At 41.2% G+C, this 60,948-nt stretch overlaps 1 long non-coding RNA gene across 2 annotated transcripts; it reads right to left on the bottom strand.

Annotated features, from left to right (window-relative positions):
• Window positions 1-18,323: 18,323 nt before the first annotated feature.
• LOC116791960 lies at window positions 18,324-31,869 on the bottom strand. 2 transcript variants are annotated; one of them, XR_004358915.1, is made up of 3 exons: window positions 31,799-31,869; window positions 26,229-26,381; window positions 18,324-18,420 (listed from the first exon to the last, which is right to left on the bottom strand). It is a non-coding gene; the product is annotated as an uncharacterized LOC116791960 (long non-coding RNA). The 2 variants fall into 2 exon arrangements; XR_004358916.1 differs by lacking the exon at window positions 31,799-31,869 and adding an exon at window positions 31,424-31,650.
• Window positions 31,870-60,948: the final 29,079 nt, after the last annotated feature.

The following is a 60,948-nucleotide window of genomic DNA, read 5'->3' as shown; positions in this document are numbered from 1 at the left end:
GTGAAATGACTGGTGCTCAAACACAGTCCAGAGAACTTCCCCTGCAGTGGGAACTGCACACCAGGGAGATATATGGAAATGAAATACTTGAAACAAAGGTATTTGGCTGAGCAAATGCAAATCTGTTTGGAACAGAGCAATGTTTCATTAAAGTTCATGGAATTAGCTATTTTGGATAACCTACAAACAACATTAGTATCCAGCAAGGACTCCCAGTGAATCCAGATGTTGGGCAAGTTTGTGCTTCAGAAAGGTCACTGTAACATCTAATGCTACACATACGGGGCAGTTAGGAAAATTCACTGTATCAAAATTGAGAAGGAATCCCAGAACTAGAAGAACTCAGCATATGGCTCCTGAAGTCTCCAGAGTATATAATTGCATAATTTCCATAGAAAATAAAATTTCTACAGCAGTAGTTCAAACAAGCAAAGAAAGATTTAAGAAGAAAACTCTCATCTCACAGTACTGGCATCCATCTCCTCATTTTGCAAGGTCTGAAATAGCCACTACTAAGTCTTCTTCAGCATTTGATGTACGATGCCCATGTCCAGTCTAACTGCTTTATAAAATACCTCTGGCATGGCCTTGGGGGAGGATGGACCCAAGTCTGTTTTCAAAGACCCCACTCCAAGCCATAAACATGTCAGGGTTATACTCAGATGGGAGAATTCACAGCAGCTGTGCCAGGCACCCACGAAAGAACAGATCTAAAGGTGGTCTAAATGCATCGAAGACAGAGAACAAGCTCATATTAAGACATCACAGTTTTTTATCGTTCTATTTTCCTCGTTCCTGCTGGTTGAAAGATCCATGGGTGCCTTTTAGAAGTCTCTTACGTAATCTCACCTTTAATTCTCTGGACAATTCATTACCAGAGTCCTGAGGATACAGCCTGACAGATTTGTACAAAAGAAACTGCACTGAATCCTCCCCAAGCTGGCTATCTTAGCCATCACTGAAAGCAGAATGAAATTTGAAATCCATTTGCTTTTATAGATGAAAAAAGCATCATCTTATTCCTACATTGCTTTTAATGCTGAAAATAGTCACCTTTTCTAGTTGATGAAAGCAGAGAAATTGGTAATTTTAGGCCCTGGCAGGCATTCTCTGACAAATGCGTGTATCAAAACTCAAGTTAGTGTTAGTATATAATCTATATGAATGGCCTTTGTGGCAACGATTAATTGGTGTGGTTCATTTGGAAAGATGGCACTTTGCTAAGTGCACTCAAAATGTTTCTTGATGAATTTAAACACAGGTGCCTAGTAATCCAAAGTAGGAAAACCAATCACATAAGAGAAGGGAATCACAGAAAACTGTTTGGGATAAATGGAGTGGGGCCCAGAAGGAGAAAGAACAGCAGTGCACAAAGTCTCATCTCTGCTGCAGCAGAGGTTTCCTGGGGCTGAACACTCTGGGGGGTGCTCTGCCCTACTATCAGCTTCACCTACTATCAGCTGGGCTCTGCTGGCCAAATCCTGCTTACTGGCAATTAACAGTTCTCTTCTTTGAGCAGAGGGAATAACCCTAAGCCCCCTTTAAAATTTCTGTTGCCCACACAAAGGGATTTTTATCCCTCTCACACACTTGTGACCAGCGTCACAGAATCCCAGTTGTGTTTTAAGGCACTCCTTGCACAGTGCACTGGACCAGGACAGCACAGAGCTCTGGGCCTGCTCTGCAGGTGCTGATATAACAGCTCACACGAGCTGCTGGAGTGTCAGCTTCCAGCCTCTGGGCAGTTCTGGGATATTTATTGTCACTGGGTATCTGTCGAAGGGGTCCCGGTCCAAGGGGGGAAAAGAAAGACACGCGACACACACACTAGGATGAAGAGCCACACTAGGATGAAGAGCCACACTAGGATGAAGAGCCACACTAGGATGAAGAGCCAGAGAGATGTCTGCCCGCTACGCTGAGCAGGCAGCTTTTTATTATATGCTAAGTTCCACTTTCCCACACACATACACTACAAACATTTTCTTACAACAACATCCGGGAATGCGGCACCTGCACTCAGCCACACAGCTCAAGGCTGTGTCCATGGGAACTATCTAATTAGCTCTACTGCTCCCATGGAAAAGGGCCCAACACTTTATAATGTTCCAAAACCCTCGAACTTCAGTTGTGGGGTTGTGACTTCACCCCACAATTTATCTTCTTGGGGAAGTGTTTTAAGAGCTCACAAAAAGTGATGTGTAAGAGCTGGGTTTCTCCAACATTTGGGTACAATTAAGAACCAAAACTGGTGAAGAGCAGAACCACACAGCGCTCTTCCCATCAAGAGGCTCTGTCTAGCTACACTCCTCACACTATAAAAGAGTGAAAAACCCAAAAACCTAACAGAAATCCCAACCAAAACCACCTCCCATGAGCATCAGAGCAGAGGTAACCCCTGACTTTACAGTTGATTTCCCAAAGTAAGACAAATCCATAGGCTGGTAAATTCTAAAGCCACGTAAAATACCAAACCAGATTTTCCTTTCTGGTGTGTTATTCATTAGTGTGCAATCCTCTTGAGAAGCATGATTGATTTTTGGAAGTGTACATAACACCATCTTCCTTAAGATCTTATTGGAGGTACAGTTACTGAGTGGGATCAATTCCTGAAAGCACATCTATTATTATAACAACTTCTCATGCCTGGTTACTAACGGGCTGGATGTTCTCCTGGGAAAGCATGTTTGAATAATTATCTTAGAAAAGACAATGCGATGGAAATGTCATTTCACTCTCCTCTGCCTTCAGATAGCAACAGGGAATAAGAATTTTCTAGAATGATCCCAAAGTCTGCCATTCTTGAATCTCCATCCATGTTCCAAGTCCAGGCATACTTTAGATTGTACTTTTTTATTTTTCTTTAAAATGGCTGGAAAAAAAGATTTTTAAGAAAGTATGACAGACAGTGAAACCATCTCCATTGCAAACAGCAGTACAACATTTTCTCATTATTTCAATTTGTAGCTTGTTAGGTTGGTACTGTTTTTCAGGATATATTCTAATATAATGTTCTTAATCTCCCCAAACTGGCTAATTCTCCCCATGAAGTAGGGAACTCTTACAATCTGCTGCCCTGAGCAAATAAGAAATAAAAGGGGTGATAGTAGGGAACAACTGAGCTCTATTCCATGGCATAATTTTCTCTTCTGAAGTATCTCTCAAAAATCAGCCTAGCTGCCTAAATACTTTGAAACACAACGTATTAGAAAACTAGAACAATTTCATAAAAATATTAACAAATAAATATAACAGTCAAAGAACAACAGCCTAGAGAAGGTATGGCTGGTGTGGTATGTCACACTCACTCAAAGCAAGTACCTCAGAGCCACTGTCTTCTGACAGCTCTGCCATAGCAAGAGGCAGAGAAGGTGTAACAAATGAGCAAAGGCATCTTCTTGTACCGCCTCCCAACCACTGAGCGGAACGAAAAAGCAAATGGAGTCAATTGTGGGGGCTGAAAGAGACAATTAGAGGAATTCTACTCCCAGTTAAAAAAATAGAAAAAATAACCCAAAACCATTGTCATCAACAGTTTCCCACTAAATAATCCCTCTGGGGTATTAGCTCAGCAGCTTTTCCTGGAAATAAGTTTCTTCATCTCACACAATATCCTGATTTAACTCTTGTTTGCAAGAGTATCAACTGCAATAGTCAGTGTTGTAAGTTATGGCCCAAGTCTCCTCTTTAGAGGTTTTAGTAATTAACATCTAAAGCAGTATGAAAGGGTTTTCTGACATCCACCCCCATCCCAGACACCTCCATGTGACAATACTAAATGCTGAAGTGCTTCTTGAAACCCTAGAAAACAAAAAAGACCTTTGTAATTTGAGGGAGATCTGGCTTTTTCCCCATGGCAAGAATGAAAGACTACCTTTTAGTTTTGAAGGTATTGACCCACAGGCATATCAATATCTCCTCAAGACTACCAAGATTTTATGCAATAAATAATTTCTGCATCAGACTGAAAACAGGCTCTGAAATTCAGAACACATTACTCCCAAATGTAACAGAACTCAGATGCATAATGCTTCTCCCAATTAAACAGTACCAAAATCTAGACATAGTTGAAAATTGAGACAGTTTGGAATTACTGCTATTTTTGCCCCAATTATTTAGAAGTAGGCATTACCTCATAGAAGGAACTGATAAGAAGTTTTACTGTACAGCATTTCCTGTCCAACTGTTCTTATATAATGCAATTACATACAGTTTTTAATGGTAATGTGGTCACAGCCCTCCACTGCACTGACAGAAGGAGAGACAGAGGAAAGGAGAAGGAAGAAGGGGATAAAAAGTATTTTATAACAGGTTGATATAAGATCACAAGTACTAAGTAAGTGACATTCAAACTTCAGGAGCTGGGTAGTACTGAAATGACAGTCTAGGAAACATGAGTAGTCCAACTGTGCATTTAAAAAAAATAGTATGGGAGGGTCTTTGGAATTTAGTATTTAGTCTTGTAAAGAGAAGTCCTGTACAGGCAAGAGAACTCAAGGAAAATTGGATCATATATCCACAAAAAGACACTTAAATGCTACATTATGCAAAGGTGTCCTAAGATGATAAAATCTTTCATATTTTTGAGACAATGCAGAAATTCCCTGTGATTAATATGAAGAGCTGACACTGTTCTCATACTGCATTGTACACTGAATGTTTTTTAGGAAGGTTTAGGGACTTTGGGTCTGCATTGGTAGAACATGGATCTAAGCTTCTAAAAATCTCCCCTTGCACTTGTACAGTAGAATTATCTGACAGCAGCAGGTGTTGCCTGGGACCCCGTGCACTCCAGCAGGGCTCTCACCCCGTCGGTGCCAGAGACACAACAGTACAACCAGACCGAGTGCACAGTGGTGACACATGAGCAGTGCTGAAAATCCACTGCTGCTCTGAAACGATCCCACTCCTGCAGCACAGGACTGTCCATACCCATGATGGGATCTGTGGAACTCATGTCGGGTGAAATCCCAGGCAATTCTTTTGTGAAATGCACACACAAATTACTGGTTGGCTGAGCACTAATGATGCATCTTTCATATTTGGATTCTTAACCAGAGGCCTGGCTACAGAACTGGTGTTTTGAGATTTGGGTTTATTTCTCATTACCTCACTCTGATTTGATTGGCAATAAAATGAAATTCATTTCCCCAAGGCAGCTCTGTTTTCCCTGTGACGGTAATTGCTGAGTGATCTCTCCCTGCCCTTGTCTTGATCCAGGAGCCTTTCGTTACATTTTCTGTCCCTCCCTGGACAGCTGAGGAGGGGAGCGATAGAGCAGCTTTGGTGGGCACCTGTTGTCCAGCCAGGGTCAGCCCACCACATGGTCCCACCAGTCCTTTCCAACAACAAATGCAGGAGGGTAGGACAGCACTGTACCTCAGGATAGAAATCAGTGCATCCAAATTATGGCAGTCCCATCCTGACTGACAGAAGAATGTATGACTCAAATGGACTTGATCCAGAACACAGCTCTTCATCATTTCTTAATCCTAGCTAATGCATAACTAATGGAATCTGAATCCTGTTGTGGTATCTCAAAATGTATTGTTCATGTTGTTTGAAATATGGTGAATAGAATTATCTGACTGTTTCTTCTCTGAGTCTCACAAAAATGATGCTTCTCCAGAGGCTCTTTCAGAAGTCACATTTCCAATAATTCACAAAAGAAGATGAAGCTACAAGGTTTTTCCCTCAAATGGATTTCAGTGCTACTCCATCACATATGAGTGCACAGCACATATGAACAAATTCTGTTTGTGCTGATCACCCTCCCTCACCTTGCTACAACCAAGAGAAAGCAGAGAAACAGTTAAATTTACATTCTGTTGCAGCCTTATCCCTCTGTCCTTCACACAGTGGCACTGTTGCTTCTTCAGCAGCAGCCTCTTTCCTCCAGCTATTCTGCCAGAATGTTCTAGAATTTGTTCCCATAAAGGAAACAAGGCAGGAATTAGAAGCTTTGCAGGAAACCACTGGACCACTTGGCATTGTCCTGAGTCAGAGGGTGGGAAAGACAAATGTACAATGGGATGGCAAACAACAAGAAACTACAAACTAAAACTGAGGGAAAAGATACTTCAAAGGAAATGTCACCTGTTGTAATGTGGCTCCTCGGCCGCAGGCACCCCCTCTGAGCACAGCCATGAAACAGGGACATGACAGTACAGGGCCCAGAAACTTTTGGCCATGTGATGATGGCAATCCCTGCTTTCTAGCTGCTGCTAAGCACCACAGCCCTTTTGGCCAGGCACTAATTACCTGCCATTCCTCCAAGCAGCATGTTGTTTACAAGCATCTTCATGTATGCTTGATTTCACATATTCCTTCTGTTAACTTACCTCCTTGGTACAAAAGAACTGTGCATGGCACATACAAACACCCTGGGATTACCATGGAATTGCTGAACTGTATTTCAGTGCCCTGGAAACCCCTTACTAATGAGCAACTTCACTACTTTCTCCACTTCAAGAAGTGCATAAATATGACGCAGTAAGACACAAAGTGGCAGCCAGGTTTCAGTGGTGACTGACACAAACCAAATTCTCCCATCAGCTACAACCTCTGACTGCAGCTGCAGAGTAAAAGGGCTGGCTGGCACTGCTGAAAGGTTTTAATCTGTGACACAGATGATTCACATTCATTATTATATGTGCATAATTGTAATATAAAAGTTCAAATAGCTGAAACACAAGCAAATAAATACAAATGCGGCCATAACAAAGGCACAACGTCTATTTCTGTTTATTTGGATTTGGCAAATTTCTGTAAGGCATAATGGTTTTAGAGTCGTAGGAACATACTTATTTTGCAGGATGTTTGCACAATAGTCCCCTGCAGACTTTCCTGCTGATCTCTGAAATTAGTAACAAGCCACTGTTGCTAAATTTAGGAGCAGGAACTCATATTTCTGTGACATATTTTGTCAATAACCCAGAGAAGAGATGTATTTATAGCTGTGTATTTCAGGCAAGTTCATAATTTAAAACAAACTGACAAAAAATGCAGACTAACACTTTATCAATAGAGAACACTGTCAGTTTTGAGCAGGGAACACAGAGACAGGTACAAAGAAAACCAACTTTATTTAGATATCTGTAGCCACACTGTGTTTCAATCACAAGAAAAGAAGAATCTAAGTATTTGTCCTCAAAATATTTTTTGATGTTATATTCAGGTCCTAATCCACAAGTTATCCGATCTGATGCAGTTTGGAGACTTCCCAGAAGACAAGGACATACTGTAAGTGAAGGACTGACAGTGCTGAACACAGTCATTGCTTAGCTATTCCCATGCAGAAGCTCCCCTGGAAAAGGGCATGACTTGTTCTTACTCTGACCAGAGAGCAAAATCTCACACAGAACAGTGCCCTGCATTTGAAGGTTGGAGGAGAATACATTTTGACTTATTCAGTCAAATTGTGTGAAAGGGAATTTAGGAAAAAAAGAGCTGCTGTGTATGAACATCTATCTTCTATCACTAGCATTTAAAGATGAAGATTTCAGGAACTGCACAAACCATAAATTGCCTGAAGTTCCAATAATCTGCTTCTAAAGTAACAGTCTGTCCATAAGCAGCATTTGTATTCAAGATTTTTTTCTTCTTCACCAAATGACATATTGACACAGGCTGCATTCCAGTTCTGATCTGTATCTAATCCGGGAGCATATTTGAAAAAATTCTGGGTTGTGCTTCTGAAGTTTCTATTACTTCTGGCAATAAATCTCATTGTCCCTGTCTTTACTACCACATCCACAATAGTGGATGACACATGAACACAGATTGTTCAGAGAGATTCTTCAGTCCTGAGCTTTCCCATCTGCTCACCTCTCAGTTCCCTAATTTGCTCCACATGTTGTAAGGAGCTGTTTCTGGATGGGTGGGGATGGATATTGGGGAGACAGTTGTCAAGCAGCAGCTCTGAACGAAAGAGCAATGACATTGCCTTGTTTTCCTCAGGATACACTGTTCCATCAGCCTTGGATCATAGAATCATAGTCACAGTCAACAATGGTGAAATCTGGTGAAGATATAAAGCTATCTGGGATATTGCATATAAATGTGGCAAAAGGACATTCCCAGACTGAACAAATAGGGAAAAAATTAGGAAAGGGAATTATATATAATGAAATGGGAAGTCATACACACGGCAGAAAACAATCCTAACTTTACATACATCATTAGGGACTCAGAGTCACTACCACCTGTTCGTATCTTTATCAGATTAAATTAGCAAAAGGTAAACTCAAACCCAAACAAACCAGGTTCCCTCCTTGAACACTATCAAATATGGAATTACCTGCTTCTGGTCACTGCAAAGGACATAAAGCTTATAGGGCTTCAAATCTAACCAAGTATATCAACAGAAATGGCATCTAATGTGGATTATAAAACCTGGAAATATTATCTCTGCACAAAGATCATCCCAGGACTCCATGGTTTGAATCATGAGAGTTACTGTGCTTCATGCCAGCCCCCTTTAGCAGGCCAAGGAAGGGCAACAGGACTAAAATCACTTCTTAGCCCTGTCCTTCTGTGAGGAAGCTCATAAGAAACGGAGGAAAGAAAGAGCTTGGACAAGCAATGAAAAGGTAATATTTCTGCAAGCAATCCTGGAATTTCTCTTGGGCCTGCTGCAAGAATAACCAGCCCTGTGACACGAATGGGACATGACTACTGTGCTCCAAGCCAGTACTCTGACATGGAAAGGCACAATAATCCCTTCCAAAGCATAATAATGCTGAACAAGGGTGTGGCAGGCACACCTGATAGATACTGCTGCCTATTCTCCAATAGTCAGGGCTTTTAAGCGAGGAGGCAAAATAAAGTATCAAATATCATGGAGCATTTTTGAAACCATTGTAACTGTGTTCAACAGGATAACCTAAACCAGTGTGCAGTCATTATTTTCAGTAATACTACCTGGAATTCAAACAAAATGAAAATAAATGTAGCTAGTTCAGCTTTGTCCTGCTGCAAGCCTGCTGCAGGAATACAAAGGATGCAGCAAACACAGGAACAGATACTCAGGGACTGACTATGGATTTATCTGACCCTGTTAACTTTACCTTTTAGCGGCTAATAGCAAATTTTTACTTCTCTTTCCTTACAGAAAACTCCTGACAGAATGTTTATTTCCCTGCTATGTGCTCCAGGAACCAGCAGCTGAGGGATTTCGAGAAGCTCTATCTGGACCCTCAGGCTTCTTGTCACTGATGGAAGCTCTCATCCCTGAACCTGTGAGTTATTTTTCTGAATCCACTTCCAGTCTCCTCTATAGCCTCTGGCAAAATTCCACAGCTATTACAGTGCAATGTACAACAAAATACCTCCTCTTGGCTTGTTTCAAACATATTATTGCATCAGAGGCACTTTCTGATTTCTGTATTGTAAGTGTATAATTTCCCCATTCCCCTTTTCCACAGCACTTGGTAAAATGGAGACCTCTGTCTTAACTTCATCCCCACACTTCTTCAGCAGTCTCTGTCTATATACAGCCTCTCCTAAAACACACTCACATCCCACATTTCTGATGCACTGCTCTGAGCTCTAACTCTACTGTATCCAGACTTCTAATACTCACGGTGCAGAAGGAACCAAGCATTGCAGTTCTCCAAACCAACACCTCAGCTCCTCTAATCTCCCAGTATCAAACCACTCCTGACAGTAGAGAGGACAGAACCTGCTCTCAGACTGACCTGCAGAGCAGCACTGACACTACATTTGGGGGCCCAATTCATTATACAAAAGAGAGTGTTCCCTGCTTAGCTCCAAAGGAGAGAGGGGAAGATCTCCTAGGAGGGTCATATCACCCCACTACAGAATGGTGTGATGTCAGGGGAGCTGTACTTCAATTCTACAGGCTATCAGTGCCAACTCAAGGTCTATACAATTATAAAAAATCCGAGGAAGGTAATTTGTTTTCCTCTGCAGTTCTAAGATCAATGTTTTACTTGTGAGTGAAGAGGCCAGTGACTCCAAAGGCACCACTGCTCTTAAACACATAAGCTTAGGCTGTATCTGTTTTCCAAGACTAGAAGATGCTTATTAGACAAGATTGGATAAGGTTATTTTAGCAAACTGGTGAAGATTAACTCACCTGAAGGCACTAGTCACTATTCAGATGACAGACAGTGGGAACAGTTGAGCTGCTGACCTCCACCAAAATGAAGTAGGATCACTTCCTCTTATTAGAATAACTGTGTCCTCGGAAATCCTGGATCTGTGCAGCTCTATCTGCCAAAGGGGAACTCACTGTAGGATCAAGGCTGGATTCTAGTTATTACCTAGGAGAAGGAAGAAACATGGTATTTAGAGACAACTCTCCTTCTAAGCTGAGCATGAGTTGTCAGCACCTCTGTCTAAATTACTGTGCAGTTTCTTTACCAGACTGCTTGGAAGGGCTGTACAGTTTCCTGTAATGGAGGTTTTTAAGAGCTGTTCAGAAATGGAGTCCCTGCATTCAAGCAAATCTCTCAGTGTCTCTGTCCCTGATCTCCCAGGATCAGATTGAGGTTACTCGAACACAGTGTCTTAGAGAGGAATGGAAGAAGATTTCTTCCAGCTCCATGATTCTGCAACACATGGAAATCACAGGCAACCAGAATGAGGAGTGAACACATTGTATGACCGAATGACAGATGCTGGCATTGTACTTAAAAAGTATTGTTTGGGTGGGAATATTCTTCTTGAATAGTCAGTGTCCAACATATTGCAAGTACAAAAAAAAAATTAAACACCAATAATATTCAACCTAGTCAGTCTGCAGGAAAATCTCCTGTTATTTGCAACGTGACTGAAAAGCCAGAATTTTTACTGCATCAGTGATTCCTGTGAGTTATGCAAAAATATAGAAATACAAAATTAAGTACATAGTGCCGAAGTACTGAAGTGTTAAAGCAGTGCCTTAATAGTAATGTAAAACCATAAAAATGATTGTTCACATTCAATGGTAGAATTTTTAACATCATAATTAATTGTAGAAAAAAAAAAAGAAAAGAAAAGAAAAATTTCACTTGGCATCTTAACTCAGCTTGGGTTGCACCACTGATTTAAACAGAATGCTGACATGGCCAGCTACAATTTTATGGAAAACTGACCCAGCATTATTTCTTCAAAAGCAAAGGAAATTACCAATGGCATCATACTCAAGTGTGATAGACATCATTTCTTTCCCCACAAAAATGCTCAGACAGCAACATGAGCTGCATTAAGTTTCAGATGCATCCATAATAAGAACATGGTATATGAACACTGTTTACATAAGTATACTAAAGAGTGCATGAGATTTGCATTAATGAATATAATTTTACAAATACAGTCAAATATTAATATTTACTAGTGCAAAATGGCTCAACAAAAATTAGGTGCATCTGCAAAACAGCTACTTCACTGAAACAATATTTGGAGTTTACAAGTTCTTCTCAAATTCAAATCTAAATTCGCAGAGAGTATTATTTCAGTGGTCACCTTCCTCGGGGGGCACCAGGCTTCTGCTGCTCCTTGATATGTTTGGGGGCATTAGGAGACAGGCTGAACTAGTCTGACAATGGCTGGAGGAGAATCACACCTACTCTGTGCATCACTGACTGGTTACTTGGGGCCCATCCACACTCCCAGATTGGCAGGGCTCCTTCAAGCACAACAGAGGACTCCAAGGCTATGAATCTGTGCTGTCTGTATCCAGGAACCTGGAGAGAACCCACTTGGGGGCCAACTCTTCTTGATAGCATAAGAAAGATAAATAGTTAAATTAAAGGTGAATAGATACACTGAATTGGGCAAGCTAAGTTGTATGTTTTTATAAGGTTATTGTATAAAATCTAGGTTTGTTATTACAGTCACCTTAGTTCGTGATTCTGGTCTCTTTTATTTTGCTTTTGTCCACAAATTTATTTATTTCTAGAGCAATAAGAAGCTTGCAGAATATTGGTCTGAACCAAGGAATCCTAAAAGGTTTTAATTAAGGGGATTATACTACCAGCTCGGGTCAAGACACTCTTGTTAAATGCCAGGATAGAAATAGCTTTATTGTCTAAACAAGTTTTTCTTAAAACATTAGCTCTGACCCCTCCTGAAGTCTTCACCATATACTTCACTATGATAAAAATCAGTACTATTATCTTTATCTTTCCCATTTTGCATAGGGAGAGATTTTAAAGCAGCACAGGCAGCATCTCCAGTTTTCTCTGCAGTGCAATGTATCACACACCATAAGGTCAACAACTACATTTTTGGCACAAATATTTGGAAAAGCCTATTACAGCATAGGAGAGACTAGTTGCTGCATTAACACCAGTGGATAACAACAGCCCTAAAGAACTCTTTGAATGTGGGGCATATATCAGTAAGCTTTGTGTTTGTACATAGGGACATTGTTTCAGCTTTGCACTGCTGGGGGCACACACAGGACACACACAAATACACACTGAGGGAAGTATTATGTATGTGAATTATTGTGCATATATACAGATAGATATAAACTGAGGAACATATATGCGTGCCTGCAATAGTAAAAAAAAAAATATGAGAGGTGTGGCTTGTATGAACAGCGTGTGTGCACTGCAGAGCTGACATTCAGGCCATCCTTGCCATGCACAATGTGAAGAGAGGACTCTAAAACCCTCCTGATCCCTAGATGGTGCTATTCACTGCAGCAATGAGGCACCCACAGCTCGTTGCCAGTTCCAGCACTTTGGGACAAATAGGATTTCTTGGTTCAAAATTACATAAGCTGAATACAGATGTGAATAATGCTGTTCCATATTATATATTTTTGCCTTGAACCTGAGGCCCACCTCCTTTCCTGTAGGCTGAAAGAAGATTAATTCCATTGAAGTGGTACAAATGAAACCAGGGTCAGGCATTGTCAGTCTGCCAGGGCTAGTGAGGATTGTGCAGCATTTCCAACATCTTGGACTATCTTCTTCTGCCTCCACATGCAGCTACCACTCAGTATTCCTCATCCATAATAGGAATGAGGACCACACACTGGTTTTGCCTCGGCCTGCATCCCTCGGGGGCACCTCCCAGGGAAGCTGTATCAGCAAGGCCTCCTGGCAGAGCTCAGCAGCTTGTGCCCAGCACTGCAACCCTGGAGCTCACCTGTTCAGCTGAAACAGGTTCTGTGCTCCACCAAAGGTCTGACCAGCAGCTCTGGCACCAGCTTGGGCATCTCACTGATGGGGCATCAAGTTCCACTGCACCCCACAGCTAATACCCATCAGGATTTGGTCACCTGTTACGCTGGCATGGTATCTGGAGTGACTTCAGTCTCAGCACTGGAAGTCCTCTTGAGTTAGCCTGCACCGTTTCCACAAGATTTAGGTCAACACAATTTTACAAGTGATTGAGGAAATGGCATGGAACTGAGGCAGAGTAGGATTTGGAAGGACTTCCTCTATTAGCTTGGAAAAAGTTTTATAGGAGATATTTTGGCTTCTGTTCTGTCCCCATAATGTGGGAAGGTGCCTATGACTGCATATCAAATAAAAAAGCTCAGTATTTTTAAGTTCTCGGGCATTGTGACAGTCAATAAATAGATAAACCTAAATAAAAAATAATATTAATCATTTATTGTGCTATTGTACTTTCTTCTGCTTCTCTGCCTCTATAAAAAGGTAGCTGTATCTGCCTAATCACTTAGGCATTTGGCTCCCATAAATGCAGTATTTGAGCATCTCATTAAAAAATCAACATTTCTTAAACCGCTTTGTTGAGGATTTTTTTGGGCTTCTTAAACTGATTAGGTTGACAGCATGGACTAGTAACTGTCCTACTACAGACAGATGCACTGCACATATCTCTTCCAATACACTTCACATCAGATGCTCCAGGCATGATATTCTTAAATAGAAAACGGTAACTGTGATGATCTTTCGACAAAAGTGGAGGTGATGTTGTGATAAACAACTGCCCTCTGCAGCCTAACTGCCAAGCTGGCAGTCTTGGTTTGAACCACAATCACATAGAAACTCTTTAACCCACTGAACTTCATAAAAAGGTTTCACAGATCTCTGCTCTGGCCTTTGCTTAGCCATGTAGTGTGTCTTTACATATTGGTGTTCCCTAAAAATCTACCCTGACATTTTGAAAACCTCCTGAAGGTTTGTTGTTGAAGACAAGAACCCCCACACTCCTTAAGTATGTTTGAAAACTTCTGGTTGAAGTTATAAATTTGTCATGAAATATAAAACTCTTGCTGAGATCTGTTTCAAAGTTTCTAAACTAAAGGGTGCCAAATGTTAAGTGCATAAAAATGCCAAAGAACTGAATTAGATGAGAAAGAGAAGGATTATCTTTGCAAGGTAGCAGGAGGGAGCCCTTCATGGGAATTACGCAAGTTTAGTGTGGAGTAAATTTCAGAGGGAAGACACAGATGATGATCCTCTCTGCATCTCCCTGTTTGTGGAGAGATTTGGGGTGGAAGGATAGACAGAGGCTAAGAAAAAAGCCATCACCCAGCTGGCAAATCGCAGGCCACAATTACGAAAAAAAAATCCCCAAAAGGACAGGCTTCATTTCAGCTTCAGGAGGAAATCAAAAGGCATGTCCCTGACTCGATTTCAATTACCAGATTTCAATCTCCTGCCTTGAAGAGTCAGGGCATTAGGACCCTTTAAAGGACAAGTCACCAGAATTTCAGCAGAGGTGAATGTGTTACGTCCCAGTTTCATTCTCAACAATGGTGAAGCTCCTCTGGCTCTGTGCTACAAATGTTGGCCTGTGGCCTCTCCCTTCTGCCCCCCCCCCCCCCAAAAAAAACTCCCAACCAACCAACCAAACCAAACCAAACAAACCAGACCCCCAAACAATTAGGAAACCAGTCTTTATAAAACTGAAAATTTCAGTGTCTTGATGTTCAAAGTTACAGATCATGGGCAGTAAGACCTGATCTCAGGAAGTGTCTGGCAGCATCGTTAGACAGTGTTAAATATCCCAGAGTAAATCCCAGCCTGAAGTTTCAGGATGCATTTTACAAACAGACACACATATGTAACTTACAGCAACTCTAAGCCCTCCAAAAAAATCAATAATACTTTGCATGTTGAAGATACTTATTAGTTATTGTGGCAGTGATTAATAGACACCAATGAGAGAATATTTAAAAATACCCAAGTCACCAAGGAGCCTAAATTTTAAATAGAATAAGACTGCTTGAATGCCCATTCCTACATCAGTCAGTCTTTTACTGGTTGGCAAAGAAGCTGAAACCAAAAACATTCTCCTTATTAAAAGAAACAACTGAATTACTTTTCAGTTTTATCCTTTGAGAAGTAGTTTAGATGCCATTCTCCCTGCCTTTTGGTGAAATTCCAGACTTTAAAGGAATACTGTGACAATTCATTGCTAAAAGCCAATGGAATTCCTCCGTAATTGCACATTACATGCATCCACATTAATACAAGATCATTTCATTAGGTCTGTTACTATAATGAAAAACAAACACAAAATGTGAGTCCAGAGATCATTTTCCTAATCAGAAGTATCAGACCCCAGGAACTCTCAGAGAATAGGGCTATTAAAATGTAAATAGTTTCTTTGAAATTTAAAATGTCGTTTTCAAAAACAGATGTTCTTCTTGATCATTCCTTGCATAGATTTCCAAAATCTGTACTCACGATAGCTAACAGAAAATCAACTGGATATTAGCCTCAGAAACTCTTCCTAATTTATGTGAACAGTTTCATTAGAATACACTGCTACATTTAAACAGCACTTTTGATGAGGTAGTTTAAAGCTAAAAAATCCTAAATTTGATTACAACGCATGCACATTTCTCTCAACCAGCCTAAAACTTCAAGACAGGAAAAATCTGTTGTAACCTAAAAGCACAGGACGAAATGGACAGAAAACTCTGTGGCTGGTAGTTTAACACATCACTTTAAAACCACAGAGTTGAAAGTTGCACAATATCGACATTATTCTTCATCTCTTCAGTGAGATATGAGAAGACAGGAGGAAAACTTCCTATTGCCACAAGGGAGAGGGGGTTCAAGTTCAGGTTACTGGGTTCAGCACCAAGTTCTAACAGCAAATATGGCATCAATACACCAATGGCACATTTTCACTCATACAAGCAGGTATCCTCCAGCTGAAGAGGGCAGTAGATGGGGGGACCGTGCCATGAACTGTGTACAAACAGTTGATGCTAAAAATCTAGTCCAAAGAACTTTCTTTTATGATGTGCCCCAAGACTCTGAAATCTGGCACAATAACTCTGTAGGTCACACTAAGACATGATTCTAGCTCCCTGTTGCTTTTAGTCCATTATGTGTGTTATTTAATATCATCTGCAGAGCAATAGTTCTTTCAAGTTTTGCTTTTGTTAAGCACTGCTTTTCCTCAGACATCAGTAATTACAACCTTCTAAAGCACTTCATCAAGAGTGACTTTTTATTGCTTAGCTTCCCCATCAGTGGAAGAACTGAGCTCCCAGTGACCTTTGGTCTGATCCTTAACATTCCTGCTTCTTACAGCACAGGCATTTCTGCAAATTAGTCTTTAACTGTGCCTGTAAGTAATATGTGTTTTGAAGGAGAAAGGTTTGATATGGGTCCACAATCATCAGTTTTCTGTGCCCTAAAAATAACTTGAACCCCAGTCTCCATGGTAACAGATACCACCAGTGAGCCCCAGCAAATCTTGGTTCTTTTTATGGACAAGATGAACAGGAAAACTGTAAGGCTCCAATGAAATCTCTCATTACTGCCAGAGTCTTACATCTTCTTTAATCCTCTGTTAACGGTGTGCACTAAAGGGTGCTATGCCTACACAGAGCCATGTTCAAATACCATTATCCTTCCTGTACTTTCACATCATAATGCTAGAAATGTTAAGAACAATTCCCTCAAATCTATCATGCCATTAAAAACTGACCAAGGCACATATCTAACTGTACTCTGTATGTACAGACTGCCTTTGCAGTGTAGAATAAAAGTCTCTGACCTGTTAGACTCGATGGCAATTTGCTGATCCATGTGTTCTCACTTCATGAGAGTCATTCACGAAAAAAATTTGGCAGTGTGACAAATTTTCTCACCTGCATAACACACACTAAGGCCTGCCCATGAAAATGCCCTTTGGATTATTTTTTTTGGAAACTGATATTGACTCTCCCATGGCTGAACCATCAAAGCAATTATGAGCAAACTTCCCAAATTTTACTGGGGAGCCTTTCTACCACTGTAGTTTTCCAGCTGGAAAAGAACCAGCACCAGGCCACCAGTGCAGGCAGATTTCAGGTTAAGATCAAGCAAGTTTCTGAGCTCCTCTCCAAACCTTTTACTCAGCCAGACAAAGCTCTGTAGCAGAATGCACTACTGTGTCTTTTGTTTTCTGGACAAAGTCTTGGGAGCTTTAAAAATGCAGACACTGCTTTCAGTGCTTTGGAAAACCCAGATTATAAATGAAAGTTTTAGTTAGAAGAACATATGTTCTCACTTGGTTTTAAGTGTATATACTACCAGTAGCTGCAGGGCAAAATTTAATCAAGAATTATATTGCTATGTCTAAAATCTTATGATCCACCTTAGTCTCAGCCAAACTGACTAAATGTTAGGCTGCCCCTACATGCCTTGAAGTCTTGTCCAGATAAATGGCACTTCCAGCAATTTCTCCAGGATCAGTAGATACAGGGTACAGCTCTTTGATTACAAATGCAGTATTTCCTGCTGTTTTTAAAATACTTGTCTCTTAGGAAGCAGCACGAGTGGGCCTCAGCTAATCAGTTCCATGTCTCCCAGGCAGGGATCTTTGCAATACTGCTCCTCTTTGGAGACATCTCTGCACAGAACAGCCTGTGGTCACACTGCCAAAGGCAGGAGAAGGTATGGGATGAAGCCACCTGCATACCATTTGCCCTCAGGAAGAAATACAATTATATAAACTCTAAAAAGCCATTAATTCCCAATTTGAGATCTCCAGCTCAAGTTTAATAAAGGCTTTAAGACTATGCTACATAATTTATGTGGCATTCATAGGCAGAATCCTCTGCATAAAGTTCTTCTTGGCTTGAAAAGTACAGGAACAAATCCTAAGGATATAAACTCTAAATTGAGAGACACTGGGACTAACTATCTGGGGGGCCTTTCCAGACTTTCTGATCTTTGAACAGTTATTTAAGAAAGAAAAAAGAAATAATGCAAAGAAGAAAGAAACCCAGTGATTTTCTTTACTCACTTTTACATGGCAAGAGCAGCAAAGCTAAAAAGGAACTCACAAACAACTAAAAGGACCAACAACATTTAAGGAGCCTCTCCAGTAATTTGTTGCATTCGTTTAGACTGTAAGTTCCAAAAGGTAAATCCCTTTCCTTACCATGCATCTGTGCAGCTCAGTATCACATGGGCTCCATCCCACTGGCAGTCACCAGCCTTGGGTGCAATACAACTGAAGGGCAGAGACTCCAGCTTGGACTAACTGAAAGAAGCATAAGAAAGACATTTTCTTTACATTCACACTTTTGACAAAAAAACCCCATAGTTCCTGGAATCACTTCCATGAAATTTCTTGCATGTAACACTACTCACCTTTATGGCTACACAATTCTATCTAAAAAAAACCCCCAACATATCTAAATAGCAAAACAAGTCAAACAAACAACCCAGACCATTTACAGCTTCTATGTTAACAAGTAGGTCGGTCCTAGTATTTCTCACTTTCTTTGAAAAAGCTTAAAATTCACCCAAAGATATGAAAGAAAGATGCATCTATCAATGTCTTTTCAGACTGGCAGCCAGATGAGAAGAGATACAATATATATTGCTTAAATAAACACTTGTTTTGAAAGCTTTCTGTTGGTAAATTGAAACATTTGGGTAAAGACTGTCATATCTGCCCTAAATCCATTTCTATGATAAGCAATGCTAGTCTTTCTGACTTGAATTCAGTTAATAATAATCCACAAGGTTTTTAATCTAAGTGCCTCATTCATCATTTCTAGGCTACCTGAAGGTGCAGTCAAAAGCAGGGAAGAGATGCCATTATAGCAGATGTGTTCTATATTGTCCTTTTAATATACCCTCAGATCATTAACTCTGATTGGTGTCCTAATGTGGGTCAGATTCAAAACCATTAACATTGCAATCCTTTCCCTATCGTGCACCAGGCCCATCATTCCTGTTATGCTACTTTTTATAAAGTAAAGATTTATATCTTGGCACATACTGTTTGTTTTTAAATCCCTTCTTTTGCTATGCTTTTTTATTAAGCACATAGAAGGATCTGCCAAGGTTTGGCAGAGTTAAATGGAGAGTATCCTCCTGTGGCGACCACAAGAAACAACAAGCATTTATTGCACCCAGTTTTAACAGGCGATTTTTTCTTGGACTTTCCAGGAAAACCTTAAGAGAGAAACTGCACTGAGAAGTCATCAGCTTGCTACTTACTGGATGGATTACCCTGATCTGCCTGCAAAAGTCCCACAACTTCTGAGTCTGGAAAGCCCCCCTCACATATATTTAAACTATCCAGACTGTCAATCTTGCTATTATTCTTCTATGAATAGTTAGTTATACGAACTATGTTATGCTATTTCTGCTATTATTCTTCTAACAACATTTTCCAAATCATCCCAATATAGTCCTGCATCTTCACCCAGTTAAACATGATTCAGTTTGTGAGTATTTCAGTTGAGTTCCTTTGTGATGGGCATTAAAGTCAAGAAGAATACAAATAGTTAAAGCCCAGGCACTACAGAATCTTACTGTTTTCTACTCACTGACTTGGACAAACTTGCTGTTTTGCCTCAGCTTTTCCTTTTGTCATTGCGCTTCTTATTTTTATTTCTATATTTATCACCTTTAGTGCACACATTTTCTCACTCCTTGCCTAACTCATTTTCAGGGAAACACCTCAGCAGCATGTCTGGAGAGCTCATCTTTGTACGAGCAACAAACACACCGCAGAAATCTGAACGAGTGTAATTCAGAAGTGATAAGGTCCCAACCAAACATACCTAGTGGCCAAATCTCAGCTCATTCCAAAATGCCAATTTTTTTCAAATTAAGTTTTTAATAAACAGTTGGTCATTTAGGGATAGCACAGACCCTATTGCACTCAAGCAAAGAACTTGGACACCTACAGCACTCAGCTTATGCCCAGGTAATTACAGGTTCCAGAAAATTTGCAAGGCTATAAGCAGATGGTCTCAGTCTCACTGTGGCCACTCCAATTGTAATCATGTAAAGCTTTATTACACAATTAAAAACACATACATGAGGTCTTTCACTCAGCAGGTCTATATTTAAGCAAGGACAAAGCAAGGTCAATAAGGACAAAGAGATTTTGGGAAGAGATAACAGGGTAGGTTGAATGTCTATTGGGAAATAAAAGGTGACGAAAGCCTTCTGGATTTCTGGGACTGAGAGGAGACACACAAGCCATATTCCCTGCCACCTGCCCGTGACAGCACACAGAGGAAATGAGGTCAGGACTCAGCATACTTTGACAACACCGGCTTTTAATGCCTCAAAGGAGCAGGTTGTTCTTTGGCTTCCCTTTTGCAGTAATTGTTGTGCAAAGACTGACTTCATAATTATCCTGCATTCATGTTTTTTTTTCCTCCTCTCTGACTACACACAGAAAACTGTCTGTTGATTAGAACTTTATTCAAGCATCCCCTGGTATCCAGCTCATCTGAAGCATGAGAAGGTAATTTAATTTTCACTCTTCTAGTCCCACAAGCTACACTCTGGGGGACAATAGAAAAGGAAGCAGGTCTGTGGGTCTCAGCTATTCTCCTTATTAGCTTAGTGACACAAAGAAAGAGATGAACTATGAATGAATGCTGCCTTTTCTGAGCCAGTTCTCATAGGCTTATGCTTCCTTCACACCCAGGAGACTGCCACTTCAGCTGGATAGGAGCTTCTCACATTGACTGGGTCACCTTGTAATGCAAAAGTAGCAGTAACACAGCAGCACAGCTAGTCTCTAAAACATCCCAGGCTTTCTTCATCCAGTGCTTGGTTGAAGTGAAACACCCCATTTTCACCAGAAGAAAAATAGTTCATTTGGAGGTGAGATGGAGGGAAATACCACCAAAACCAGACCCTATGAAATGCTTTATCAAACTCATCTTGCAGTGAGAGGATTTGACACAAAATGTCCCAGATTCACAGGGAAAACAGACAGCAGATATCTCAGTTCACTCCATACAGGAGGTAATGGTGAAAGAGGGGAGTGTGCCCCAGCAATGAGGCTACAAAACGACTGCTTTCATTTGTTTGACAGTGAGTGAAGAACATTTTATCTGGGAAGTCATTCAGCAAACCCACTCTGTGTGGACATACAAAAGAGAACTGGCTTTGCTGCCTATGGAATAAAAAAGGTGTTTGCTAAAGGAGAAACTCATGTAGGGCTCTGAGTTGTGTCTTTCCCTTTGTGTTCCACAGTCCCAGTGTCCATGTTTCCTGCTAAATCCTACTATATTCCAGTTCTGAGCTTAAAACTATCTTTGCCACTCTCAAAAAGTTTGAAGGCTGTTTGTTTCAAACCACTGAGTCAAGCCTCTGAGACAAAGTTGGTTGGTTCTTTTTTTAAAGTGTTCTTATAATTTGCAAAAACTTTCTCATAAAGGTATGTATCAGGTCACTGCTTGATTGATGCAAATTGTGTTATGTTGCTCGGTAAAATTTCTGCAATATCTTCAGAAGATACGTTATTGTCTGTGACTACAGAAACCAAACTCTATTTTGGTGCCTTCTGGTTTCAAGTACTAATTGAGAAGACCATGGAGGTAAATATTAATCAGCAGAAAGCAACTGCTATTGAAGTTGAAGAGCTCTTGAATTAAGATGTAGATAACAACTGAGGTGACAAATCTGATGTTTACTGAAAATTAGAACTGTGCAGTTTGTAAAAGTGTCAGAGACAACTTTGTAATGACACTGGCTTGAAATGGAGTTTATATTTGTTTCAACTTTCAGAAGTCAACTGAGGAACGTCAGGCAGCACACAAAGAGAAGTATGAATAAAAAGAATAAACCAAGACCTTCTAAAAGTACCTGCAGGAGGACCTCATGTAACTGCATTATGATTTTTAAGATAGACCTTTAACTGAAAGTTGCCCATCTAATGGGCACATATGAAATCAATATTATTAGGTTTGGTTCCCCTTACCTCAAAATTTGTCCCTGCTTTGCAAAATAAACCATGACAAATTCACTGATCTGCACAGTAATTGAATAATTAGCTAATTAGCATGAAAGTAGATTTCCAGTGATGTATGCCTGTATATTCATTAGCAGCAAGCATTTCCTGATACAAGCAACAGAAAGAAATCCCAACCTGATAAATAAAATTCAAGCAAATTTCCTTTCCCTTTCAAGAAACTGAACAAGAACAGTTTTCTGAAAAAAAATCAGCAGTGATTAACCTGAAATAAAATGCCAGTTCAAAAAGACTAGCTTGAACATGTGATTATGAGGAAGTTAATTTCCTGAAATTTATAGGTTCTTGTAAAACCTATAGATGCACATCATGACTTAGATTAACTTTATTTTAAAGGGATATTGTGCAGAACGAAGGAGCTGCAGTTCTTTAATATCTTTTGGGTTTGCTGCTTAGTATTAAACAGGTTTTATGGGCAGAAAAAATAGTCCACTAATTTAGTGTCTAGTCACTCACCTTGTCTTTGGTGACCGTTTAATATAAAGTGAACAATAATATTAGTAAAAACATCAAATGACAAAGAAGTGGTCCCACACATGTTTTAATTTCCCTTTCTAGCTGCAAATTATGGCAGCTAACAATTGGCTGGCTTCCCATAAGTCAACATCTTCCATTACTCATACATGCTCCCCCAGAAAACATACTGTCTTAATTTATACTTAAACTTTGATCAACTCCCCACAAGGTTAGACATTGCTTGTAAAATATGCAAAGCACAACTTCCAAACAAGACAGTCCCACCTTGCCCAACAACTCATTCCCTTTTCTGCAGTGACCACTATTGCAAAATTCTGTGAAGTGCAACACAGTTCTTCACAAATGAATGTTTAACACGTTTTATTCAGCTTCTCTTCACTGCTGAATCTCCCCCTGTATCCAGCCCTGACGTACTTACAGAGCACGAGACACAAACCTTAGACAGGGAACACCTGTAAAACCTTAATGACATAGCTAAGAATACCGAAATTTGGCAGCTTTTTTGGATTATGTATCACTTCTACTTATTCTCCCAACTGGCATTTATTCTGTACAGGCATGACAGGCCATAAAAGGAGCTCGGTTTCCAAGTGCCTGCAATGACAGTTTGAATGCCAGTACTAGGCAATCCTTCAGACTAGGTGCGAAATTCTGATAAAATCAGCTGGCACTTGTGCCAGCTGATTTCAATGGGATCAAGGTTTTATACTACCCCTCTTGGCTAACATGATTTAAGATGTGGGAAGGATCATTACAACAGTGAGCTATCAAGTTACCTTGATATATGGTCACCACGGAAATTTCTCAACTGCAGCTAGGTGGATTAAGATTCTCTTTTCCCCTGGGGCAATTTGGGAGTCCTTAGTGCTGAGGAGACCACTCCTTCACTTTCCTAACTTCAGGAATTTAGGTAGTATTACCTAAAGATAATTCTCCAAGGTTTAAAAAAATCCTCTAAGAGGGAAATGTGTAAAGATCCATCATAGCAGAAAGCCTTGTCAGATTAATGAGATACCTCTGTCTGTAATACAGTCGGGGATTTCAGCTGGATCACACTAATTGCCATTAAATGAAATCATCAGCCTGCTCTCTCCTCCAGACTGTATGGCAAGCCTGACAATGAATATATTCCCATTGAAGAGCAAATGACAATAAAAGGACAGAATTTAACAGAGTAATTTCCATTGCAAAAACTATTTCCTAGCCTATGAAATTCCCAACTCTACTAACCAGAGATGATTCCCAAACACACTGTGTGCTCATTTATATTGGGTGCTCCAAGAGTTTTCACTGTATACAGACACGTTCTGAAGAGATTTATGCTATCTGAACATGACAGCAGCACAGAGTGACAACAGAACAGGCTGCAGTCCTTTTAAGAATTCCTGGAAATGCTTTATCCCATTTTCCCCTAATTCTGGCTATTAACCTGATGTGTAACAAGCTTTGGTATACAGGCACAAAGGACTAGGTCCCCTGTTAGTGGAGAACAGCAGACCTTTACTAAAGACACCAGAGTGGCATCTATAGTTTGGCAAGGGCCAACAAACACGCCGAGAGCACAGCACCAAGTGAGAGGGGCTGAGCAGCACTGCTCTGTCCTCTGCCTGCCAGGGGAAAGCAGCAGCACGTGCCTGCCTTCAGCCACAGCCTCAGGAGCTGCCAGGCACAGACAGGCAGAAAGCAGGACCCGACAATCCGTTAAGACTTTTCCATCCAAGTGTATCCGTTAGAGTTGCATCTGATGTATACAGACAGGCCCCTTGGTAAGCTTCCAGTAACAAAGAAAATTTACAAAATTGTCCATGATTATATGGGTTAAGACCCATATTATTTTAGCATTATTTGTAATTTTATACTAATCTACACTTACCAAATACTGGGTAGAATTTTATAAAGAGAAGATTCAACATTTGGACAGGATATGCAATATTTGACATCACAGTTAACTGCACATTCGAGATGCAAGTTTTGCAATAACACAGCTCCCCTCTGCAGTCCACACAGTTTGTAACATCCTCATTCAGCACTTGGTATGGCATTCATCCTAACTGAAGGTACAGTGAAATTATCAGTCATGACAAAGGAGGATGGTCTTGCAGCTAGACAGCAAACTTGCGTCCAGATCGAGCCCAAGTCAAATGAGGACCAAATAAAGAGACTCAGTCTTAAAAACTTTCTTTACAGGCTTCAAATCAGATGCAACTTGTCTCAGCTTTGCCACTGACTGACTGTGGCATGTGAAAGCTGACAGGAAGTCACATCAATGGAGACTTTCAGAAGAACTTGATTATCTAAAAGGAACCTGAAGCAGAGACTTCAGTGCTCCATTTACACATTTATGGATTTAATTCCCAAAATCACATATAAAGTAAAAAAAAAGTATAGTAGCAAAATATTCTGTATCCCAAATGCCAAATTGTACTTCTGTATCTCTTTAGAATCAGTCAGAGCTGATCAGATCCCACAGCACAGCTGTATCTCTGTGCAAGTTCTTAGAACTCAGTGAACCTCTAACACAAATTAGAGCAGCAGACTTGGCACAAATGTTGCAGCAGCCAATATTTATTTACTTTAGTAAAATACAAGCAAAGAAAAAGATGTCTCAAATATTTTTGTCAAACAAAATACAGGTTAGAGTAGTCACAGACACTTCCTGTGTTTCCAAAGAGCCAGATAACAACAAATAAAAGGTTAACATGAATTGAAGACAACTGTGTTAGAAACTGTTCCACCTGGATTAAAATAGAGATTCTCTGGTAAAAGTGTACACCTGATTCTCCATCCCTACTGGACACTAAAACTTTCTCACTTGAGCAGTCTCCAGAGACAGGGAATGGATTGAGCCCTGGAGCAGTTGAACTGATTAACGGAGACATCAACAGTTTATGTATTCTTTGATTACTTGTGCACATTTTTAATGGCATCTTCAGATTCAAACAAGCTGCATGGCAAACCAGCCCGAAAAAACCCCCAAGTCTCTTGGGTGAACATAGATCAGGAATGCAGCCCAAGTTCTTCCCAGCGCTGCTCTGGGACCACCACCAGCTCCAAGCAGAACCACAGCACGTTGCTGACAGTCATTCCCTAGTGCTCAGGGGGCTTTCATCAAAGCAAGTCTGTGTTTGTTGCACTCACCCTCAGGGAAATACTGCAGTCCAGACGCGCAAGTGCTTGCGAGAATTCAAGGTGTGCCTTGCACAGCCAAGAGCAGTCTCAGGGTCTGATTTAACTTGGGGGAGCTGCTCATGGGCTGCTCAGGAGGTGCATGACATCAGAGTGGAGCACTGCAGCTCCTGCCATTCTGTCCTACTCCCTCCATGCCAGTATGACAGAGGGTAGCAGGGATGTCTCATGTTTCCACCCATTTGTACCTCACATGAACAAGAAAGAATCAATCTCCTCAAACAGGAGATGCTTTGCTTGTGCAGCCAACTAAAGATACTCTGGACTTACAATACTGAGAATATATATATTCTCCTGGAAGGAATATATATATATATATATATATATTTTTTCTTCAAAGCTTATGAATACTATGGAACCTGCTTCATCCATTCTGGGTTTTTCAAAGCACTTACTTGCTCCAGACAAGTATTTCATTAGCTGCAGCTTCAGGCTGAGCAGTGAGCCAGCTTATATGGAGCAGTTCAGCTAACAAGTAGGCTACCTCTACCAACAGGCGATTTTATGATCATTTGTGTAGTAGTCCTTTCATTCCATAAAAAGTATACCTAGAGAAAACAGAGCATTGCAGTAATATTAAATCACTGGCCTTTGGTATGGTAAAAGCTTTAATGGCAGGCAGTGCTGAAAGATTTGAAGAAATAACAAGGGTTTTTGTTTGCACAGTTTACTGTTCCATATTTCAGTCTGACAGTCTGGAGAGATAAGAAAACAGAAAAGAAGGTAAAAGTGAAGAGAAGCCTCAGAGAAAATCTAATTTCCATCTTTTTTTCAATGAGACTAACACCCAGCAAGAAGGAAAGTTAAATGCCCCTTCCCAAAAGAAGAATATGCAACTTGCTGCAGGCAAATAGGCAACATCAATGAGAATGGGATCCTTTACAAGATCAGGGATTCGTTGGCTTTAAGGCTTTCTGTGCCTTGTTAGTCTTCTCCTGTGTCAGTCTGCTGTGGACACAAAATTCATTCTGAGCCCTTATGACACAGTTGTTTGTTTTTTATATCCTCTTTTCTGCCCATTGTTCACCAACAGTCTCAGCCTCAGCAGCCTGCATAAGTGGTGTTACAGACCTTCCATCTCCTTTGAAACACAGGAGCTGTAAGATTTCACATACTTTGTAGCTGGTGACATTCAGTAGAGCAGGTCATATGTAAACACAAAGAAACATTCCAAATACATTTAGAAACCACATTGTTAATGCAAAACAAATGTAAACATCTTTAAGGGCAATTTGCTATTCATCATGCTGAGGGCCATCCGAACAGTCAGAATATTCAAATCCCAAATCATAAGCTCTTATTTTGATCCAACTATTTGGACTGTGAAACTCCTGACTCTAAATGAACAAACCTATGCTATTGTGCTTCTAAAAAAATTAAAAATTAAGTGGATCAAATGTTTTTAACCAAAAGAAAAAATAAAACTGCTTCTGATATTCGGTAGCTCATCGGAAAAGGCCAAGTGTTCCATGCAAATAAAAAAAAATTATATAGAAACCTTCAGCCAGACCCTAAGCTATTAAAATTTAAAGATAACAAAGCAGGGCAGGTTTTTGCCTTCCTTATTGAGGTTCAATTTTGTTAAAACCTTTATGTTGTCCTGGTTACTGCAGCTTTGGGCTTCAATCTGGTTTCTCACAGCTGTCCCCATTAAAATACATAAAATATATAAAAAACCACCCCTGTCTGCTTTGATTTATAGCTTGTTCTGAGCTCGGTGAACTAAACATGCCACCTCTTGTTTCAGCTGACAAATTCTAGAGGTCTTATTTTATATTGTCTTTAAGCCCAAGGTATAAGCTTGGGTTTGCTTCAATAGCTGGATTCTCAACCAGAAAAATCCATGTACCTCCTCTGCAGTCAGAATAGCTTGGCCTATTCATCTTTGCCATCCAAAGCCCCCTCACTGCACACACGTGAAACAGCAACAGTTCTCTCCCCATGTACTACCCCACCACTGCACTTGACACGAACCTAATAAGGGTAAGGGTGACTTCAAGGCATTAGCAGTGTCTTTGCTAAGGGAAAGCCACACTCCCAAGGCCCTGTCACAGCTGAATGGCTACAAACCAGGCACACAGCAGGTACCTCTGCCCGTGCTCCCCAGCCCAGCACCAGCAATGCCCCAGCTGAACATGTTCTGTGTCCCATACGCAGTTCCTTTCACAGAATCACAGAATCATTTAGGTTGGAAAAGACCCCTAAGATCATCCAGTCCAACCTTTGACCAATTGCCACTTTGCCAGCTAGACCAGAGGACTGGGTGCCTTGTCCAGCTGTTTCTTGAACACCTCCAGGGGTGGTGGCTCCATCACGTCCCTGGGCAGCCCCTTTCAGGGTTCTGACAACACTTTTGTGAAGAAATTCCTATCCCATAGTGTAGTAACCTCATAATAAACATTCTGCTACACATGATTCTCTTCAGGATTCTCTAGGAAGAAGAGAAGGCTGATTTGTCTGCAGATGCTGTCAATGTGCTGTCTCAGCAAGCCCCAGTGGGATGGATTGGAGACCAGCGCACACCACAGGCAGAGGTGTCTCTCAGACTGGTGGGATACCTGCCTTGTCCCTCCTGCTGTGCTTCTGAGCTCATCCAACACAGACACCAAGCTAGGCCTGTATCCAAACCACTTGTATCAAGAGCAGGTCTGTCTTCAACACACGCTGCAGCCCAGGGCAGCTGGGGACACCAACAGCGAGGAGTCAGGGACGTCACCTTCCAGCCCCTCCACAGCCACTCACACACCGAGGAAAGGGACCTGCAGGAGGTGCAACTGGCTGCTACTCTGGGTAAGGGTAGCCTGGAGACACACAAAGGAAGTTCTGGACCGGATGTGCAGGAGAAAAGAGGATTTGATTAGTCTGAACTGAGTCCATGGTACTGGCATTTCCATGTGCCATATATCCAAAACCAGCTGTAAAATATGTCAGTGACATTTGCAGTGTTCTGAAATTTAAGTCACCAATTATTCCCCCAGCCCCTTGTTTATCGCCTCAATAACCCATGAAGGAAAGGTGAAAGGCCAACCAATGAAAACACTGAATATTAAAAAGGTTAAAGTCTATAAGTGCATTAAAAGTTTACAGTTTTGCTACTGACTACACTGGGGATATAAATGCTGTTGTCTTGTTCTCATGACAACGACGAAAAAGTGGGACAAAAAACCCTGTTCTTGTGGTAAATCTTGTGGAAATCATCGGTTACAAATTTAACTCTTTCTGTTTGCAATTTGCAGGGTTTCACTTCTAGAGATAGACCAAATGCACAGTCAGAGCCAGAGGACTAAATAGCCTCTAGTGACAATTCAGATGACTGATCTCCATATTGATTGCACTTCTCATAGATGTTATTTTAATTTTGAATATGTTATTGGATATCTGAATGCCAGATTATCTATCCACTGTGGTCAAATAGATAGAGTGAATAATGCATTCCTATTTGCCTTTCTTTGATCATTTTATTTGTGTTTCAAAGCTGGCACAGAACAGCTGCTTAAGGTACAGAGCTCAAAAGACATTCTAAATCTAAACCACTGACACTTGATGAGGCATAAAGCCTGCAGGACATGCTTCCTGTAAGGACACGCAATGCTCAGGACTGCAGGTTTATTATTATCATTATTATTATTAATCACTCACCTAAGAAAGTATATTGAAATTAATTATCTCAACTATTCCTTTAAAAAACAACCTTAGAGATCTTATCTGCTGAGGACAGAAAAATCAGTTAACTAATGTAAGAGTCCTCTGGAACCTTAAAGTGAATGAAACAAACATGATTAAGTTTTGCAAGAATTCTGATTAGACTCATTAGTACTTTTCTTGTCAGAGAAATCACAAACAAAATAAGTCCTAATAGGAGCATAAGATTGTTCCTTGTGGTTTTACCATCTCCATTTAATTGCACATTTAAGATGGAATATTTAAGAACTATTTCATTCATATTCCAAGTAGTAACATGATGTGCTTCTACCACCTTAGCTGAAAATGGTAAAAACCTGTAATCTCAGACTTTGGTAACGTGCTTGAATGGCACTTACCAGTCTGACTACTCTATCCCTACACAAAACCAGTGTTAAACAGCTTACAGGTAATGAAAGGAATTAAAGAATTAATTTTCAGTGAGAAATCATATTGGAATGTGAGAGCTGTAATGACCAAATGATGCTAATCAATGTATTGTATTCCATCTCACACCACAGAAAGAAAGGTCAGCAGGTGAGAGATGAATGAAAAGATGTGAATAAAATCCTGGGTGATTTTTCAGAGCACTTTGATTATTTATTATGATAGGTCCAATTAAAGATATTAATTTAAACCACCAAATATTTTAGCCCTAAACTGCGTTTTAGCCCTACTTTGCATTTAACAATAGAGGACACAGAAGAAAATCCATGCACTAGAGAGCTGTAAGTTGATTCTAAAAGTAATACAGTCCTAGGAGTGAATAGCAGTTGAATGTTATTGCCCCTAAGTGCTGCTGGAGGACTAGTAGGATCACAAGAATACATAACAGCAGCAGAGAGGAACTGGCAGATAATTTTAGGCTCCTATGTGGCAGTGCTGAAACAGCTATCAAAATATTGCGTCCACTCCTCATGCCCACATTTTCAAAATAATTTTTTTTAAACATGTGAAAAGATTTTAGAGAAGAAAACTGTATTCAAAGGCTGGGTTAAACTCTTTAGAGAGAAAAGTAATTTTAAAAAATAGGAGATAGATTAGTTTAGGAGAAAAAAAAATATCTGCTGCTGAAGAACTCTTTAATTTGGTCAAAGAAACTGCAGGAGAAAGTTATGCCTGACAAATGCAAACTGTCCTTCAACAGTGAGGGCAATTAACTAATAAAAAAATAACAAGCTAACAAAAAGATGGAAACCCTTGCTTGATCCATGTCTTCTCATCAAGAGTCTGGAAGTGGGGCAGAGGAGAGGAGAGACAGATCATACAGTCTCATCATGACTAGAAAATGTATTATACAAAAAAGTCTCTTCTGTTGCTCAACTCCATAGAAGAGAACATTCATTTAGTAAATACGGGGTTATGTAAAAGACCTTATAATTTTATGAACCTTAGTATTTTGAGGAGCAAGTCTGGATTCCACAGAACTTCATCACGCTTTCAGAGCATGATGAGCAAAAGTAAGCATATTCATTTTCCTGTCAAACTGGTTCTGACTAAATTAACACAGTTAATGCAAGGGACAGTTTTCTTTCCTCTGAAAACAACCTCCACATCCTGAAATTGCTTAAGCAGAGAAAAACAAAGGATTTGGAAGTACAGCTAATATAACTCACACCCCCAAAATAAGCCAACCTATCTCAGCTTCCTGAGGAGCACTATCCTGCCCATCCAGGTGGAATGTCACCTGAGGAGCACTATCCTGCCCATCCAGGTGGAATGTCACCTGAGGAGCACTATCCTGCCCATCCAGGTGGAGTGTCAGCCCATCTGCCTGAGGCATCAGTCAGGGATGCAGGTGGAGAGGATTAAGCTTTTACCTCCTCTTTTCTCCAGAGAAGTGCTCCCTGTGGAGCAGCGTGCTGCTAAGTCAGGAGCCGGGACAGACAACCACACTTCAGCTTCTTACCCCTCCACTGAAAATCAGCTACGCAGGGTCTGCTGCTATGGGTGTCATTTCACAGCTGGCAGTGGCAGATGAAAATCACTGCCTCGAAAAGACAAAGAGGAAGTCGAGTTGTGTAGAAGGTTCAAGTTAATTCAGTCAAACGTTAGACAAATGTCTAAAAACCTGGAATGTGTAACCAAAATAAGAGGCTCGTGGTGCTGAGGGAAGGGGCTGCCTGGTCCTGAGGGAAGACGAGGCCTCAGCTGCCTCACAGTGCTGCCCCCAAGGGAGAGACTCCCCCTCAGCTCGGACCTGGACTGTGAGCAGCCCGAAAGATAGACCAGCACTACACACCACAGCTTTCAAACACTGCCATATAATTTTTCATGAGCTCACCATCAGCCCCTTACAGGCTCTGTCAGCTGCACAGAGTGTCACTGTCCCTCCACAGAATAGTGGCTGCCACACAGAGTCACCACACTCCAGGAGATTCTAAGTGTTCAGGTCCTACTGAGGGAGCCTTTCACGAGCTACTGAAAGACTGATTTTCACCAGATTTGACTGAAGCTATGCCTCCAAACAGGCCTATTTCATCTTATAACATACAGGACCACACTTTACTGCTTATTGTAGTATTCTATTCAGCACCAAAGTTCCCAATAAACTAGACCCTTGCAAAGCAAACTTAAATTCTCAAAGACCTTGAAAAACTTTACATAGGCTCCAAAATCAGTTAAATGTGACTATGTTGAATGCTGCAGTATCTTTAAATATTGATTGTACCATTAGTTATGCCAAGCTAAGCACTTAACTGCAATTTAAGGCTAAGCACACTCTCTTATTAAAGCATATCAACAGAAGGATGAGAATTTAGGAATGCTCCACAAAGCTCTATTCACAAGTCCATCAGAGGTCAATAGCTGTTTCTCATGCTCTCCTTTAAAACAAAAAGTAACACATCATGTAAGACACCCACTCATCACTGGTTGTCACTGACAGAAAGTCTCAGAGGAGTCCAAACCAGCTGATTGACTGTGAGCTCTGCGGGACACGGGGAGATTCCCAGGGCAGCAGCAGGCCTGCTCTGTCCAGAAACACGTACCTGTATAAAAGGCACTAAATGCTCATGGCTGAACTAGAAGAAAAAAGCACAGGAATGATGCAGCTTTACAGTGTCTAAGAAGAAAGGTTTCAAGGGTAAAATCACAAGATCACAGATTTTCTGTAGTTGTGTCACCAGTGCTGCACCTGCTGCTAAACAAGTGCTTGTTTTTGTACCCAGTGGTTTGGGGTGTGGGAGCAGTGATAGATGAGCACTTGCCATCAGCGTGTTAAGCTGTTCACTATGGGAAGCTGTCCTGTTCCATGCTGCACTGCATCATTTTAATCAGTGTCCCGCTGCTTTGTCAAGCACATTAAAGCACTAGCTATAAGCTTTCCTATTTACTCTTCAACCCAAGTTATACTGCTCACATAACACAGGGGACCGAGATCCAGATACAACATACAGCTTGTGTGATGGGTGGGAAGATAATGTGGAGTGTATAGTTCATCTCTGAAGTAGGAAATAATTCACAAGTGAGGAAAAGATATCAAGTTTTTCCTTACCAATCAAGAAATACACAAGTTAATGAAGGTCAGCTCTTGGTATATTTAAGCGAATGCTTTTTTTATCTTTTAATTTCCTGATAATGCTGATTTAGGAATGCAAAGGCTCTGCCTTAGAGGGCTAGTAAGGACTGTTTGAAAACAGTGATTATTGCTAAGCACACGCAAACAATTTTAGCTTGCATATCAAGAATACCTCCTGCTCATTTTGGAATTATGGTTCTGGAAATCAGTCAAGAGGCCATCTGAGATTAATAATCATGGGCTGGGGAAGAATATTCCAAAGCCTAAGATGTAAGCTGTGCTTCTATAAATCTTGCCCTTTCTTGGCCAGACTTTATGATATTGTCCCTTATTTCCAGTGCCTGGTTCAAATCAAACCAAAAGCAGCTTCTGGCTTTTCTCAGTCAACAGTACAGCCTTGAGACTACAGGCTCTTAGAATGTGAGACTGAAAGTTCCCCTTTCTCAACACTCCTTTCAGCAGTGAAATCAAAAAGTATTTGCAAGCCTGAAACACAGTGTGGTATTTGCTATTCTGACAAATGGTTTCTCTCAATGATGGTCTGAACAAGATGTCTGAAAGACCACTATTACAAAACGCTTTAGAAGTGTTATCACTGTCAGACTAGAGGAATAAGGTGACCTGGAAGGGAATCCCTAAGAGATATTTTACACAGTGCTGTCACTATTAATCTGCAGTTAAATTTCTGAACATAAATACTTGGAACCTGGCTTCTTTACCATTGTCTCATTAAAAAGTTAGGAATCTAAACCATGTGGCTTCTTTATAGGCTTGCATCCTTCACAGCACAGTCACACGATCCACAGCCCTCACAAGAAAATGAGCCCCTCCAGTCATTCCAAGTGACATTCTGGACAGCAGCCACCTGCCTGGACCATCTCCCACAGACAGCAGTGGCTGCTGCTCCTTTACAAGTTCACCTTTAAACTAGCAAGCTAAAGAACTGCTCAGGACTGCCCAGCTGGGAAGTCAGTGTGGACCAGAACCAGCCTTGGGAGCTGCTTCTCCATCTCTACACAGCACAGGACACCCGTGTTGCCAATAAGCAGAGAGCAGACTCCAGGCTCACGTGCTGCTTCTTGGCAAAACAGGCCAGTTCATGCAAAGCCATGGGCTGCTGTGGTTCAGCTGCTTTTGCTGCCAGTGCCAGATCATTGAATTAGCTGTGAAAAACAGCAGCTTGAAGTGTCGAGGCACTAACAGACTAGATATCTTGCTCTGTTTCCAGAATGGAATAAGCTACCTAACACAGTCACTCTTAGGCCAGTCAGTGTAAGAGTTAGCATGGAATAAGTTCACATGCTGGCTCACAAATTGCGTGCTTGTAAACAGCCATGAGACATGATCATGCTTTGTATTTACCAACTACCTTGTACAGAAAGTCAAAGGCAGAACTGATCATCAAATCCAGTGGATAAAATAGGGTTTTATTTATCCTGACCCATAACTGTGCTTAGCATCTTGTAACCCCACTGCTGTGGGTTACAACCTCTTCTGTGTTGGCCACTTTTCTCATCATGTGTTTTTACAGCTTCTGTGATACCATGCATAGAGGAAAAGACTAAATACTGAAAACTGAGCTCTTCACATAGATGATACTTAGAAAAACTCACCTGTGCTACCCCATTGAATACACAGATCTATTGGAACAGTGAGGTATATCTATGTATATCCCCAAAATATTTTCCTCCTGTGTGCAGCATACGTGAAAATTTTAGAAGAAAAAAATATTAAAATAGCAATGAAGCACCCAGTGCTGTGCATACAGTTTTGTTTCAGCCAGGGACACCCCCAGCCTATCTCCAGCAGGCCATACATGCAAACCTTAGGTGCAAAAGCAAGTTCCATCACTATCACTGAACTCAGGCAGCTGCAGCCACTAGAACTCCACTGCACAAGTACCCAGAACAAATTTGGTGGAAACATGACTCCACAGGAAATGAAAACTTAAAATAAAAGATACAGCAGATTACACCATTAATTGAAAAATATTTTGGTAATAGTAGTCTAATTGGTAAAGCTCTGGATGAGGCATCAGTCTGGGTTTAATTTCCAGTTCTAAAGCTAGTTTGTCTGTGTCCCTTAAAAAAAGGCACCTTAATGTGAAGCTACTAAAGTTTCACACACATATCCTGCTGAGCATGCAGGAACCTATAAATGAATTAATCTGACCTGATGGATTTGTAGCAAAGATTTACACGATAACCCATCACACCAAGCATGAGAACCACAATACAGGTCATCTAAAGGATCATCAGTTCTTAGAAGCTTTTTTTCTGCACAGCATTCAAAAGTTTGGACCCCACAGGGATAAATCTGAACCCCAGTGTGTTACAGACTTTTTTACCTCTCAAACTGTTTGCTCACATGGAGCCCAAGGACAGTCTTCCAGAGCACTGGCCCCACTCTTCCTGCAAGCAGCAGCCAGAGGAAAGCTCTTCAGGCTCTTTTCCTACTCATTCCTCTTACTTGCCTTGTCCATTCATGTTGGAGGCTTTTAAGGAAAGGACTGTGCTCTAAGATTTTATACTCCCTAACTGCAGCCTTAGGTAAACACGCTCTTTAAATATAACTTATTAATATACTCTATTAACCTTTCACTTTATACCTTGATTTAACAGCAAAGCGTAACATTTCTCTGTGTTTATTTTGCTAACTTCAATTCTGGTTCACAAAGCAAACTTTCAACTTACTATTTTCTATTTGTAAAACCCAGTTAAAGACAGACCTATTTTAGTCATGGGTAAATTGATGAATGATACAAACTGGAAAAGCTGCTCCCCAGCAGGCCCAAAGAAAAATTCACCTCTCAGTGAACTTAAAATAAAAAAAAATTAATGTATACTTGTGAAAAGTATACAGTTACTGCACTTGGAAGCCTTTTTTTGACAGCTCCTAGAAAGTTGATGTGTACATACCAGGAGATTTTATATGAATGTCGTGAACTGAAATACTGCCACACGTGTGCCACACTCTGGCACTGTGGATTGTCCCCTTGCTCTTTTGCAGTAAGAGAAGAGTGGAGGCTGAAAAGACAACTAGCAAAAAAAAAATTCCATATGTGTTGTACACCTGACATGTTGGAAGTTCTTATTTGTAATGCTCTGGACTGCAAACTGGAGTTGTAAGGCAAAAGCACATGTTATGGTGACCTGTACCACGTATTTTGCAAAAGATACACAGAACTAGTGTTGACTTCCCACTAATGGATTGTTCCAGGAAAAGCAATGATTTGGAAAGAAAGCTTATTTTCTAAGTACAATATTCTGTAACAGAAGGGTTTCAGTTTAATTTTGGGAAGTTGTGTATATGGCTTGGGTATGAGCTTTCTCCATTAGTATAACAAATCAATTTCGTATTAAATTCACTACTTTGTTGAAAAGTTGCTAGATGCAACTGAAGGTAATGAATTCTCATAGTCATTGCTACCATTATTATCATCTATGATACAAAAGAGATTTAAAGTAAGTTTAATTAAAAGGCAAATGTCAAGGTTTTGATTATGCCTCTAACATGACTGAACTCAGAGTAAGGCAACCACTGCAGTCACATGCTGGCATTTGTAACTCTACAGGCCCTGGTTCTTGCAAATCTGAAAAGCTGAAAACGAACAAAACTCAGTTAGTGTGATTTTCCATGACTTACAGCACAGAGAAGAAGCAAACGGTGCTGCACAGAGGAGGTGCAGCCTCTCCACATTGCAGGGACAGGGCTGCCAGGCACCAAGGGCAGGATTTCCCTGTTCAAACACAGGCAGGGGTAAGAACAGGCTCCACTTCTGCGCTTTGTTTCACATCCAGCTGTGCCTCCAGGGAAGTGTAGTTCGAGTAAGTTTTCTCAGTTTTAAAAATCCCATCAGCTGCTCCCACACAGGCACCAGCAAGCCCATAGCAGATGACTGTGTCAGGAAAAGAGACAGGGGCAAACAAATATGGAGGCTCTTAATGCCTAAAGCTTTATCAGTGAGAATTCATCCTGATAGAAAAGAATTTTCAACAACATTGAAAGCCACTGTAGCTTTGGGAAAAGGTCACGGAGACTACATCAAGCAATGACTTCAACAGAACCGGTGCTTTTACTTATCTGGCTTTGACTTTGAAAAGGGTATTTTCCCCAGTGACAATGATCAATGGAGTTTCAGGTTTGATATTTCTTTCCCAGCAAGTGTTTAGGTCTTGCAACAAACATAAGGGACTTGCAAAAGAGACGGATTTTTTAAAATTATTTTTTCAAAATTCTTCTTTACCTGGAAGCAATAAATGCCCAGCTGGCTTCTGAAGACTTTGGACTGTAGCTCTAAATCCTCAGCAAATAAAATCAGTGCCAGGTTCTCCGTGTTGACTGTGCAAATCCCACTGTTACTAGCACAAGGGTTGCTTGTGCAGAGTAAGAGCACAGAACAAAATCAGAAGCTTTCACGTAGCCTGGAAGGTGAGATTAAGAATCTGAAATATAGTATTCTACTGGAAAAAAGAAAGAAGTGAGATTATCGTATGAAACCACTAAATTGTAATGACATATTTATTTAATTATTTGTGCACAATCATTAAGAAAAGAAAGGAAGTGAAATAATAGTGTATATACCAAGAGCCCAAAGTCCCCCTATCCCCCAGGGCATCCCAGCAAAGCTACCACAGATAACGAGGCATATTCTGATCAATAAGATGCTTTCAGCCTGCTCATTTATGCATTAATGAAATGTGTGCAGCAGTTCACTCAGCTGATAAAGGTTCCCACAGGGGACTATGTCCAAGGGAAAACAAATTACCAAAATGAACGAAAGTGATTAGAAGAAGAAAAGAGATGATGAAGTGCAGCTTGGGGAGAAGTCAGAGTCAACTGTTCCTTTCGTCACCATGTGCCACCCTTCCTCTCTGTCAGCTCACAAGGGGTAGCAAAGAAATATCCCAACACACAGACTTCTGTCTGTACACAGAAAAACAGCCTGGATTTCATCCAGTCTAACCCCTTTATTTAACACTGTCCTGCACATGGATGCTCCTCTTTAATCCAAACTGAAAAGCAGTTACTGAAACAATGGCAAAAGCCTGGCTCTGGCTTTAGAAACCCCACATCCATCCAGAGCCCCCTGGCACTAAGGCCACTTGGGAAGAAGTCAGGCTAGGTCTGCTGGCTCATATCATTATCCACGACCTCTGCTGACAGCATCAGGTCAAACCCCTGAACCCAGAGGGTTGCTGTGCAGAGCCCCGTGCTCAGCCCAGCAACAAGCACACGGTTCCCAGAGCTCAGCAAGTGCAGCCCCCACGTGCAGAGCTGCACGGCCTCAGTTTGTGTTCTGTTCTCCCCTCCTCAAAAAAAACCCCAACAAAGCATCTTACTTGCCTCCTCCAGCTTCTGGAGAGAAAAATCAGCCTTCTGAGCATTCAGAGGAGCAGACGGTGGTTCAATGGGAGCACGTATCCCAAATTCAATACAGCACAAATACCTTTGCACAGCACATGAGGGAATCATGTTGCTGCATCTGTAGGGTGTTTTCTTAAAAAAAGAAAAATTTGGTACTGAGTGAAGAAGCTATGATTTGCTATTAGAGATCTCACGACTTTTCATAAATGAGGTCAAGGTCAGTAATTCTGATTACTATCTACATTCCAGATAGGTTTCTGCTTGTTTCAATTCATCCTTTAGCTGTCTGTGACAACTAGGAAACTGTGCTGTGAAATAATATCATTTTACCAAAAAACAACTGCTCCAGCACTGACTGCACTAATGATATACCAAAGCTCTTTGTAAGTAGATGACAGAACTTGATTTCTAAATATCAAGTTGTTCTGAGGCTGTGCCCTGAACAGCAGTGTAAGGTACATATAAAACCCATGTAACACAGAATCAGTTTCAGTAGAGCTCAGAGATAACAAATCTGCATGTGTAGGCTGTCCAAAGCAGTACAATTCATTTCACAATATAAAGGAGAGAAGAGCGATGTTCCCTGTCTCTTCCTGATGAAGCATTTTACAGCACTGTAGGTGTACATATTATGCATGGAATTGTGTGGCTTGCTTGCCCTTTTAGAGAGCTGTGCTTAGAAATAAATAAGGTGCATCAGAAGTAGAGAGAGATAGAAGCCATTTCTGAGCTGCACCATGAATGAGTTTGCACGGTTTCCCAAAGGAGAGACATGAATCTGAGGACAGGGGAAAGTAGAATGGTTAAAGTTACAAAGAAGGCACTACTGGGACCAGCAAAAGGGGAATTTGCCTGCAGTTTCCCATCACTGAGTCTTTCCCAATTGACTGAAAGCTAAAGCAGCAACTCCATTAGTGTTTTATAGAGTTCACAAATCAATGTGAAATTCCATATGCTTTGCAGAGACACCAGCACAGACGTGTTTAGGAGTATTTATTCACATCTATAGAGTGTATGTAAGTATACAGAGAGATAAGGGCCCTCCTCTGCATCCAGATTTGCATGAAGTCAAACAAATTGATGCAGTATTTGGCAGGGGATGTAGGAGGATTCACAGAGCCATGCCACTGAACTTGTCAGCTAAAATATTTCATTCTGTTATTGGAAATCATTATTCTCACTGTCTAGAAATCTCCCCGTATTTTGAGTGGTTTGTGAAGCAAATGGAACTGCACCAGTAAAGCCATTCAGAATATAAAGTGTCATGGCAAAAATGTAATGTATCTTGAGAATTAAACATTGGTATTGAGCTCCTTGCCAGGTTAATCACTCTTCTGCCAGTAGCTGTATTTCTTCTTTCCAAATGCTCTTAACACAGGTTTTTGTTAAGACATTCCTTCAATAATCCAATGTGGAGAACACATTCTGTTTCAGCTGAGGGGAACTCATGACTTCCAGCATTTAGAAGTGATCCCAGAAAGGGAAATTGTCTTTGCCTCTCTCTCTCTGTGCTGGTCCCAACAGGGCCTGCCTAGTAACTTCAGCCATTCTGGCTTCCACTCTCTGCTAGAAGTGTAAACTTCTGTGCACATTTTTGTCTTTTTTTTTTTTTTTTTTTTTTTTTTTAATACTACATTAGAATCAGGGAGATACATAAAACCAGCAAGGATGGATAGCGAAATTTAGCCCAACTCAGAAAATAGTTGTGTACCTTTATGTACTGGAGGGAGACACTAGATGAAAACAATCTTTTTGCCTTAATGAAAGGTCCTCAGTGCTGCAAACCTACAAGTTGCTAAGGGATGCCTGCTCAGATTTTTCCCCAAATCTTTTAAGTAAGTTCCCATATGAATTCAAAAGACGGTTTCATCTCCTAAACACTTCTGAGGTAGCATTTCCATAAGCAACACACTGATCTGGAGGGCTGTGCTGCTCCTTGGAGGGGGCTGGATACCTCCAGCAGAACATTTCTCTTTCATCACACACAGCATCCCGGGTCAAGCTGATGGCTTGGAAGCTTTCTCCATCTTACTGTGGTGAAAGGCACCTTCACTAATTTAATTATTACTGCAAGCAGCATCAGTACATCTAAAAACAAGTCACTTGAAAAAGGAGAGATTTTCCAAAATCTGTGTTTCTATTCCTTTATAATAAAGCTCAAGCTTGCTGACAATATGCTGTGGCACAATGGAAAATTCTCATCTATAAAGTAACGTAAAATCTATCTGGTGTGTGGGAAGAAGATAAGGGCTGTTTATCAACAGCAATAAAATGACTGAACTTGGAAATAAGATGGTGGATATCCTTCATTTGCAGGCTGCACAGATGCAATTAGCAACACAAAGAAGGTATTCACCATTTCAAAAATCTTAGTGCACTGATGCATCTTGCTAAACCTATCTGCAGTGAAAGGTTCTGCCTCAGAATGCTGTTAATTTTAAACACAGAAAATTTGAAATTCATCAGTGTTTGTATTCTAAATAAAATGCATTTGTTTAAATGATGTATATATTCTCGATATTTGCACACAAATATGTATGCTTGTACTTTCCTGTGATAAGACTTCAGTCATTTTTATTTTCTATTAAATATCTATATAATTGACACGAACATTTTTTATCTCATTTCGTTCAGCATGCATGGTCATTTATAGATCTAGACACAAATACCATCTGAAGCGAGAATACAAAATAAAGCTTTTTTCCTTAATGTGCAAATTTAAGAACTCTTTCTATAATTTATTTTCTCATTTCTTTTCTACCAGATTGTACTTGCATTTAGTATCACTTCAGCTGAAGCACAACGTAAATTTCTCACCAAAAGACTCCATCTTCAGGAGAAACGTCCGTGTTTCCAGGCTTTGTATCGCCTATTTAACATTTTTCAAATTAAATCTCTCCTCGATGAATCCCGTATATTGCTCAGCAGTTATTGAAATTTATGAACATGTTTAAGCTTTTTCATACTGCTGTTAACCATTATGATTGCCTCCTTTAAATCTTTCATTTTATAGCTATCACTTCAGCAGACTGTGTTGGTGACATTCATGAATTTCTCAGATCACAGCCGTGCCCATACTTAACATCTCAGGGTAGAGTTATGCTTCCAAAGCCATTCCTGGGCTGTCTGCTTTAACCTCCTGCTCCACTGAATCCCCAAATGTTCTGCCATCAGACTGGCAGAAGGCTCATGTTTTGGGGGATAAGCACCACAATCAGTGAGTTGGATGGTCACCTCTGCCCCCGCTGTGCAGAAAACCCAGCAGCAGTTGTTCTCAGCTCTTCCAATCCCACTGACACAACAGCACCAGCTCAGAGACAAGGGAGAGGTGCATTCTTTGCATGAGAAATGACACCGGGGTGAAGCCCATGGGCAGAGTAAGTCTAACTGTGAAGCAGAAAGCTTCAGTCAAGGGACACCATCATCTTTCCCTAGGGAATGTGTAGGTAGGCCTGGCTACTGGCTCCAACCACCCAGCACCCACGGTCCAACTCAGCTCACAAAGCTTTTCTATTCCTTCCCCTGCTCCGGTATCCTCCCTCTGTCCTTGGTCACTGCCTCATGCACAGAGTGAAGCAGAGACCGAGGGTGCTGAGCTGTGGGGAAAGCTGTCCACACGTGCACCTCGGGGCACTGCCCACAGTGACAAGCACTGTAAAAGCTCTATCAGGTCTGAGTGAGCAGGAGAGCGCCCTCCTGGAGTCCTGCTCTCCAGAGGCAGCTCCTTCCCTGGGTATGCCAGAGCAGTGGGCAGTGTCCCACGTGGGCAGGAGGAGCTGCAGGGCTGCGTGGAGACAGAGCAAAGCCCACACCACACTAACGGGCAGGAGCACACCACCCCTGTACAAATAAAGTACTTTATTGGTGCCACACACTAACAACAACACACATCTGGCACAAAGCCAGGCACTTAAGACTAGGGTCAGCCTACTACAGCATATGAGAACAGCACTGGATCCAACCTCAAACACCTTTAGAGGCTGAGTCCCTTCACAATAGACGTTTATACCCCGATTCTATTCTGCCTAAGGTTTACAGATTCATATTTCTTTTTGAAAATGAGACATTCTCATTAGTGGGGTTCACAGTACCAGTGTTTTTAACTCTGGTCTACAATCCCAAAGTACTGCAGAAGGTATGTGAGGAAAGGCAAGTCTGCCATTAGGACACTCACACTCACTTCCCCAACACCTGCATTACTTTCCTGGCAAACTTCTGATTTCTTGACACACACCCGTCACCAAATACAACACAGACATGCATGCACACAGACACAGATATTGTGGGAAAAATCAGAGAGGACTTGCCTGCTAGGTGAAAACATTTCCTTTTCTCTCAGCATTGTGGATATTTTACACCTGGAGCAACTTTCGTCAAACTCCAACAGAAAAGAGAAACTCAGCTGAAAATAATTCTGCAATCAAGTATGCAAAATTAGGCTTGTCCAGTTATCAGGGCTGGAAGAGGAAGGCTGACCTTTTGAAAACACACAAAGTTCTAGTTCTGTTCTCACTCATGCAACAAAGCCCAAAGCTGATGAAGACACAAACTATACAATGATCATAAATGCTTTTGTCACCCCACCTCCCTCAGTCTTTTAAGATATAGGTCCTCAGGGCAGGGACTACCCCAGCACATGAATATATTCTTGTACCTAATCCCGAGGTGCAAATCTAGTCAGCATCTCTCCCTCTTTACAACACAGACACACTCGTAGCTCCCAGCAAAAACCCACAGAAGTTCCATGCAAAACCTATAGCAAATCCAATAGTGATTATTAGTGAATTTTAGTTGTTCTAAATACTCAGGCTCTTTTTCACCAGGGATATACCACGTGGATTCATGCCCAGCTAAACCAGGTGATGGTGCAGTCTGGGGCTGCCTGTGCCATATCTTTGAGAGCTGTGACTGAAAGCAGTTAAAAACCTTTTTGTACTGGTACACACCTGTATGCAGATACATATTGTACCTGCCTACAATTAGAGATTCATTTAAATGCTGAGATGATGCTTCTAACCTGGGAATCACAAATTTCAGAGGGAACCAACCAGACACAGAACTCATTAACGTGTCATATGTTTGCTTACAGCCTAAATAACTGGGAGTCAAACAGGTGAATGCCAAGCAAAGCTCTGGGGAAAGGACAACGGTGTTTTCAGCTGCAGTCCCTGCCTCTGCTGCCCCTCAGCCATGGCCCCACTGCCCTCCCCATCCCAAGCAGCACTGCCTGGTGCAGGACGTGCTCTCAGCTCTCCGGACTCTGGTGCTGGAGTGGAGCAGATCTGCTTTTACAGATGGCAGGGTCGGTTACACCCCACCACAGCTTTAAGCAGACGTGACTTAAACACAGCTTGAATTGTACAGAGAGAAGTCAGACCTAAGAACTTGAACAAATAGTCCTGTGCCCAAGAGGGCTCCTCACTTGCAGTGTAACACACAGTCCTGCTAGAATTGCCAGCAACTCTGAACACACAGCTTTTAGGCATGATTTATACATTTCTCCCAGCCTCACTAGCCCTTATTTTACTGCTTAATTTTTCCTGGTTATAAACAGTGGTAAGTCAGCATTAAAAGAAAAATTAACTCTCAAATTTATTTTTAAAAGGTAAATTACATACTAAAAGGCCTGTCCCATTAATTGTTAATGATATTAAAGCTACACCATTTTTCATAAGAACGTTTTCCATTTTTTATTGTTATGTCACAGGTACCTGGTAAAAATATTTGGTAGGTCCTGATGTTTAATTAAAACAAGGTTTGATAAGGTAATTTTTTTCCCCAGATTCCAAGGGTGAGTGTAATTTTCTCCAGCTCATTTAACCACAGTTCAGTGGAAAGAAGGAGCAAAGACCCTGCAGTGAAAGGACAGAGTGCAGCTGCTCTGTTCTGCTCAGACTCAGAGGGATGATCATTCTGCTACTCTTTAAAAACATGAAGCTTTAGGGGGAAAGAAACAGGCAGAAATATTTGCTGAATTAGAAGGTACCAACATTTTTAGCAGTTTACGTTTTTTTTAGATGTCCTCATTTTCTGAGTGTCCCTTTCACAAAAGTAAATCATTTAGGGGTTTAATACCAGTCCCCCTGAGGTTTTGCTGCAGTCCCCTCTGTGCCCAGAGGGTCACACAGGTGTGTCAGTACTCGTTTGCCTGTGCCAGGCACATGCTTCCTATGAGCAAGGCTAAGCTTCCTAACTCACCAACTTGTCCACTCAGGGAAACATTTCCTACAGTTCTGAGCAGCTTTGCCTCAGTCACCACCTTCATCACAAGGCGGTGGCAGATCAACACCCAGATTATCCCAGAGATGATGCAGTCCCCACAAATCCCCCTGTGCTGTGCTATAGTTATACAAGGGCTAATTCTCACAAGCAGATGCTGTCCCAAAGGTAACCAAACTGACTGGAGGAAGTCTATAGCAGGAAAACCAAGAGCGTTCCATAATTTTGACAGAAAGCTTCTTTTTGTTGGCAACCATGGATCACAGGGTAGTCCTACTGTTCCTGGGTTATCCAGCAATCCCATCAACATCCTCCTGTACTGAACAGTCAGGGTATTTCTCTGCCTTCTGATGCTTAATCACAATTACAATCCTCACATGCAGGAGGATCTATGCTTTGGATTCAGTCCGCTGCTGCAGCATTCCTAAATCTGCCATGGGGATTTGAGCAGCTCCTGTTGGCACTAGCAGATGTCCTGACTCTGACACTTGTGTGAGAGAAGGAGGATAATGGCAGGGATGACAGCCACCTACACCCGTGGAACTGGCAGTGTTATAATATGGACACAAGTACCAGCCAACACCTCAGTGATGCCACGGCCATCTCCCTGACCAGGTTCCCTTGTTAAGACAGCACCATGGGAAACAGGTTCAAACTAACCAGACAAACATGTCTTTCTTATTAAAGGACACTGTTGATTCATCAGCCATGTAATGCATCAAGTGACTGTAGGTGAATTCTCACATGGTAAACAATGAAAATGGAATTTTATTTATAATACTAACAACAGCAAAAAAATCTATTGAGTCTTTCCAGTTTAAAATAGCTTGTTTTACTCAACATCAGGAAAGAAAAGAGACTTACTTTACCATGTCAATCACAAACCATAATTTATTACATGCCTGTTTGATTTTCCAAGTTAGTATAATTACATGCTGTTGCTTCTAAATACAATTTAAGGAAAGGAAAGTACCAAAAAAATACCCACACATTCTGATTCATTGGTATGCCATGCAGCCAGAGACTTGTAGAAGCTGTTAATGATACATGAATTATGTATGCTACAGCTCAATATAACATTTGGTGTGATTTAAACAGCATGAACTTTTAGTGAAAGTCATTTTGATTCTGTGATGTATTACACTTCCAAAACCCTTAGCAGGAGGTGGGAATTGAATGATGTTCTCTGAAAGCTTTTATTTGTTAAGCATACACAATGCAGCTGCAACTAGATCCTAAATAATGGCAAGGAGCAAAATGGAAGATCTGATATAAAATTCTGTTGCTGCACAACTTGATTTTGAGGGTGTCAGTGAGAAAACAGGAAAGGGGAAGAAAACAGACAGGAATCACCATTCCCCTTCTCTTCTGCAGCAGCTGAACTTCAAGCTATCCTAGTAACATTTTTCATTTTAAACATCATTGATTACCTGAACACTTCACTCTGCAACACCAACGAGCTGGCGCTCAGTCCCCTGGCCAGGCTGCCACCTTAACAACAGAGCCAGGAATCACCAGCTGAAAAGAGCCATCCAGTTGCTTACAAAAGGTGAAAAAGGAATTTGCCCAAGTACATCACTCATTTAAAAAAAGTTACATGCAAGAAGAAAGAAAGATTAAAACATGGGTGATTCTTGCTTTTATTTTCTCTTTGAGTCCAAGCTGTCTGGAAAGAATTTAAATACATCTGAACATGACAGCACCCATTTCTGATGCCCAAGGAGAGCTTTAAGCAATGACCCATTTCCTACATAAGTATCCACAGCAATCCTTCAGAGGAAACTATTTATAAGATTTACAAAATGTGTCCATGGACAAAGATGTTTCTTTACAAGCTCTGTTACTGCAAAGTGTGGGTTTATTACTGTGGTATTATAAAAAAAGCCTTTTCAGCACATATCCCAAAGCAGAGACCCATTTTATTAAACATTAAATGTTTCAAAGTACATGTATTTCTCTGCTTGCTGTAATATTTTGTAATATTTTATAATTGTTTTTCAAAAGCACTTATCATTGCACCTCCTCGATCATGTGTTAAAGAGAAACCTGCCACTCACATGGTACCAGGTATAGCAGCAGCCCAAACCATACTTTTGAAAAGCTTGTCTTTAAACCAGCAGGCAACAACAGAAACCAAGTATTCCCTCTGTTCATGAGTGGAAATAGAGGCAGACTCCCTCAGCATCATTTAATAAACTTGCAGTCAAGAAGAGAAAGTAAGTGAGATCTCTGACACGCCAGTCAGTAGCTTTGACAAATAATCTACCTCACTGTACGAAAGCTTAAATTTACTCATAAAATAGGATCATCCTTTTAGGGTCAAGTTTGAACATATGGAGGGGGGTTTTTTGACTGAATTAATCACTTCTCCTGAAGTTTGAGACAGAACCATAAATGTTATGATTTTCTTGCCAGATATTTATAAACAGCCACAAAGCATGATGCCAAAGACTATCAGCTATCTTTCACACCAGCCCCTAACAAGGGCAGCCTCTTTTAATCCTGAAGATGAGCTACAGCCAGGCAACTCCTGCAGTTTTTGTGTGAGGGGTAAGGTTGCTTCAGCATAACCTCCTGGCAATTGGCCACCGAGTACAGTCTGATACTAATAACAGCCACAGTTATCTGTCTACCAGAAACATGGTTATAGTCCCAAAAGATAGGATGGCACAGAACCTTTACTCAATATAATGAAGTGAAAAAATAATTCGGGTCTAAGCTCCCCAGCCCTAGAAATGTTTTCGATGCTCTCTGGAAAGGACACGTCTCTAATGCCTTAGATACACACTTAAGAAAATCTTCCAAGACTTTTGCCAGACACACAGAGCATCCACTAAAGGATTCAAATGTGCATACGGTTGCTTCCTCTACACACAGAAAGAATTCCTAATTATAGGGAAGGCTTACAAAATCAAACACTGAGCACAAGGGGATGTCAAAAAGAGTCAGAGTAGTTGCTTATACTGTTCAAAGAAAACAGAAATTCATCTAAGCTGCTTATTCTTACCACACTCTGGAAAGGTTTCGGGCTTTGTTTCGTGCAAGTACTTGAGGAATATTTGCAAGGACTGGTGTGTTCAGCAAAGCCATAAAGACACACAGTCTAGAGGCAGATCATCAACACAATTATTTCCTACAGCAGAGTTTCTGCTTTTCCAGAATCTCAGTATCACAAAACACAGCTTATCAGATACAGAGCTCAGACTGCTCTTGCCTGCTTACAGGACTCAAGAAAAACAATTCCTTGCAGAAGAATTTTCACGATTTCAAAAGCATCCTTGTGCTGTATGTGCTGTGACACTGTTTATGGACTCTGAATTGAGGCAGCACCTTCTGTTTCAATGATGAGCCACATTCTAAACAGAACTCATCCAAAGAGAATCAAAATTGTCATTGATAATATTTTTGTCCTCTTGAGAAGAGAAGCAATTGAACAGCAATCCTCAGTCCATTACAGACTAGCACATTCTACCTGCTATCCTGAAAGAACATGCCAGTTAGGCTCTTGGCTTGACAAATAAATAGATTTTTATTCTGACCATGGAGAAATATGCAGTAATAAAAAAATGAAGAGAACACAAAGGTGGTAGTAATACAATTGATTAGCAATGGCATTACACTCCTTTCCAGGGTGATTCACACAGCACATGCATCACACATATCAGTAACTTACAGTCTTCTTGAATTACAACTGGATCTGGTTCATCTTGGCCAACATTTTTCAAAAATTCTCTCAATTTTGTATTAAAAAATCTGAACCTAGACAGATTTGTGTCTCGAGATATATGTAATGACTTCAAGTTATTCAGCCCATTAAAATTAGAATGTTGAGTTAGAGCCTCATTATCCTGAAAAACATTGACTTTATAATTAATTTTATAGATTCTGTTGTTTACCATCGTTGTCTTCTGTCAAAACTAAAACAAGATGGCAAATACAACTATAATAATAGCCCTTATGTTTCAGCTACTAATATCCTCTTTTCTTTGAAAAATGCCAAATTCTCTGGTTAGCAACTAAAAAAAAAAAAAAAAGAAAAGTGAATATATGTCAGCATAGGACCCAAGAAAAGAGATACAATAATACACACCCATAGACTGAAGGGGTAATATTGCAGAAATACATCTTACAGGAAAAATGCTATATAGTACATGGGCCAAGGAGACCTCAAAGCCAAGGTGCCTTTATGAAAAACTGTGTTATTTCTGTGTGTTATTTTACCATCTCTCTTTACTGTCATTAAAGTAAATTAAATATGTGATTTTTGAAAAGTGTTTTAATACACAAAGCATTCTTTCTCTCCAGAAAGACAGTGGAGCAGAGGGCAAAGACAGCTGGACAGGGCAAGAAGAGACAGCAGTAAGACACGAGGGCCCATCCAGACTCTACAAGATGCAAACTCCAAACCTGCATTTGCAAAAGCATAAGTACAGCAGTATTACCCTAAAACCAGGATGAAAATGTTCTTCACCCTTGCACTACATTGCTTGATGTACAAATTCCTGTGAATGTAGCTGCCAGTACCAGGGGAACGCTCCAGACTGGTTGCTGAAACGTTACCACCACAGAATTTGTCCAGGCAGCTGCAGTGCCAGCGCTCCACTCAATTCCTCAACCCTCTCCTGCCCATATGGCAGTTAGACTGAACTAGGAATTCCTTTTGTTCAAGTGTTGATGCTGTTACTTTGCTCCAGACTAGGACTGTGCCTGTCAAGGTATCCAACACATAAAAAAAAACTCACAAGAGAAATTAATAATATTGAGCATGGCAGCATTCCCCACTGGGCCACAAGAAAGGATGGATTTCTTCCTTGTTTTGCTATGTCATTGTGTTCTAAACACAACATGCTCAGTAACACAACTTGAGATGCAGTAGAGGAAGGTGCCAAAATCATTAAAAATACAGACATCTCATCTGCAGCAGCACACAAATATAACTGCTGCTGTGTTAGGTTCTCAGTGTGACAGCAGTCACAACTAGGTAAAAAAAGAGAAAATTATTTTATTGATTTTTTTCTCCTATTATGAACTTTTCTTGCAAAATCACTTCAGAAAAAGAAAAGAAAGACATTTTCATGTTTGTGGGGGTTTTTTTGGTTTGTTTTTGTTTTTGTTTTGTTTTTTTTGGTTGGTTGGTTGGGTTTTGGTTTTTTAAAAAGAATTGGAGTTTTGACATTTTTCTTCCCGCATTTTCTTCTTCTTTGTCTCACTGCAATAAAAATTCTGCAGGAACTGTTTCCTTCAAATCCTCCTTCCCATTCTCCTCCTCCTGCCTCAGCTTTTCCACGTTCAAAGCTTTTCCAGCTTCAGTAAGTTAGTGGCAGAAGGTGGCATTTCATTTCTCTTTTGTCCCTAACTTTTCCAAAGTTGGAGGAGTTTTGCAAAGCATGTAGGAGAAGAGGGGGAAAAAAGCCTGTCTAAATCCTTTGGTTTGCGTTTTTGAAATCCTCTGTTTGCTTCTTATTTATCCAAAACTGTTAAAAAGGAGCTGTTAACTCAGAAATGCTTGTGTTGAGCTTTGGGTGGAGGAGAAACAGGATGGAAGCAGCAGCAGCACTTTTGCTACAGTACAAAGCCAGGCAGAAACCTCATCCAAAGATCAGGCAAAGGTATTTCTTTTTGCTCTCATCCTTTAACCAGAGTTACAAATGAATATCACCAGTGTTGTTGCATTGATAACAACCTGGAAGGGTTACTGAATGTGAGACAAGTATCTGAAATTAGGGGTGATACAACTTTTTGGAAGACAGCCAAAGCTATTCCTTCTTCTCTTTCCCCTACAGTCAGTGGGGAAAGACGAGTGCTTTCTAAAGGTGATTTCAACTCATCCAGACAATCCGTTTATTCGGGAGAGGGTAAATCAGCTCTGAAATGTGCCCTTCTTCCTACTGGGAACCAAAGCTAAAAACCTAAGTTTAGTTTGCTGAAGTTACCCAGGGTAAATCCTACCCTGAGTGGCAAAATGAAGTGACCGCACTGTGGCAGATATCTTCCTGCCACTGACAGCTCAGGATTGCCTCCTGGAAAAAAGAGCACAAGGAATTGAGTTTGCCACAGCCCTGTTCTCCATTTCACTCCCAGCTGTTCACAGAAGGGTAGTGCTTTCAGGTAGCAGTCCCACACTGAGAGATCAGTCCAAAGGATGGGGGCATTTTTCTTCCTAGGCTTTGGATTAAATGACCTATAAAAAAAGAAACTTATTTGATGTATTGGAAATATAAAGACAGCTGGAAAAGACTACAAGGAGAAAAGCTTTGCTCTTCCCTCTTAACATTCCTTCCATATTCTCCTTCCCCACTTTGTCCTTAGAGCAGGATAGGAACTGAATTGAACCCTGTAAGCCTTTAAATACATTTGCTTTTCTCTCTCACATTTTTTTTTAAAGAAGAGTTATCAGAATCAAATCCATGATTTCTAATAACATTTTACACTGTCACTCTGTTCTCATCCAAAGCTCAGGCACAACCTGCATCTCACAACTTGGAGGCAGCAGCTCACCAGCCTGGGAGCAACAGGAAAACACTCTCAAACCAGCATTCACTTACAAGCATTTGTACAGTCCAGGTGACTGGAACTACGTTTAGAATGTTGACCCAAAGCTGCCAAACAGAACAGCAGGTCACAGGAAAAAAAGCAAGGATTGACAGCTGGAGAAGCAAAGCCAGCAAGTCTACAGGTGAAAACTGCTCTCATGCTGTGCCTGGGCCTGAATTATATGGAGAAAAAAGGCTGCAAAGTGCCTGGAAAGCAAGAAAAAGCTCCTTATCTGATCCTAAAATGCTGTGTCTGTGCAAAGATGTCTCAAAGCTTCTTACACAAACTGCTCTCCAAAAAAAACCAAGAATGATCCCCAAAGCTCCACATGCTGTAATGCTGCAGTTAATCTGATGGAACACATAAACACTGCACCAAATAAAGACCAGTCTATTAACAAATGGAATATCAGGGGAACCCAGGTGTCTGACACAGGCTGGCTCCACAGCTGGGGCAGGCTGAGCATTCCCTGTTTCCAGGCAGGCACAGCCACGGGCTGGGGGCTCACACCCAGTCAGGGCACACAGCTCTGGGTCACAGCACTGCAGAGCTCCTCTGACCTCCTGCTGAGCCTTCCCTTGGGGCTCCAACAGAACAGCACTTTCTTCAGCGTTTTAAGCTCTCTTCTAGTAACCCATCTGGAAAATCCCAACCTTTTCCCACCCCCTTTCTTGGTATTTCCATGGAAGGGCAGACAACATTATGGGAAAACTAAACACAAACCAGAGTAGGATGCTGTGGGAAAGCATTGGGATTCTTCAATATAATGTCAAGGAATTTGATACGCCCCAGATGCTCTAAGAAATAAAGCTGCATTTAGTGAAACAGTACAAAGAACTCCCGTCAGGTACCACCAACTAGATGCAGAATTGTACAGTCATAGCAAGGAAAGGCTTCTCTTCCCCCAGAGCTCATGTCTGAATAACACCAGCTCTGTGCTGAAACCAGACTGGCTCCCACCCACCACCAGTGACGCTCCAGTGAGGGCAAGGTTTCAATGTGAAATGTCTTTGGAAGAATGTTAAAAGCCTCTCAGAGTAAGGGGTTTGCAGCAGTTACATGGACAGCATCAACCCCTGCCCCATAAGCATGGGAAGACAAAGAGATTTGCTTCCCACTGAGTTTTTGAGAAAAGCCAAATAAAAACTAGATCACCCTCGAAGTGATTCCATAAAGTGACACAGCTGAGCAGCCTGGTAGCACTGCACCCACCCACCTCCTCCCATCCCTCAGGTCACACCCCCCAGGAAGAGCCAGCAGACCCATCCCAGGGACCCCACAAACCCCAGGGACTCCTCCAACTCTGCTGCAGGTCATCACTGTCCGGAAGGAACAGATTTCTCTTTCCAAAATGCAAGTGTGCAATTGGGGCCCCTGGTCTTTTTAGCACATGGGCAATTTATAGTTCTCCCAATAAAGCAGATATTCTTGTCCCAAAATATCAGGGAAGTGACAGAGTGCACAAAGAGTCTCTCATTTATTTTTTCTTTACTATATACACTTTTCTGCCCACAATTGCTGCACAGTTGAAAAAAGCACATGTAAGGAGGGAAAAGGAAGAGCATTCTGAAATGTTGTAGCAATTAAAAGCTACCAGTAGAGTTCATCTCTTTCCTCCTGTGACACACACCCAAAACATGGTCAGGTTTTTTGGAAAGCAAGAAAGCAGCCTCCAGTAGTAACAGCTACCCATTTTTAAAGTCAGAAATTCTGCAAACTTCAGTTGCTAAAGAAAGGCCTCTTTATTTATCCTTTATTCATATCAAAAGATGCTGACCTAGGACTTGCTAGTTATGAGGGAAAGAGAGCAACTCTAAAAAAGCCTCCAAAAGTTTTGTTTTTATCTAAACAGGTATAAGAAATATAAGCCTCAGGTGATGCATCTCAATTAATCTTGAAGTAAGTGCTCAAGGAACACAGGAACAAACAGCCTTTAGCAAAAGCTCATTAGAAGAAGCACGGGAAGCAGTGAGACTCCTCACACTGCCCTTCTGCCCCCCGTGCACCTCAGTCCTGCTCGGCAGCATCCCCTGCCATCCTCAGCACAGCAGCTTCATGATGAGCACAAATGGCTCGTGGGGATGGGACCAGCACATCTGCTCCTCTGCCCAAGTTAGACAGGTAGGAAGGATGACATTTTTAAGCAAAGACATGTGGCACTTTCTGTGCTGCTCAACAAAATCCCTGAAACCACTACGAGGGGTGAACACGGCACCTGCCTGCAAAAACAGCTGTTCTGAATAAGTTTGTTTGCTTCTAAGGGCTGCACTGGCTCCCTTCTTACATAGAATACCTTATTTATAGCCTCAGATTATTTCCTATTTAAAGTATAAACATACTACTGAAAAGGCTATGCAAATCCAGTTCCCTAGAAGAAAACAAACAAACAAACAAAAAAGAGCACATTGATAATAACTCCCTTGCTCCCAAAATTAGGTATTTTGTATGGATTTGCAGCATATTTCAGCAGGAGTTGATGCTGGATTAGTTTTGCATTGCAATAATCCTGGGTCACAGGAAGGATATACACAATGTAGACAACACTCAACTTGGATTCAGGAAACAAGATTTGTATTCCCATACCCACCCAAGGCCCAGTACATGGCTCTACATTTTAGGCTTTAATATTGTTCCCTCTAAAAATACAGGCAAAATGTATTGCTTTGTAGAAACCTGGCAACAAGTTCTAATGATAAGGACAATTGCTCTGAGTTCAAGTTAACTATGTTAATTGGGCAATTTGGGAAAGAAACATGATTGCTATCAGAGGGAGAGGAAAGGTTGTCAGGAACTATGGAACAGTTCCATAGCATGTGGCAGGAGACTTGGCTGTGGGACACAAGGGGTTAACTGAAGCTGCAAAGAGTGGGGAGCAAGGAGAGAAAGGACTTTCTCATGGCTGAGGCACAGTCCCAGAGCACACAAATTATAATTGCCACTCTGAGTTCCTCCAGATCAAGTGCAGAGTTTTAACCAAATTTCCCACAGGAGCCACTCATCACATTGCTCATTTCTGGGCATTCTGAGAGCCCGGGGTCTGAGAGGCAGGAGCCCTAAGTGCTCCCAGCTGCAGCTGGGGTCACAGCACTGCAGGCTGTCAGCAGCTGAGCTGCTACACGATCTGGCTGCTCTGAGAAGCCAGGGCAGCGTCACATCAAATTAGGCAGCCAGAAATGAGCTGCTTTTTTTTTTTCTGACTTAATCTGGGTCTCAGCTCTTCATCTGGAGAGGAAAATGCCCACCATCCTGTCACCTAATGGACACGCTGAGGATCAATTAGCATTCGTGAAACACTCATCTCAAAATGATGAGTACCACAGAAAAACCCATAAGGAAATCAATACCTTCTCTAATCAGAACAAGGTGTGAATAGCATGCAATAAATAAAGCATAGTAGAAGCCATCTCACTGAGGGGCTGAAATGAAGGAAGATAGGCTGGCCTCTGTATAGGTGTAGCATCTATAGGCAGAAAAGGTAACCAGATGGAGGCAGAAAACACACTCCAGCTCTTACAAGTATTGCTCTTTGCACCCCTGATAACGTTCATTTGTGGATTTGATATTTCCTACAAAGCCTGATGGCTGAACTGACAGCAGTCCTGTCTCAGCCCAGGCAGCACCTCAAGGAATGGCACCAGCACTGCTGTGTTTCTGTCAGGGCTTAGCTACTAATACCAAAGACTACAGAGAGCAAGACGTTCCAGCTGCTTAAGAGCAGCTGACAAAGTCTTAGTTTAAAAGTAAGAAAAGGATGTGGTCAGTGAGAGCAGGGCCCACAGCTCCTGAAGTAACAGGAGCAGCTTTCAGGGATGTCTGCTCTGTAATCGGGAGTCACTCTGCAAACAGAGGAAAGTGTGGAATGACAAACCAGGGAGCTACACAAGACTGGTGTCATGGATGCAGGGCTTGAGACAGAACAAAGCCACTCCAGCAGCAGCTTTTCACTGATGTTCTCCCCCCTGAACACAAGGCAGAACCACATATGCACATTGGAAGTTCAAGTCTGATGAAAGTTATTTCCATAGGGAATTAATTTTCAGTCCATGAGCAAACACAGATGCAACTTCATCTACTTGTGCTGTGCTGGCAATAACTGCATTCTTATAAGCTTTATATACTTCTAGCATTAGTTTCATTGGAGTGCAATGGCCAAAAATTGAAGCTCGAAGTCCAGGCTCCCAGAATCCACTGGTTTTACCAGGGACAGAACATGATTGCAAGCCCACAACTATGAATGGACACAGTTCAGCCAGAGGAGTATTGTGGCAACGTAACTTCCTTCTGCAGACGCATGAACTCCTCCCAGAGAGATGCTGAAGGCCTGCAGGTAATATTTCTTTTATCTGATAATCTTAGGAAAAAAAATGGACATGTAGGAATGGAGCAGACACTCCCAGTTACCTCACTGCACAAGAATTCTCTTGTTACTGTTGCTGGTTTCCATTCAGGCTCAAAAACTGCATTTCATATTTGCTCTAAACCAGAATAGTTGGCTAAAGCCAGGTCACATGGTAATCATGTTAAACAAGCCTTGATTTGCTGTACCTTTGGGCTTAGCCTCTCCTGCAACCCAAGCCTAAAAATTCACCCTCCTCATGTCCATGTGTCTTGTGTTAGCTTGAGTGTATGTAAAAACCCATATGGATTCCACTAATTAAAAGCATATGCTACGTGGGCATGCACAAAGCTAATTACGACACAGACCACATTTCAAAGCATGAAGCTTGAGAACAACCATCATGGGGTCTGCTTTAAAAGTTTGTTACCTTAGAAAAGTCAAATAGGCTTTGCATATTTGTGGTGTGGAACAGGATTAACGTGTGTGCATCCCAGGCAAACCCTACTGCAGTTGAAAAGCACGTTCCCACCCAGAGCTCAATCCCTACTCACGCAGTATGCTGAGTATGAAAGGAGTAACCCCAAGTTATTGTATTTTATCTACTTCTCAGGCTCCCAGTGCAGTGTTTGGGCATTTCACAGGAACACTCTCACGGCATGAACAGAAAACAGCTTTCCATGTTTTACAGGTGAAGGGGGAAGACGGTTACATCTGCAGAGAGATGAAGTACCTAATTTATTAGCATGAGCTGTTGTGCACTTCAGAGGTCTGTGCAATGTTTAGGTTATGTTCTCTCACTACATTAAAAGTACAGATTTCTCTGCAGAAAACTAGTGGTCTCCAGGTCCAAGGAGTCCCCAACTCATCCAACTATTAGGAACACTCTGGCTCTTCAGCAGATGAAGAGCTGTGCAGCCATCGGGCTCTTACACAAGCTGGTATTATCTTCAGGGATGCTGATTTATGAGGAACAAAATAATTACATTTTGATTTAAACCTTGGAGTATTTCAGGTACTACAATTCAAGCAAAGCATTTTGGGATGTCACAGAGCTTGCACCATAGTATAGATTTGTGTGTGTTTGAGAATCAATTATCATTAATATAACAAGTGCCAAGTGCTGTTCAAGCATATTTAACTTGGAAGTTCTGTTGGGGATGTTATAAAGGAACAAAACAAATGCTGGAACTCCTGAATTACTTGCCAGTATTTCCAATTTAGTGGCTTTTTGTTGTTGTGGGCTTTTCTGTGGCTCCTTGTTTGTTTATTAGTTTGCCTTTGAAGGAGTAAAAAACACAGAACCTTGCAAAAAAAAAAAAAAGCCAGAACCAAACAGAAATTAAAGGATGACAATATAAAATGTTAGAAAATCACATCTAATAATGTGGCCATTATTTTCAAAGGAACTTCAGCAAATATAATGATGAATTTTCATCATTAAAAGAGTATTTCTTGCCCTTTAACATTTAAAAAATCTCTGACCTGTGGCTTTGTGCTATTCCCACAACTCCTCAGGCAAAGTGAAGCATTATTTGTACTCCCAGATGGGCACATTCTGGTGAAGGGTGTCTGTTGGTTGAACACTATGCTGAGGCTTCTAGGACCTACATTCACCTCTCCAGTTTGCTGAAACTCCTGGAGGACAAGCTTTTAAATTCCATTTTAGACTACAGACTTAGGAGTCTAAGGAGAAGAAAGCCATATGCTTCTGGCTTAAGTGATCTACCATGAAATACAGCAGCTTCAGCAGAAATGCACTAAGAGCTCTGGTGCTTTCCTGTCAGCCTGTCTCTGCAGCTTCATCTCAAGTTTGCTGATCCCACAAGTAATAAGTGGTGTTTTATAAAAGTAAGCTCCACTCAACATTTGAAAGTCAATCCAGGTTAGCTTTGGTGCTGGGTAAACGATTCCCACCAAGTCACATCGCGATCGAAGCCAGATCAGTCTCCCTGTTGTCAGACTGCTACAGCACGAGACCGGTTTCCATCAGAACAGTAGTTTTTCTGATACAATTCAACTACTTTGTGCTGCTTTGATAATTTCAATTAGCCCAAAATAAAGCAAGTGTGGCCAAAATTAAAAGGAGCACTTTGGAGACATTAATTCCAACTCAACTCTGGTAGTCAAACCCTGATTTATTTAGAAGTGACTCAGTGTCACAGGTGAGAGGCCCACAAATTCAAGAAGGGATGTAAAAGCATGGTTGTGGCTCAGTGAAACGTGCAGTGCCAACAAACACTACAAAGGTGGGTGTCACTAAAGTGGTATTTCCCACAGCCGGGACCAAACTCTTCTTCCATTCGCAATATAAATCCAAAGAATGCCGTGTCCCAGATTTGTTTGTATTCCATTGCTCACAGAGCAGGGCAGGGTAGCTGGAGCAGTTTGATTCTCTGAATTTCTCATCTACAACTAGCACATATTTATACATCCTGACAATGACAGCACCTGAGGAGGGGGCCATGTCCTGCTACTTGCCATTTAACCCAATTTCATTGTCATTTTAGGACATGGCATCAGGAAGCCAGAGTTAATCAGTTCCCTTGATCCTACCCCCCTTTGAATTTAAAATACTTTCTTATACATCTTGCATCTTTGTTTTACCTAAAGATGTGTATTCCTCTGTTGGTTCTACCCTGTCCTGGTTTTGCTGGGACAGAGTCAATTTTCTTCCTCATAGCAGGTACTGTGCTGTGGTTTGGATTTAGTGTGAGAATAACATTGATAGCACACTGATGTTTTGGTTGTTGCTAAGTAGAGCTTACCCTGAGTCAAGGACTTTTCATTTTCTCATGCTCTGCTGTTGGATTCCAAAAATTGGACGTGAGAAAAAGAAAAACTGCTAAGTTTAAACAAAGTCTTGAGCTGACAGAGATCAAGGAAAAACCTCCATCTAGAGTCCAGACAAGGATCCATTGACTCCATGGGTTTGGAATGTCCTGCCCAAGCCCGGAGAAACCATGCCCTGATCTCATCAGACCTCTGCATAAAACCCATTGTGTTCCCCTCTTTGCATGTGTATTCTCTGTATTCCTTGCATCCTGTGGACCCAATAACTAATCCCCCTTGTGAAATCCCCCAAGATAAAGTAGGGTTTTTCCCATGAGGTAATTCCTAAGACCTCAAGATGTGTTAACCTGAGTTTTCCCTTGTGTCATCCTTGTGAAACCCCCCAGTTTTAATAGCATGAATATGTAAACTCCCTGTTAAATATGTAAACCCTAAATCCTTTAAATATGAAGTTGTATGTCCAATAAACTATTCCAGTTCATGCCTCCAAGCTGGGATCGTGTTAGCATTTTTGACTCGCTACACTCTGCCAGTGAGGAAGTGCACAAGGAGCTGGAGGGGAGCACAGCTGGGACAGCTGACCTGAACTGGCCAAAGGAATATTCCATCCTACATGCCCAGTATATAAACTGGGAGGAGCTGGCCAGGAGCTGCTGAACACTGCTGTATTGTGCATCACTTGTCTTACTTAGGTTCTATTCCTCCCTCCCTTTTGGTTGTCTCCCTTTTCATTACTATTATTATTATAATATTATTTTATTTTATTTCAGTTATTAAACTGAACCCATGGGGTTTTCCTTATTTTTTCAGATTCTCCTCCCCATCCCACCACAAACCACGTCATAACCTGTATTTCTGTTCATGTCAGCCCTGCAGGGAGAGAAAGTACTGAACATCTGTGAATGTGCCTCCTTGCTGCTGCTACAATTGGTGCCAATTCCTCCCTTCCTACCACTCCAGTAAGTGCCCAGCTGGCTCTGCCTCTCTCAGAGCAGTTCACAAGCTGCTTCCCAGGGAGGTCATAACGTGCAAGTCTAAATTTATGCAGTTTCTGTCCTGAAGGAAATTAAGGATTCCAAACTGAGAGAAGTCCTGCTTATCTCAAGGTGCTGTTCTGACAGCACAAAAAACATGCCCTAGGTGATATCCACTGCTTCAAATTGCCTCTAAAAGTTACAGGCATCTAAAAATAGCCAACTACCTACTCCTCGTGATGTTAACAATCCCCACCAGAAAACAGTTCCTGAACAATAGCTAGGCTCTAATGGTTTTTTCCTGCCTCCCACCTCCAGTATGACTGACACAGCCAGCTCTCCTCTTTCATCTTGCCATGAATACAAGTGCAGAAATTAATGCTTGACTGTCCTATGGACTTAAGAGGTAATACTGGGTTACAAACTAGGCTATCTGAGACCTAATTCCCTTTGTCACTACTGCCAAATGAGAAAGCACTCAGTCTCTGAGCTTTTTAAATGCCATCTGACCTCGATGTCGAAACACAACTGTCCTAAAGAGAACAACCACGCAGATGTGACAAAGATCACCTCTCCCATTCAGCAACAAGGCAGGTTCTATACCACAGTTCAACCTAGAGCTCCACAGAGGCAGCTGTTCAACGTGTCACAGGGTTCCTCTACTCTTCCAGTGCCTTGGTGCAGAAGGAGACACTCATATGAGACAATTTAAAAATTCCAAATTCTTGCAAGGTCAAGGGAGCCTTCCCCAGAAAGGACCTGCTGTAGGACACGGGATTACAGAATGTGGGAGAATAAGTTTATGGCACCCCAACGTAAATTATTCTACCATTTAATGCCCAGATAGTGGTTTGACTGGAGCAACCTTCAGGCTTGTTCTCTGCCTAGAATCACCTACAAGCATCCATTACAAGTGCAGGGAAGATCTTCTGCTGGGTCGTACCTGAAGGTGTAAGATGAAGTACTCTATTCTGCTTGTATTGTACCTTCTCTTTGCTGCACTATATCTCATTGCAAATTCCCTGAAAATCTATTCCAGTGTGATATTCTTAGGGCCCTTTATGGCACTAACACGTTAGCTGCAAATGAAGCCATTCTTTTCTCCTCCTCCCCATCCCCAGGCAGTCTGATCCCAAGAGGACCAGTCTTCATTGCCGCCTGTCTGTAAGTCTGAGCAAAAAATAATTCACTGTAGGAACTGTAATTCCTTGAAGCCTGCAGTGAATCCTAAGGGCAAAGTCTATCGCCAATAAATGACATGCCAGAAAACCTGTCCCAAAAGGATTAAAAACTATTCTACAGTTTTAATCACACCTATGTATAAAAGTTACTTTTTAATTTCCTTTTTCTACATAACTGATCTTTGCATTTTTATATTCATTGCTAAGGAAGCTTCCAGTGTTTCATTTGCAAAGCTGACATCCACTGCATATCAAATTGAGTGCTGGCTGCTTTTTAGAATACACATGATTATACTTGTATTCCAGGATTTTCTTACTCTTTTATTGGCCCCCTCTAATAATATTCTCTCCATACCCGTCCTTGCCCTTATCATACCAACTAAGCATGGTTCCTGAATTATTCATGAATCACTTTCCATTATGAACCCATACGAAACAGTTGTCTAGAAATTATCAGAACACTGTAAATTAGTATTTTTATACCCAATAGCCAAGATGTCATGAGAGCAA

Source organism: Chiroxiphia lanceolata, chromosome 10 (genome assembly GCF_009829145.1).
Source record: "Chiroxiphia lanceolata isolate bChiLan1 chromosome 10, bChiLan1.pri, whole genome shotgun sequence".
Taxonomy (NCBI): domain Eukaryota; kingdom Metazoa; phylum Chordata; class Aves; order Passeriformes; family Pipridae; genus Chiroxiphia; species Chiroxiphia lanceolata.
Note: the sequence above shows the minus strand (reverse complement) of the source record. Positions and strands in the feature narration are given on the sequence as shown.